The sequence below is a fragment of the Elgaria multicarinata genome, chromosome 21 (genome assembly GCF_023053635.1).
Source record: "Elgaria multicarinata webbii isolate HBS135686 ecotype San Diego chromosome 21, rElgMul1.1.pri, whole genome shotgun sequence".
Classification (NCBI taxonomy): Eukaryota; Metazoa; Chordata; class Lepidosauria; order Squamata; family Anguidae; genus Elgaria; species Elgaria multicarinata.
Window position 1 is genome coordinate 2,416,326 of NC_086191.1, and position 70,975 is coordinate 2,487,300.

Consider the following 70,975-nt stretch of genomic DNA (forward strand, 5'->3'; position numbering starts at 1 on the left):
ACATTGCATGAAAGCTGTTGTTGTTTTTGAGCTCCATCACACCAGCCTCTGCACCTCCGCCCTGCTCCAGTGGGAGGGCTGGGCCGGGCTCTGCGGCACTCGCTTGGGGGCTGCCAAGGAAGGCGGCTCTGCTCCTCCTCATCTTTCCGCACCTCCAGTGGCCGCTCGGAGTTCAAGAAGAATTGCACTTTCCGAGGGGCAAAATACATCACCAAGGGGGCAGGGGAAAGAACCGCAATCACAGCAGGACATAGTCGACATCATCTGAGTCCTTTGCTGCGATAGCAGACCAAAAGGTAGACGTCACGGGAGTCTTTTGCATGACATTTGCCGTGAAAGCACACTATCAGCCTGGTGTGATAGGGCTCTGTATCACAGAGTACAGCAAAAGCTACAGAAGTAGGAATGAGTGAAGTTATTTTCAAATACATTGACTGTCTCACTTGTTCTTTATACCAGTGATTTTAACATTAAGATGTTATGTAGATCAGATTTGTCTTAATTGTGTGCTGTGAAATCAGACATGTGACCAAGGCCATGTTCAGGTGGGCACGCCCCTTTGGGGGCTGGACATGTTGGTGGGCACGCCCCTTTGGGGGCTGGACATGTTGGTGGGCATGCCCCTTTGGGGGCTGGACATGTTGGTGGGCACGCCTCTTTGGGGGTTGGACATGTTGGTGGGCACGCCCCTTTGGGGGCTGGACATGTTGGCTGGCACGCCCCTTTGGGGGTTGGACATGTTGGTGGGCACACCCCTTTGGGGGTTGGACATGTTGGTGGGCACATCCCCTTTGGGGGTTGGACATGTTGGTGGGTACGCCCCTTTGGGGGCTGGACATGTTGGTGGGTACGCCCCTTTGGGGGTTGGACATGTTGGTGGGTACGCCCCTTTGGGGGCTGGACATGTTGGTGGGCACGCCCCTTTGGGGGTTGGACATGTTGGTGGGCACGCCCCCTTGGGGGGCAGCCATGTTGTCCTCCTTTTTGGTTTCCAAAATATGGTCACCCTATTGCAATGCATTATGCTTCTCCCATATATGTTAATGTGGACTGATTTAAAACAAGTGATACATTGTATGGATTTGCAGGGCTAGTAGCTCAGTCATTTAATGGCAGCCCTTCATGCCTTAACTTAGTCATCTGCAATTCCTTAAGTGTAAGCAAAATTATGAACGAGTTGCCCTCTGATTTCCTTCTGCAGAGTCCACCATGAAGCATCTCGCTCCCCTGCTTCTCCTCGTCGCTGTCCTCCCACAGGCAAAACTCTGTGGTAGGTGTGGGCTGGGGCTGCTAGTCCAGTGGGAACGTTGTGTTTTGGGAGTTGGGGGGCTCATCTTTAGCCACATCTGAGTACCTGTAATCTGCCTCAAAGGTTGGGATAAATCCTTGGTGGTAGCTGACTTCCATCTTCTTTTTTTTTTTAATAATTTTTATTCATTTTCAACACTATATAAACATAGATAAACATTTCCAAAATATAACTGAAACTAACACAATAAGAAAAAAAAATACATCAAATATCTGCTGCATACATATTGAATAATTGTTGAGTACAAATATCAAAAACTATTACATATGCCTTATCACACTACAACATCTTCATTCTTAACATAAATGTGCACCCCCCACCTCGGGATCATTCTTGAATCCAAAATCTAATCATTTCTTCTGCTGGTGGTTTCCCACTTCCCTTAGTAAACACGAACACTAGGAACTGTTTCCAGATTCCTTCGAACTCATTTATTTTAGTTACGCCTTTTCTCCACTTAATATTACATGTCAGTTTATCATTAATGGCTATGTCCCATACTACTTTATACCATTCCTCAATAGAATATTCCCCTTGGATCTTCCAGTTCCTAGCTATCATCAATCGTGCTGCAACCAACAAACTCGATATCAGCTCTATAGTTCCTTTTCCACACTTTATATCTTCAAATAGTGACAGCAATGCTATTTTTGGTGTTTGTTCTATTTTCATTCCCACTATTTCTTCAATTTCTGAGAACACCATCTTCCATAATCTTTGTACATATTTGCATTGCCACCACATATGTAAATACGTTCCTTTTTCCCCACATCCTCTCCAACAATTTGCTGAATGTTGATCACTTATCTTATTCAATCTAACCGGGGTTAGGTACCACCTCCATAAAATTTTAAAATAATTCTCCTTTATTCTTACTGATAAACTTCTCAACACTCTTTGTTTCCATAGTCCCTCCCAGCTCTGTCGCCCTATTTGTATCTTCAAATCTGATTCCCAAATCATTTTCTCTGTATTCTCTCTAAACTCCTTCTCTAACAATATTTTATATATTTCACTCATTAATCCTTTTGAAACTATACTACTTCCTTTTCCTTTCTCCTTACTTACTACTAATTCTTCAAACCTCGTCATCTTTCTGCACATTCTATTATCTTTAATCCACTTTTTATTCCATTGCTCTAATTGACCATATTCTAGCCAAGATAGCTTCTTCTCCTTTAACAAATTTTCCATATCTTCTCTTGTTTTAATATCTCTTACCCAATCCTTTAATTTTATTTTATTTTTCTCTTTTAATATTTTACATAATCTACCCTTTAGATCCTCTGGGAAATTCTTTAACATTATTATCGGTGCTAAGGGAGAGTTGCTCGGAAGCAGCTTCCCTTTAAATTTACTCCAAATTTCCCATTGAGTCCTCAGGAGTGGATTATCTATACTTCCAACCCACTTTCTTCCTCCATCTTTAAAAAAAACATTCTCCAGATTCATCTCTACCTTACTTATAATTTTTTCTTCCATCCAATATAAATCTCCTACTCCCATAATTGCTTCTACAACATGTCTTAATCTATTTGCTACGTAGTATAATTTTATGTTTGGGAGACCCATTCCCCCCTTTTTTTGGCTTAGGTACCAATTATTTTTATTCACTCTTGCTCTCTTTTCTCCATTACAATATTTATTAATAATATTTTGCCAACTTTTTATCTCGGTTTCTGATATTTTTATAGGTAACATCCTAAATACAAAATTAATTTTAGCTAATATCTTCATTTTTATCAAAGCTATTCTCCCAAACCAAGATAAATTTAATCTTTTATATTTTTCCAATTTCTCTAGTACCTCCTTCTTTAACCTCGTTAAATTTTCCCTTTCTAAATTCTCTAGATTTTTTGTAATTTTAATTCCCAAATATTTAATCTCGTTCTTAACTTTCAATTCCATTCCCTTAAATTCCCAATCCTTTTCTTCCCTCTTAGTATAGTTAAACAACATCATCTCTGATTTAGACCAATTTATTTTTAACCCTGTAATTTCCTCAAATTCCCTCAACTGATATTTAATTCTTTCTAATTTTCTTAATGGATTCTTAATGGTCAATAAAGTATCATCCGCAAACATGTTTAGCTTTATTTCCCTTACCTCTCCAATTCCTTCTAATTCTTTATCCTCCCTTAGTGCCTTCGCCAAAACTTCCATAACCATTACAAAAAGGACCGGCGAGAGCGGACATCCTTGTCTTGTTCCTCTGGCTAGTCGTATCTTTTCAGTAAGTCCGTCATTTACCACCACTACCGCCGTATTTTGGGAATATAGCTGTTCTATTACATTTTTAAATTTATTTCCAAATCCCAATTTATCTATAATACTCTTTAGTGCCTGCCAGCTCACACAATCAAAAGCTTTAAAAATATCTAATGCCATAATACCTGCCTTAATATTTGCTTTTTTTATTACATTTATTACATTTAAAACTCTACCCACTAAATTATGCATATGTCTTCCTACCACAAACCCACATTGATCTGCTCCTATATATTCTGCCAAGAATTTATTTAATCGTTTGGCCATAATAGATGTAAAAATTTTAGCATCCTGATTTATTAAAGAAATAGGTCTATAAGAATCGGGATTAGTCAAATCTTTATCTGGTTTTGGGAACAGAATTATCACTGAATGTTCCCATGATTCAGGTATCTTCTCTCCTGATAATATCCTATTATAAAGTTCCATTAATTTTGGAACTAGACAATCTTTGAAGACCTTATAATATTCTGGACCCAAACCATCTGCTCCTGGTGATTTACCCACTTTTAACTTATCAATAACCTCTTCAACTTCTCTTTGAGTTATTACTGACTCCATTAACTCCTTATATTCTGATTTTATTTCCTTCTTTATAAACCTTCCAATATACTCCTCCACCTTTTCTTGTTGAATTTCTTTACCCTTGTACAATTCCTGATAAAATTCCTGAAAAATTTTTATTTTAGCTTTCATTGCATGACAATAATTCCCTCGGCTATCTTTCAACGTTTCTATCCCATTCCTCCCTTTTTCTTTTTGTGTGAGCTTGGCAAGCAACCTCGAGTTCTTATCACTGTTTTCAAAATATTCCCTTTTCATATACATTAAATTCTTTTGAATCTCTTCTATATTTAAATTTTCTAATTGTTTCTTCTTAGCTTGTATTTCCACTAATTTATATTTATCTTTACTTCGCCAATATCTTTCCTCCAAGTTTTTAATTTCTATCTCTAACTTTTCCTGTTCTGCACGTTGTTGTCTTTTTAAACTACATGTTTCTCTAATACAGATTCCTCTTGCTACAGCCTTCATGGTGTCCCAAATGACTGACCCAGCTGTTCCTCCTTTTTCATTAATTTCCCATGACTCCGACAGTTCCTTCCGAATTTTATCTACTATTTTATTGTATTTCAATATCTTTGTGTTCAACTTCCATCTATATGCCTCTTTATAATCTTTCTTAACTGTAAATTCTAAACTTAACAAGGCATGATCAGTTACTTTTATTACCCCCATTTCCATTTTACAAATCCTCGTTGCAAAGTCTTTTGAAACAAATATATGATCTATCCTGGAGTATGTATGATGAACTGGGGAAAAATATGAGAATCCAGGCCTATTCCCGTTAAGTAAGCGCCACGAATCTAAATAATCATTTTCTTTTACTAATTTATTCAATATAGTCATATTGTTTCTCTTTTCAACATTAGTGGGATTTGACCTGTCTCTTTTATTATCCATAACCATATTAAAATCCCCAGCTAATATAACATACTCCTCCTTAAATTCTTCTATTTCTTTAAACAACTTTATAAAAAACTCTCTATGCCTCTCATTTGGGGCATAAACATTAATCAAAGTATAGACCTTTCCCTCAATTTTACCTTTTAACATAAGATATCTACCCTTATCATCCTTTTTTACCTCTTCTAATGTAAACCCACTTTTTTTTGAAATCAAAGTGGCCACTCCATTTTTTTTTGATGTCCCTAATGACTTTTCATAATAGGCTAGCCACTTTAATTTTATCATATTCGAATTCTCGGAGCCTTGGTGTGTCTCTTGGATCATAATAATATCTGATCCCTCTTTATTAAGCATTTGTTCTATTCTCTTCCTTTTCACGACTGCCCCTAAACCTTTAACATTGAGTGTTGATACCTTTATCTTTTTATCCATAATCACCCTTTTGAAATCTCTTCCGATCCCTTGTGCTCAGCAGTTCAAACTTGCTTACATAAAAACACAAACTCCATACATAAAACCCCCACCCTCCTACCCCAATCCCTCCTCCCCTACCTTCCCCCCCTCCCCACCCCCCCACTCTAATCCCCCCCCCATATCCCCGTGAGTCTAGTACTCCAGCCATCTACTTTAAAGGGGGAGGGGGGAGGCAGTGCTGTGCCTGGCCGGCAGGTCTCTATATTAGCATTTTTATTTGCAATTATGTCCAAACATAATTAACAATTCTCTTACTCTCCAGATGTCCCAGCCTCATTCCCTCCCCCACCCACTCCAGCCCCATCTGCTTCCCCATCCAGACCCAGCCTCTTCAGCAAATCTTTACCTTGATCCAATGAGGTTACTCTGTGTTCCCTCCTCCCATATGTAAATCTTAAAAAAACCGGGTAACCCCATGCATAAGGAATTTCATTCTTCATTAATGTTTCCATTATTAGTTTAAGACTACGTCTCCAATTTAATGTACGTTGAGAAAGATCATTGTAAATTTACACTGGTTTGCCTTTATATTATATCTGATTCTTAAGTCTCAATTCTTTCATAATTTGCTCTTTTTTATAATAATTACCAAATTTCACCAAAATGTCTCTTGCCCCTTTGTGGTTTTGCCCCCCCCCCCCCACGATGGACTCGATCCGGATCCAATCCGTCTATTGATATATCAGGCATCAGCTCCTTGAACCAGTTCACGATGATTTCTCTAAGATCTTCTCCCTGCGACTCCTTTAGCTGCTTTATTCAAAAAGTAGATCTACTAGATTAATCTTCCGAGGCAATCGATCACAGTACCCATTCTTTAAATTGTATATTAGTTGATTTCTCAATAGCCTCTTATTCCTTCTGGTCCAAGTCCGCTTTAGCCTCTATCTTTTTGATCTTATCCGAATTTTCCACCTTTTTATCCGCTAAATACACAATTAATGTCTAAATTCACTCATATGCTGATCCATTTTTTTAAAATATAACAATGTTATTTTCAGCTATAATGGGCCTGATCTCCATCAACGAGGGAGGGTTACTACCACTTTCTCCTCCTTCAGTCATATTTTTTCTTTATTTGGTATTGTATCCAAAGGGACTGGGTCTTTATCTTCCTCCTCTTGCTCAACTCCAGGGGCTGTCCTTTCCAGGAGGGAGAGGCATGCCAAATTATGATTTGAAAGTTCCTTTTTTTTATATAATTTGAAGGTTTCTTATTTTTTTTTCTTCTTTTTTTTCTTTTTTCTTTTTTTTTTCTTTTTCTTTTTTTGTATATTAAGCTTTGCCCAACTTTTGATCTTTCTTTTAACGTTAGGCATGGGACTCTTCTGGGTAGGGCATAAATCTTAGAGTGTAACTCGCTTCCTTAGCAACTTATGCTGGCTTCTCTGTTATATATCAAACACTTTTCCTTTCTTCATGAGGGGGGGGGAATATCCAGTTCACAACAGCATTCACTAGAGGGGATCAGTTTAATCATTCGCAGCCTCTCAGCTTCCCACATCTCCCTCACCGAATGCCGAATGCAGCTTCTTCCACCTTCTCTCCCCCCCTTCTCACCACGCCAATAAATCCAATCAACAACTTCCACCTTACAAAGCCAGCATTTCAATCGTTCCCATGTGAGATAAGAATGAAAGGTTGTAACACAAATCAATGTCCAGCAAGCACAAATTCCTTCTTTTTAAACTGCGTCAGTGTTTGCTCTTTAACTTTCGGTTTCGACAGTGCTGCCGCTTACAAGACATTGTATTAAATATCAATCATCTCACCTCCCTCCTTCAAATCTCTCCGCTTTTCCAGCTCCTGTGACTTTTATAATCATTTTCTGTCGTTTGCTCAAAGATTTATGCCCATTAGAAGAGAGATAATTGCTTTTTCCGGCAAACGCCGCTTAGAGCCTCAGAAGAAACCCGCCATTGCTCAGGCGGCCAGCTCCGCCCCCCCTGACTTCCATCTTCAAACACTGGTTTCAGTCACAGAGCTGAACAACCGGCCCTTGGTCAGCTTTCTCTGTTCATTTCTACGTTTCTCCCCTGTTGTGCATACAGATAGCAGCCGCTGCCTCCGCTCTGCGAAAAAGGATGTCCTCAAAATGCTGTTGACGTGGGAAGAGGATTCCTGCTCTCCCAACCTGCCAGGGCTGCTTGAGAAACTTCCCCGAAGCTGCAAAGAAATCAAGACTTCCCAAGAAGGGGCCACAGGTGACCCAGGAAGTGGTTGCGCCACAGAGCCAGTCAAAGCGCAGCCTACAACTGAATAGAAACTCATAGAATCATAGAATCGTAGGGTTGGAAGGGGCCTACAAGGCCATCGAGTCCCACCCCCTGCTCAGTGCAGGAATCCACCTTAAAGCATCCCTGACAGATGGCTGTCCAGCTGCCTCTTGAAGGCCTCTAGTGTGGGAGAGCCCACAACCTCCCTAGGTAACTGGTTCCATTGTTGTGTTGCTCTAATAGTCAGGAAGTTTTTCCTGATGTCCAGCCGAAATCTGGCTTCCTTTAACTTGAGCCCGTTATTCCGTGTCCTGCACTCTGGGAGGATCGAGAAGAGATCCTGGCCCTCCTTCTCTGTGACAACTCAAAAGTAGGGCTTTTGAAAATGTGCAACCGGACACAAAATGTGCAGTTGCAAGGTGGGGGGGGGGGAAGTGCAGTTCCAAAATGACATTTGTGCAGTTCCATATTCAACTAATGCAAGAGTGGTGTTATGTTAGATGATGTAAAAAGTATGGCATAACAAAATGAAAAGTAAAGTGTGTCGGCCAGGCTCCTCTAGAATTCTTTATCTTAACCAAACAGATCTGTTTCTCCTCTCCCTGCTGAAGACACGACCCCCAGACACCACTGCCACGTCTCAGTGTCACACATCTAAGTGTCATGCATCTCTTCCTAGAGTGAGTGTTCACCAATGATTCCAAGATAAAGGAAGTCATCCTAGCACATAGGGGCCCCTTTCTTGACAAGTCATGTGATGTTATGTGTTGCAAGGATGCCAGAACATAGAGACTGACTATGCGTGATGTTCATTTTTCACCTGTTCCTTTTTGCTCTCCATCTTCTCCTTATAATGCAATCCTATGGTCCCTGCAAGGCTGTCTCAGGGACCGTATTAAAGATCAAATCTCCCTCTCTTCAAATACTTAAAAGGTTGTCACACAGAGGAGGGCCAGGATCTCTTCTCGATCCTCCCAGAGTGCAGGACACGGAATAACGGGCTCAAGTTAAAGGAAGCCAGATTCAGGCTGGACATCAGGAAAAAACTTCCTGACTGTTAGAGCAGTACGACAATGGAATCAGTTACCTAGGGAGGTGGTGGGCTCTCCCACACTAGAGGCCTTCAAGAGGCAGCTGAACAACCACCTGTTAGGGATGCTTTAAGGTGGATTCCTGCATTGAGCAGGGGGTTGGACTCTGTGGCCTTGTAGGCCCCTTCCAACTCTGCAATTCTCTGATTCTCTGATTCTCTGAGGTTGGAGAGAGAGGTCTGACCTCCAACTTTAGATTCCCAGCTCCCTGCCGCCAGGCAAAGATCCACCGTCCTCACCTGTCCAACATCAGGGAGAGAATCAGGGACATGGTGGAGGCAGAGTTGGTGTGTGTGTGCTTTGGATACAAACCCTCTCTCGTGTGGTTCGGGGGGCGGAAAATGTAATACCTTTTAAACGCCTCCTTAAAGCATACCTTTTTAGAGATGCTTTCCCTGGACTGTAATTCTGGTTTTATGTGATTTTTAAAGTTTAAAGTTTTAATCTGGTTTGTTATATTATGGTTTTAGTTGTAAACCTGCCCGGAGAGCCTAGGCTGTTGAGCAGCATAAATATGTAATGCTAAATAAATAATAAAAAATAATAAAAAAAGAATTTCCCTCCCATTGCTTGCAAAGGGAGGAAAAGAGAAAAGTAATAATAATAATGAAGCAACCTGGAAGAATGGTAGAAAATGCTGCTCCTCCCTCACTTCTTCCCTATCAGCAGGAATGCTGTAGGATGTTGGTTGTTCCAACTTCTACGAGTAGGATGCCCTATAAGTGTGTGTGTGTGTGTGTGTGTGTGTGTGTGTGTGTGTGTGTATATATATATATATATATATATATATATATATATATATATATCCCTCGCTCTAAATCAGGTTTTGCTGGATCATATTCCCAGTTTTAAGGAATTTCTGCCACTCTGTCATGGAGGGAGACCCTAAGCAACAAATACCATGCGCACACACAATGGAAATGCACATGGATGTTCTTATCGCTTTCTACATGAATCACAATCGCGTAACACTGTGCAGTTCAAATTTTTCTTTAAAAAAGCTCCAACCCCAAACAGTGTCAAATTAGCACTTCGATCCTCACTTTCGTTGTACAAATATCTGCTTTTTCGGCAGATGGATTGTATTTCCTGGCCACGGAAGACGGCGAGCTCTACCAGACCTTCTGTGACATGACCACCAATGGAGGAGGATGGACTTTGGTGGCCAGCGTCCACGAGAACAATATGTATGGGAAATGCACCGTGGGGGATCGCTGGTCCAGCCAACAAGGCAGTGATGTCAATTACCCAGAAGGAGATGGGAACTGGTCCAACAATTCCACCTTTGGGTCAGCCATAGCTTCAACAAGCAATGACTACAAGGTGAGTGATTCCACATAGATGGTCAGACTGGATGCAAGGGTAGGCTCAATCCTGTGCACATCTTCTGAAAAGGAAATCCCATTAAGTTCACTCTCAGGTAAGAGGCTATGAGGTTGTAGCCCCAATATACCATTCGGGTAGGTCACCTCTGTACCTGTAGATGAGTCATCCTCAACGGATTCCACCTTTGGTTGGCAGGAGCCTCAACAAGGCCGCCATCAAAGGTAGGCATAGTTGGGCACCTGCCAAGGGCCCCCACTCCAGCAGGGGGCCCAGTGCGAAGAGCCCCCTGGACTCTGTCCTCGACTTCAGCTTTGCTGCCTGTTTATTCACCTGCCTTTCACCCTGACAGCAGATGTGGTGAGAAACAGGAGGGGACACCACTGCCTGGTTGCTCACTGGCTCTCTGCCTGTCACACAGGCAAGCACTAGCAGTGAGGAGTAGGAGGAGTAGGAGTAGGAGCAGGCACACTTTATCCTTTCCTCATTATTATTATTATTATTATTATTATTATTATTATTACGATGGCAGATTTGCATCTATCTGTTTTTCTCCATAGAGACTGGCCTATATATCCAATCTATGTATCAATCAATTCCTTTTATTACAGTCAACAGACAAATAAAACATATAAAAACACATAATAAATATTTAAAATACATGAAATTAAAACAGAGTATGATTGCATGAAGCCTCCTTAAAGTTCTGTGCTAGAAGCAAAGGAAAGTCCTGCCACCATAACTGATCTGGTAAGGATTGCGTGATTAAGAAATTTAGCAACTTGTTCGGTGGTATGCTTATCTTGAGCCTGTAAAAGGACCGACATACGGGTCACGGACGATCATCCAGGTAATTGTTGCGTGAAAGGATGGATAAGGGCTTTTCTTGCCTCCTGATAGAAGCTGCAGTACAATAATACGTGGGAGATAGATTCCACCTCCTCGTTGTTACAGGGGCAGCATCTATCTGATAGTGGGACTTTCCCAAATCTGCCCTCCACTACCCTAGAAGGCATAGCATTAAGCCTTGCTAGGGAAAATGCCCGCCTATATTTGGGTATAGATAACCAGCTTAAATACAGAGGTACACTGTTTTGGTGGTGATCCCGTAGCCCAACATACGTAGAACGCATAAGGGCATTACTGACAGAAAATGGCTAGATTGTATTGAAAGAAGAGGAAGTAAACGGCCCCAAACGTTGTGGGTGACATTATTACCAAAGTAGATATGGGGACAGAGATGGCACTGGGTTTGTTGAACGATCTGGTCCCGGTGTCTATTTTTGTCATGTGGCCTTTTGTTGCTAGTGAGTAGCTGTTTGCAAGCAAGTAAGGGTGTACCACCCAAGCCTTATGAAAGGGAAATATCAATAATAATAATAATAATAATAATAATAATAATAATAATAATAATAATAATTTTATTCCTTACCCGCCTCTCCATTTGGACTGAGGCGGAAAACAACAATAAGATTAAAATACATAAAACTGAATTAAAAACATAGTATACATTAGTAAAACATCCAAAAAACATCCTAAAATTCCACTGGATAGGCCTAGATGGGATGGAAATAATTCCTTTTAGCTGGGAACGGTAGGTAGGGATGTGGGAGAAATCCACAACGGAATAAATGACTTTGGATTTCTATGAATCCCACCTGCACATTCCACAGCAGACCAGCTTTTCCGCAGACTTGTGGACCGTTTTTCTTTTACTTCCCCTAATTTTACACAAATTTAGCCATAGAAAAATATGTAAAAAAATTAATAATTTAAAAATTACCGGCTGAAAATGTGCATTTCCCTTATAGGCAAAAGCACGGAAGTGCATAGTTTAGATAACAAATTTTGCAAGTGTAAATTTGCGCAAATTTGAATTTATGCAAATTCAGGAAATCGGGGCGGGGGGAATCCAATTCCGTCAATGAACAGAGAACAGAACGAAAGGCACTTGACAATCCATGAAACACAGATGGAATGGTTTTTACCAGATCTGTACACCAAATCTGTACGGCGCGGTGCTCTGTTGTCTTCTCTTTCAGGTCTGCCCTATAGCAGATTGACAAGGCCAGACAAATACAAAGGAACAATCTGTTTTCTCACTTGTTCGTTGGGCACTGTAGTATGAGGAATGCCTGATTTAGATCCTCAAGTCGAGAGCCTTTGTCTGACAAGTCTGAACAGATACAGTTGCATAGAATCATAGAATCATAGAATAGCAGAGTTGGAAGGGGCCTACAAGGCCATGGAGTCCAACCCCCTGCTCAGTGCAGGAATCCACCCTAAAGCATCCCTGACAGATGGTTGTCCAGCTGCCTCTTGAAGGCCTCTAGTGTGGAAGAGCCCACAACCTCCCTAGGTCACTGGTTCCATTGTCGTACTGCTCTAACAGTCAGGAAGTTTTTCCTGATGTCCAGCTGGAATCTGGCTTCCTTTAACTTGAGCCCGTTATTCCGTGTCCTGCACTCTGGGAGGGTCGAGAAGAGATCCTGGCCCTCCTCTGTGTGACAACATTTCAAGGACTTGAAGAGTGCTATCATGTCTCCCCTCAATTTTCTCTTCTCCCGGCTAAACATGCCCAGTTCTTTCAGTCTCTCTTCATACGGCTTTGTTTCCAGACCCCTGATCCTCCGGGTTGCCCTCCTCTGAACACGCTCCAGCTTGTCTGCGTCCTTCTTGAATTGTGGAGCCCAGAACTGGACTCAATACTCTAGATGAGGCCTAACCAGGGCCGAATAGAGTGGAACCAGTACCTCCCGTGATTTGGAAGCTCTACTTCTATTAATGCAGCCCAAAATAGCATTTGCCTTTCTTGCAGCCATATCGCACTGTTGGCTCCTATTCAGCTTGTGATCTACAGCAATTCCAAGATCCTTCTCATTTGTAGTATTGCTGAGCCAAGTATCCCCCATCTTTTAACTGTGCATTTGGTTTCTATTTCCTAGAAACCAAATGCACAGTTACAAGATGGGGGGCTTGGCTGCATCTTAGGGCTTGGCTGCAGAAACAGTGGATCTTGTGGTGCATTCTGGGTAGAAGCTGGAAGCATGTCAGTATGTTTACTGGCCAGTAGGTTTCCAATATAAGGTAGTGGTTATATCTCCATAATGTAGTTGCATGGTCATGTCCAGAAAGTTAACCTGTTGGGTGGATTGACCAAGGCTTAGGTTGATGGTTGGGGAAAATCTATGGAAGTCAGGCAGAAATATGAACTCAAGGGGTTCATTCATTCAGTGTGCTCAGCTCTGGGTCTCCGATTATTGTACAAGCACACTTTTTAAAAGCAACAACAATCCTCTGTTCTCCACATTTCGTATTTTCGGTTTCTTTCCAGAATCCTGGCTATTATGACCTTGCAGCAGGAGATCTGTCCATATGGCACGTCCCAAACAAAACCCCCATGAAAGAATGGCGAGATGCTTCACTCTTCAGATACCATACTGAAACTGGGTTCTTGGCTGAGGAAGGAGGCAACCTTCCCAGGCTCTACCAGGTAAGCATGGCTGCCTGGTGACTCAGCAGTTGGGGTTCAGTTGGGTCTGGGTGAGTGCGACAGGAATGCTTAGACCTTTGGGTCTTGCCCCCTAGTCTTAAGCTGTGATGATGTGACTGTTCCTTCCTGCCCTTGGTTGCAGTGGGGTCCTATGCAATGAGTCATTAGAAGAACTTTGCAAACTCTTCCCTGTCTTATGGATCTGCTGTAACTGATGCCACAAAACCCAAAGCAATCATCAGTTTGCTTCCCTTTTCAGAAATACCCAGTGAAATATGGAATTGGCAGCTGCCGAACAAATAACGGCCCAGCTATACCCATTGTCTATGATGCTGGTGATGCCAAGAAGACCTCAGACTATTATTCTCCATCTGGGCGGGGTAAGTCTTTCTTCTTTCACCTACACCCTGCTGCTGATCTGGCCAAGCCCACAATGCATCAGGTGTGTAGAATGGCCTTCCCAATATGGGTACCACCCAAATATTTTGTGCCCCAACACCCATCAGCCCCGCCATCACAGTTTGGTATCCCGAGAGTTGTGGTCCAAAAGGTCTGGAGGACACTGGGTTGAAGAAGGCTGCTGAAGAATGGGGCTGAATGAAACTCTAAGGGACCAGCATTGGGCGTTGTGCGAGGGTTTGTGTCCATCCTTCCTCAAACAATCCTGATGTTAATTCAATACCTCACAAATAGATGCAGGGATAACTCCAAAAGGCAGTGAAGGGCTGTGGGCACGCCCCTCAAATATTTACCACTATCCCCATTTGCTCCCCAACATTTCATTTCTGGGACATTAAGGCTCTATTAAATCCTTGTGTCACTAATAATGGAGATGACATAGCAGCATCCCTAGATTGTGATAGAAATTAGAGGCAAAACAGCACGTAATGTGTATACTGGTGGCACCCTGAAATCTCCAGATGGCCTCCCCAAGTAGTTGTTAAACAGCGTAAGGCTGCAAGATGGGCAGCATAGGCCCAAGGTGTTGTGCACTGCCATCTGAAACTAAGCTTCCGGTGAAGACCAGAGACATCACAATATGATGCCCCAAGACCTTTCTCCACCAGGTGGTCCAGAAGGGTGCCATGGCTGATGGCAGCAAAACCCATTGGCAGGTCTAACAAACCCAAAAGCTATGCACTAGGGCTGTGCACAGACACACACACCCCGATTTGCTTCGGATCCTGATTCGGACCTTCCGAAGCACCCCGATTTGCTTCGGATTCGGGATTCGGATCCGAAGCAGCGCACAGCCCTAGTATGCGCTTCCATTTCCAGATCCTGGACTGGGTCATCCAAAGGGCAATAAGAACTGTCTTCATCCTGAAAACTCAACCTCCTATTTCTGCCTTGTTTTCTCAGGCGAATTTGTCCCTGGCTATGTTCAGTTCCGAGTCTTTAATAATGAGAAAGCTGCCATGGCTCTGTGCTCGGGAGTGAAAGTCACAGGATGCAACACAGAACACGTAAGCCTAAGCCCATCGCTGCAGCTTGAAGGCCCTGCAAACTCTCCTTCCCCCAGGACTTCTAGGTTTTTCCTTATTTCCCCTTGCCCAACATCCGTCTTTGAAGAGTCAGAGTGCTAAAACGTCAGAGTTTCTGATTTATCCAAAGCCCTGCTGGGCTCTTGCTGGCAGGGCAGAGTTGAGGGAGATTTTCTTTGTAAACTTCACCGTGGCACAAATTGCCTCTCCCAAATCTAGGGGTTCTTTTGTTCTTGCAATTTTTTTGCATTGCTGGACCATAGCTCTGAAAGCTTCATCCCACCTACCTGCTTTCCTCGCGGTTGTTGTTGCTTTTGCTACCAGGCGACAGCGATCCTTTGCATACCAGGAAGTGAGTTTAAGGGGGGAATGTAAAAAAAAAAAAAAATCAACGGATGACCCAATTCAATTCCAATTTGGTATGCTTAAAGCTCTCCCTAATATCTATTACTGTGCCAATTTTGGTGCCTTTATCTTTAAAGCTTACGCAGATGTAAGCATTTCTTTAAAATCCTGCTCCTGTGCCCCAGCGGCAGCTCGGAAGATACGCTCAAAAAGTAGGGGCTAAATAGGGTGAATCTTTTTGCTTTATTGCACAATTAAGGCAGGATGCACGGGAGGACTTCGCCATCAAAGCAGATTATAAAGTGGAAAACTTCTGAGGCCATAGCTAGACCTAAGGTTTATCCCTGGATCATCCAGGGGTCAAACCTGTTCATCTAGGTGACACACTGGGGATCCAGTGCTCAGGCAGGGGTGAACCCTGGATGATCCCAGGATAAACCTTAGGTCTAGCTGTGGCCCAAGTCCTTTGCATGCAATTCGCAGTGATTGCACAGTATAACGCTGGTGTGATAAAGCTCACACCCACAATAATTTTTCAGTTCTGCCTCAGCAGAGGTCAAGACTAGCCTCTATGTCCCTTTTTGATATTTATGTATTTTGCATTTTCTACCCAACGGGTAAAAATTCATTTTAGCCTTTGCTAACTCTCCAAGGTATCCAGGACATTTCAAATTCTAACCACATCCTCCCAGTAGAGTTTGCAGTTCCTCCCAGTTTGTGCCATTTGTATTTCTTCTTCTTCCCTTTTCCCAGCACTGCATTGGTGGAGGAGGCTTTTTCCCGGAAGCAAATCCTCAGCAGTGTGGCGACTTCACTGGCTTTGCCTGGAACGGCTATGGGACCCACAGAGACTGGAGCGTTTCCAAAGAACTCATTGAGGCGGCTGTGCTGATCTTTTATCATTAATTCAAACAAATGCTGGTGCTGTAAAAAAACAGACACATCAGAGCCACAACCCTGAGAATGAAACACTTTTCTTTAATGGCATTGAAATTAAAAAGCAAACTAAGCCAGGAGGGAGCAGAAGGTAGATTTAGGCCATAGCTAGACCTAAGGTTTATCCCTGGATCGTCCAGGGGTCAAACCTGTTCATCTAGGTGACACACAGGGGATCCGGTGCTCAGGCAGGGGCGAACCCTGGATGATCCCAGGATAAACCTTAGGTCTAGCTGTGGCCTAAGATCTATTGATAGATGTATATATGGATGATTTGCGGTCGACTGACAAAGATTTTTGGCTCTCAAGTGTTTATCAAGAGCAGCAACAAAATGATTCCCGCCGTGAAATTACACTGCTGAAATAAAGAAATCTTGATAGAATCGAGTAGATTTTGTGTGTGTGGAGTGGCTGTGGGGTGCTGACATTTCTGGGCTCAGAATTCTTTAATTTAAAAGCCCTATGCAGGTGGTCGCCTTCAATGTACGTAGGGCCAATGTATGTTGAAGAATGTGTGTGCGCATGAATGCCCTGGGCCCAAGCATCACTGCGCCTCCAGCTACCTCATGGATACCATAGTCTGCATAGGAACTTAACTGGTTTCTATTCACATGCCCCTACACAGGCCTTCCACTCAACACACAAATGTCTTTTGTGGTAGCTGAGGGCATGAGGAAGCTTGGGTCCAAGGGTGTGCATGCCAACACACATGCCATCCATCCCTTATGAGCATTTCGACACCTTGGAGAATCCCACAATTTTATCACTTCCATTATCGTCCCACAGTCATGGTGCGCTTCCCTTTACAAGCGGTGAACTGGGGAAAAGGGGTGGAAAAACTGCTGATAGTTCCACTGTCAACGGTCATATACAGGTAATTGCTTAAGGTGTCTTTAATATATTATGTACCAAAGCTGTATACTTCAAGTATACTTCAAGAACATCTGAACTATATAGTATTACATAAAACCATCAATTAAAAACAATAAACAATAAAACCAAACCAAACGCGTTTCGACCCAATATGGTCTTCCTCAGAGGTATACTAAAATTAACATACATATGAACTGGGTATGTTTAGCCTGGAGAAGAGAAGATTGAGGGAAGACTTAATAGCACTCTTCAAATACTTAAAAGGTTGTCACACAGAGGAGGGCCAGGATCTCTTCTCGATCCTCCCAGAGTGCAAGACACGGAATAACAGGCTCAAGTGACAGGAAGCCAGATTCTGGCTGGACATCAGGAAAAAATTCCTGACTGTTAGAGCAGTACGACAATGGAACCAGTGACCTAGGGAGGTTGTGGGCTCTCCCACACTAGAGGCCTTCAAGAGGCAGCTGGACAAGCATCTGTCAGGGATGCTTTAGGGTGGATTCCTGCATTGAGCAGGGGTTGGACTGGATGGCCTTGTAGGACCCTTCCAACTCTTCTATTCTATGATTCTATGAAGTACAGAAAATCATTTTGGGATTGTTTTGGCCTGCAAGTCAAGAGAGTATAACGTTAGCAACATCCATTTTTATGCTGGAACTACAGGTTTTTTTAAATATATATATATATATAAAATTAAAAAATCTTTATTCCTTCTTGATCTTTGTTTCAACTTACCACTATTCTGTTGCTTTTTAAAAAAGGCTATAAAAAGCCTACTGGATTCAGGTTGCTTCTCAAGCTGGTGGCTTTTATGCATGCCCTCCAACTGCTTCCAGTGCCCCACATGTATGGCAGGGGCTTAATGGACAAATTCAGAGAGGAGTCACATGACCCCCATCAGGTGATGTCTCGATCTGGGACGTCTGGGGATGGGGTGGGGCTTCTGGCAGATGCAGGGCTACCCCCCCCCGTTGAATAAGGGGGAGGGCTCAGAGTTTGTTGTGAGGTAGCCTTTCCAAGAGTCCCTTGACCTCTTCACTCTGCCTCCCGTTGCAGGCTCACCCAATGCCGAGCCCAAGCACTTTTCGTTGTGCCACGTGGAGATGAGGGAGGATGCTGGAGACGTTCCCTTGAACGGGATGAAGGGAGGGGCATTGGCTGTGAATGCTTCCTCCCCTGAAGCTCTAGGAATGGGTTTCCCCACTCAATGTCAGGCCCAGGGGAAGTGGTGTGCACACAGTGTTTACTGTCTGTTCTGGATTACTCTGAGCAAGACAGGATCAGAGAAGGCCGGAGGTAAGGCCGGAGGCAGGGATTAGCCACCGGAGAGCACTGTGGATGAAATGGTGGCTAGACATTTCTCCCAGAAGGAGCTGTCCTTATGGTGAAGGACTGCAGTCAACTGACGCGTTGAGATGGCTGGCAGATCCTCTGAGGCCTCTTCAGTTTCAGCGTGCCTCTCGCTTCCACAGCTGCCTTTCCAGACACTATACCTCCTTCCAGCCCAAGAAGAGAGGCCCAGGCAGTCTGAGGCATCCCAGTTGCTGCTTTCCGGCTGTGAATGCTTCCTCCCCTGAAGCTCTAGGGATGGGTTTCCTCACTTGGTATCTGAACCAGGGGAAGCGGTGTACACATCGTATGCACATCAGGGAAGGCTGGAGGCAGGGCAGGACCTTGGAGAGCACAGTGCAGGAAGAGCTGGCCGGAGGTTTCTCCCCTAAGGAGCTGTTATTCAGGCAAAGGTCTGCAGTCCACATCGGCCTGAAGAGAGCGGGCTCCGCCTGGTCTTTCAGTGGCTCCCTCCATGGTGCCTACTAACTGGAGTTCTTCAAGGTTCTGCCAGGTTCCCGAGTCCTGTGCTCTTGGTGGCTGAGGAACAGGAGGAGATGGAGATAAAGAAGGGGTGCTCAGGATGTCTGCTGAGGTGATATTATGTGTCCAAGTCATTTGCAGGATCCTTTGTAGCCTCAGATCTAGGGGACAAGATGCCTTCCCCAACACTAGGCACACCCCATCTGACGTGACTTGGTCCAGGCTTTGACTGAAGTCATTCATGAAATTTTATAGAATCATAGAATAATAGAGTTGGAAGGGGCCTATAAGGCCATCGAGTCCAACCCCCTGCTCAATGCAGAAATCAGTCCCTTGCGTGATTTGGAAGCTATACTTCTATTTATGCAGCCCAAAATAGCATTTGCTTTTTTTGCAGCCACAACCCACTGTTGGCTCATATTCAGCGCGTGATCTACAACAATTCCAAGCTTTCCCCATTGGCCAGTTACCAAAGATTATCCCTGGACACACTGCAGCAGAGTGTCCCACTTGGCCACGATCCAAACACAAGTGGAGCTGGCGGTGGCGGCCCTTCTCCTGGGCTGAGAGAGGCGCCTGTGCCCCACGAAGCTGCATGGGTTTAGGCTCCAGTAACCAATTTCTTGGGTGGCACAGGCACTTGGCACTTCAGTACCATAATCCAGAGAAACGCCCAGTGGGGCACAAGCCCTTTTCTGGAGACAATTAATCAGGTCTGGCAACTGAGCTAATTCATCTTAAAGAGGATAAAGAGACCCACCTGGAACTGATCACGGAGGGCAGCCTCATTCCAATCTTAGACGCAGAGCCAGAAAGCCCTGGCATACTCTAAGGTGGAACCCATCCCTTGGTGTAAACTACAGAGGCAGGAATTCTCTGTTTCCTCCTTCCGAGGATCCCTCAAACACCTGTATTGTCTCAGCAAGGAAGGCTGTATAGCTACTGAAGAGAGAATCATAGAATCATAGAATAGCAGAGTTGGAAGGGGCCCACAAGGCCATCGAGTCCAACCCCCTGCTCAATGCAGGAATCCACCCTAAAGCATCCCTGACAGATGCTTGTCCAGCTGCCTCTTGAAGGGCTCTAGTGTGGGAGAGCCCACAATCTCCCTAGGTAACTGAGTCAAAGAGGGCTTTAGTTCAGGGGCAATATTTGCAGCTTCGTTAGCCTTCCGTCGGTTTTGAATGTTCAGTTTTTCAGCTTGATGTTGGCCCACTTGAGTTCCCAAAACCTGGTTTGGAGCCTCTAAAAACTGGTGCTCAGCTGTGAGAGCCCTCACCCCTTCCGTCTGGGCTGGAACAAGCTGTCCTGGCAGCAGGAGGCCCAGGAAACATGGTCTGCAGGGATGGGGAGAGCAAGACGCCAGAGGCAGCGGGGACGATGGGTGGGCAGCAGTCTTCCTGTCTGGTGTGCCGTTCCTTCACAAGCTCCCATGATGTGTTGCAGGGCTCTTGTCAATGGCCCTGGCTTCTGGGTCCCTGGAACACCTTTGAGGAATCCTCCTTGAAAGGGAAGAGATTTTTCTTCTGTTCCAACATCTTCTGCAAGGGGTGGTGTATTGGAATTGCAGGAGATATCTTGACAGATGCATAGAGCAACGAACCCGAAGACAAGCATCTGAGGATCCTGGGGATGAGTTTGAGAATTGCTGCCCCCGGCCTTTCTCGGAGGGAGATGCGGGGCATTGCTTCCCTTCCATGAAGAGTCGAGATGGACATCCCATGGGCGAGTTCTGGGATTCAGCTACCATGCTCATGCCAGCCTGGGATGTGGGGAAGGGTCAGTCAAGGGTCTCCAGGAATCAGGTGCTGATCATAAAGACCGTGTGTGGCAAAATTTTAAAGATATTCCCTCTGTAGGTGGAAAAAGAAAAGCATTCTCTCCTGAGTCATCCCTGTCTGCTCCCGAGATATCCTGTGTGTCATTTACATGAACAGGGATGACCCTGGGATGATCCCGGGTTAGGTTTATCTTCAAAAAGGGCAAAAAGGAGGAACCTGGGAACTACAGACCAGTCAGTCTGACATCCATCCCTGGGAAAATTCTGGAGCAGATTATAAAGAAGTCAATCTGTAAACACCTTGAAATCAATGCGGTGATCACTAGAAGCCAACATGGATTTGTCGGAACAAATCCTGTCAGACTAATTTGATCTCATTTTTTCATCCTTCTGGACTGTGGGAATGCTGTGGACGTCATATATCTTGACTTCAGCAAAGCTTTTGACAAAGTACCACATGACATTCTGATTAACAAACTAGCTAAAAGTGGGCTAGATGGAACAACTATTAGGTGGGTTCACAGTTGGCTACAGAATCGGACTCAAAGAGTACTTATCAATGGAACCTTCTCAAACTGGGGAGAGGCAACGAGTGCGGTGCCGCAGGGCTCAGTCCTGGGCCCAGTGCTCTTCAAAATTTGTATTAATGATTTGGACGAGGAGGTGCAGGGAACGCTGATCATATTTGCAGATGACACCAAATTGGGTGGGATAGCTAATACCCTGGAAGACAGAAACAAACTTCAAAGTGATCTTGATAGGCTGGAGTGCTGGGCTGAAAACAACAGAATGAAATTTAATAGGGATAAATGCCAAGTTCTACATCTAGGAAATAGAAACCAAATGGACAGTTACAAGATGGGGGATACTTGGCTCAGCAATACTACAAACGAGAAGAATCTTGGAATTGTTGTAGATCACAAGCTGAATATGAGCCAACAGTGCGATGTGGCTGCAAGAAAGGCAAATGCTATTTTGGGATGCATTAATAGAAGTATAGCTTCCAAATCACGTGACGTCCTGGTTCCTCTCTACTCAGCCCTGGTTAGGCCTCATCTAGAGTATTGCGTCCAGTTCTGGGCTTCACAATTCAAGAAGGATGCAGACAAGCTGGAGCGTGTTCAGAGGAGGGCAACCAGGATGATCAGGGGTCTGGAAACAAAGCCCTAGGAAGAGAGACTGAAAGAACTGGGCATGTTTAGCCTGGAGAAGAGAAGATTGAGGGGAGACATGATAGCACTCTTCAAATACTTAAAAGGTTGTCACACAGAGGAGGGCCAGGATCTCTTCTCGATCCTCCCAGAGTGCAGGACGTGGAATAACGGGCTCAAGTTAAAGGAAGCCAGATTCCAGCTTGACATCAGGAAAAACGTCCTGACTGTTAGAGCAGTACAACAATGGAACCAGTTACCTAGGGAGGTTGTGGGCTCTCCCACACTAGAGGCCTTCAAGAGGCAGCTGGACAACCCTCTGTCAGGGATGCTTTAGGATGGATTCCTGCATCAAGCAGGGGGTTGGACTCGATGGCCTGTAGGCCCCTTCCAACTCTGCTATTCTATGATTCTAGCTAAGGCCCTACCCTCACTAACTCCTAACTCTCTAATTGTCAAACTGTCACTTCACTCCCCCCCCCCTTACTCTCTCTCTCAAATCAACCAACCAATCAGACAACACCATTCACACTGCTCATCATTCTAACACCCCCCTCATTTACTTACCATTTCCTGAAAAGAATTGTCCATGGCAAATCCAAAACCTAAACCGCACACTTAAATATACACATATAAACAATAACATATAAAATATCCTTTTGTCACAATGCTGTCTCTGGGGTGCCCGAGGTTGGGGATCCTTTTGCTGCAGCCACCCAGCCTTGCTCCACTTGGAGTGGGGGGGGGAGGGGCTCCCTGCCTTGCCGGCCCTTGGACACCTTCCCAAAGGGGACTAACGCCAACCTGTCCGCTTCCTGCCTCTTGAGCTTGAGAAGGAACATCAAGGCCATGCGGCTCTCGCTGTCCTGCATACTGAACCCGGGGGGTAGATAAGGAGGGAAGGGGAGGTGCCGCGGCAGCACTGCAGGCAGACGGGGTACTCCACAAAGGTCGGGCCCTGCTCCTTCTTCGGGGCCAGGCGCACGTCCCGCCTGCTTTCTCCTTGTCTAGCGATGCCAAAATGGCATGAGCCGGGGCCTGAGGCCTGGCAGGGGGCTGCACAAACCTCTGGCTCTCCTGGCACAGCTCGAGTCGTAGCTTCGTATGTGCGATAATGCGCACGTGCGCATTTATAACTCACAATAAAAATAAATACATTCAGGAAATAAATTGGTGCTGCTGCTACAGTGTGACGCTCTTTACCTACATTCGAATCAACGGAAAATGGGGATTATATTTAATGAGGAGCAATCCCGTTGTCGTATAGACATGGGGATGGCCCCAATCCTCAGCTCCCGATATCTCATTTATTACCAGGGAGGAAACCCACTGATAAATGGTGGCAAGAGAAAGCTGGCCTGCTACTTCCCCCGCTTTATGGTGGGGCCATGTGGGTGTTTGAATGGGTGTAGATGGATTGTGCGTGTGCGTGGAGCGGGGTGGGGTGGGAATAGCTCTGGCCCAATCCTGGCCTGCAGCTCTGGATTTCCCCCAAAGGTGCACGGCCTGAAGGGAAAGGGGTGGAACGCTCATGGTGTAAATAGAGACTTTCTACCCAGCCTGGACAATCCTATCTAGCATGAAGAATGTGCTTGCAGTCTGTTCACTGCTTTTCTATCCACAGTGTGTGTGTGTGTGAGTGAACAGTCTCTCAGCCATGCTTAGAAATCAGTTTAGCTGCTAGCGAAGACAAGGGGAAGGTCAAACTCAGGCTCTCTTCCCATTTAACCTGCTGCTGCTGCTGCTACCATTTGCAGTTGGAATCCCAGTGGAAGTTGAGCTCCTGTGATTAGGTGAGCCTGGAATTCTCTCCTCCTTTCCCCCAGCCATTTCGGCTGTCTAAAGTAGGCTTGGATTGACTAGCCCTGGGTTTCCCAGAACGGATGCCCACCTCCCAGACGAGTCGTAAGGAGCCTTAAGATCTTTGGGGAAAGCCCTTCTCTCAGTTCCACTACTCTCAGAGGCATGTTTGGTGAGGACAGGAGCTTCTTGGTGGCTGCCCCCAGCCTCTGGAACTTCCTGGTGATGAAGGTTAGGTTGGCCTCCTGTTCTCCTTCCATTGTTAGGCAAAAACGTTTTTATCCAGGCATGCTTCTGCCGTGTACAACAATGTGTTTAACTGGTTGAGTGCTGTCGATTTATTTTATTGTTGTGTCTTTAATTGCAGGTTATGGATCTATTTTTATGCTATGTTTTAATTAAAACATTCTTAATCTCTATTATTATTATTATTATTATTATTATTATTATTATTATTATTATTATTTGCTTTGAGCACCATTTTTGCCACAAAAGCGGGATATAAATTTAATAAATAAATCACAAACAAATAAGGGATCCTTATTTATTTGCACTCGATCCTCCCAGAGTGCAGGACATGGAATAACGGGCTCAAGTTACAGGAAGCCAGATTCCAGCTGGACATCAGGAAAAACTTCCTGACTGTTAGAGCAGTACGACAATGGAACCGGTTCCCTAGGGAGGTTGTGGGCTCTCCCACACTAGAGGCATTCAAGAGGCAGCTGGACAACCATCTGCCAGGGATGCTTCAGGGTGGATTCCTGCATTGAGCAGGGGGTTGGACTCGATGGCCTTGTAGGCCCCTTCCAACTCTGCTATTCTATGATTCTATGATTCTAAGTTATGGACTCACTGCTGGTGCAAAGGCCTTGGCAGGAACCCACCCATGCTGACTCTTGGTACCAGGGCTGGGCACAGGCTGGGCATTATATCAAGTCTGGGGCATATTTCCATCAGTTCCTTTCCTCTCTACCTCCATATATTTCAGGTTTTGAAGTGTATCGCTTTTTTTAATTGCCTTGGTGACATTTTTTTTCTTCGGGGGATTTTGCCCAGGAGTGTGGCACTTCCCAGTACAGAATAAAATCTGAATTTTTCAACTTTGCAAAAAGACCAAAGTCAAATTTAAAGTGCCTAGCACTGCAATCCTACGTGTATCTATTCACACCATACAACTGGATTTGATCCCAGATAAAGAATTGCAGTCAAAGTCCTCGGATTTGCAAACAACCCAATCTTCACCAATGCTAAATTTGGATTTGTATCAAAATTCAAATCCAGCCCCTTGCATTTGGGATATGCAGAAGGTCCAAACTGTGTCTAGCTCCGTTTGCTTGCTTAGAAGGCCTCTCTCTTTCCATTTGGGTGCATGAGCGAGTTTTGGAGCGTGGCTGACATGATGGACCTTTGATCTTCCAGCTCCGAAAGATGAAGCAACTCACGGTCATCCTGCTGTGTGTGTTTGTGCTTCCAAAAGTCCAGCGGTGTGGTAAGTCCAGGAGTTCCTCCGGAAAATTACACCTATTAAAAAGTGCAGAAGTCGTCTCCTTCACTGTATCTGTTTGCAGGATTTAGTAACTGGCTGGACGAGGACCAGCGATGGACAAATCCGTCGGTTTCTCTTTTTCCTGCATTCAAATTTTTAAATCCATCTCAATTTTTTTCCCCATCCTGCTTATCAAGACATGTGCAAATTTGGGGACATGCTTATAAATAGCAAACCAAACAAATTCCCACCCCTCTGCACCAGCCAAATTCAACAGGTGTCCCCAGCATGGAAAAGTCCTTGTTGTACCTGCCAGCCATATAGCTCTTAAGGATAAGGAGCTCGTCGGGGGGGGGGGGAAGAGAGGTGGCAACCCTAATTCAGCACAAGCGTGGTTGGATACGCAGGGATACTTTTAAGAGCTAAGCACTCAAGCCTTGGGCCTAGATGGACAAATTTGTCCATGATAGTTTCTCCCACGTTTAAAAACCTCAAGTTCTTTTTGTCCCTAATATGGAGAACTTTGCAAATTTTGGTACATTCTTATCAAAACCGAATTGAAAATAAATTCTCACCCCCCATTGAAAAATCAGAGCTGGCTCAAGGCATTTTGCTCTCCGAGATGAAGCCACAGCCCCTTTCCATGTACAGTTGAATGTCTTCAACTCTGGCCATGTCTACGGCATCTCCACCACACCTAAGGGTAGCATACTAAGTTAGGGGGCACAGAGTAGGCCACGTGGCACACACAGTTCTAGCAGGGGCCTACACACGCCAGCAGCCATCACCTGAGGCGGTTGCCTCACTCTACCTTAAAGGAGGCAGTTGGGTGACTGCTCCTGAAGAAATCATTGCTGGACCTACAAGATCTAGTGGCAAATCTTCCCTTCTAGGGTATGGCCATGTGCTGGCTGACTAGGATGAGGCTCATGTACTGAGTCCATTTCAGTCAGGGTCCAAACCTGGCTATGGCACTGAAACAGCCTTGGCCACCTCTGTCAGGAGAGAGACACAGGGAGTGGAAGTTCTCCTTGATCTCTCAGTGGCTTTTGATAACATCAACCATGGTGTCCTTCTGGAGGAGCTAGAATGACTCAGGTGTGGGCGGGATTGCTTTCCGGTGGTTCCACTCTTACCTGGATAGACATATTTTGAAAGTGCTGGGGGATTTCTGCTCAACTCCATGGCATCTTTGGTTCAGGAACCTCCAAGGTTCTGTATAAATGTGGGCCTTTATCCTCTTTCCATCCTTTCCTTTCTTTCTAAAAAAGTAAGTGTTTTGGTGTCACTGGTGTGACTTGCCTTATGTCAGACTATAACCCACTTGTGGATCCTGACCCATTCGCTGAAGACCAATGCCCTAAGAAATCCATTCTGTGCAGATAGCAATGGTTGTGTTACTTCACTGAAGCGAGACATCCTCAAGTTGATGGTCAAATGGGAAGATGCTACCTGCCTCCTGAACCAGCAAGGCCTACCTCCGAACCTCATCCAAACTCTGCCTCGAAGTTGCAAGGAAATCAAAACAGCTCTGGAAGGAGCTCCAGGTGTGTGAGCTGGGAAAGAGATAGGTTTGATCCAGAGCTACTGGGAAATGTTTAAATTGGGCTCAACGGTCTGAATATAAAGGCCCATAGATATGTTCTTCTTGCCTGACAGCATCAGAATTACATTGGGTCCTGAACTCATTGGCTAGAGAGATGCTGCATCAGTATTCTGTGCACAAAAGGACTATTTAACAGATGCAGAGCTGTGCTGGGGGTGGGGGGAAATGTGTCCTACATGCAATGAAACTGGGTCTGGCAAGTACTTTGCAGTCAGTATAGGAAGGACTCCGACAACCTGAAAGAACTGGCATGTTTAGCCTGGAGAAGAGAAGATTGAGGGGAGACATGATAGCACTCTTCAAATACTTAAAAGGTTGTCACTCAGAGGAGGGCCAGGATCTCTTCTCAATCCTCCCAGAGTGCAGGACACGGAATAACAGGCTCAAGTTACAGGAAGTCAGATTCCGGCTAGACATCAGGAAAAGCTTCCTGACTGTTAGAGCAGTACAACAATGGAACCAGTTACCTAGGGAGGTAGTGGGCTCTCCTACACTAGAGGCCTTCAAGAGGCAGCTGGACAACCATCTGTCAGGGATGCTTTAGTTTGAATTCCTGCATTGAGCAGGGGGTTGGACTCGATGGCCTTGTAGCCCCTTCCAACTCTGCTATTCTATGATTCTTAACCTGTGCCTGTCATAGGTTATGATCATAGTTAATTCTACAAATGGCATGAGAGTTTTTGGTCGGCATGTTTATGGGTTTCTTTCTGCAGATGGATTGTACTACCTGGCCACAGATGATGGTGAGGTCTATCAAACCTTCTGTGACATGTCCACGAATGGAGGTGGCTGGACACTGGTGGCCAGCATCCATGAAAACAACATCTATGGGAAATGCACCCAGGGAGACCGTTGGTCTAGCCAACAGGGCAGCAACAGCAAATACCCCAGAGGGGAAGGCAACTGGTCCAACAATGCCACCTTTGGATCAGCCATGGCCTCAACAAGTGATGACTACAAGGTAATCACCTGATGGGTTTTCCTGATTAGAAACGATAATTGGCATAGGATGCATTTGGATGTAACTACTAAACTGCAGTTCAGCCCAACTTGAAGAAGACTTGGAGCGATGCTCCCCACCTCTACAAATTCGGAAGCATTCACTCCCACACTAGAAGCCTTCAAGAGGCAGCTGGACAACCATCTGTCAGGGATGCTTTAGGGTGGATTCCTGCATTGAGCAGGGGGATTGGACTCGATGGCCTTGTAGGCCCCTTCCAACTCTGCTATTCTATGATTCTATGATTTTGTTCAACTAACCATAGTTTGTCACTTCATGCAAAATGGGACAAACAGCACCTAGTTTAAAGCAGAGGTGAGCAACTTCATTGGGTCTGGGAGCTGTTCCTCCCCCCTGCCGCCACACTCCTGCTGCTGCGCCACTGAATTTTGGTGGCATAGCAGTAGCAGCAAAAAAATTGGCACTTTGCCACCAAATTCCAGCAGTGGACTGCAACAGAAAACAAGCTAAATTTGCCTTTCCAGTCTCCATTGAATTTGACCCTGAAATTCAGCAGCAAACCATCATTTTATATATATATGGCCAGCTGAAGACCTTTTTATTCACTCAGTATTTTAACACTTAATTTTAACTTAAATTTAAATTTTACTGTTTTACCTCTGTATTTTAATCTTATATCAACTTTGCTGTGTGGTTTTATCCTGGTTGCGCTTTGTGTTTTAACCTGTTGGGTGTTTTACTGTGGTTTTAATTTTTGTGAACCGCCCAGAGAGCTTCGGCTATTGGGCGGTATAAAAATGTAATAAATAAATAAATAAATAAATAAATAAATATTCCTGGCCTTCTTCACACCACAAAAAAACCACCCCAGTAAGTCTGATTTATTTTTAAAGAGGGAACTTGCCGCTATCTCCTGGTGTGTGCAGGAGAAGCAGCAGAATCAAAACAGCCCACTGAAAGGGCCACGTGGACGTTGTTTACTTCCTCTTTCGAAAGAGGAAGTATTGAAGGACAATTGCACCAGCAGAAGAGGCTATTTCTCCAAAAAGGAAAAAAAAAAGGCTTATACAACCCAAAGTATAATCACATAATGGCAATGAAAATGTAAGTACGAAAAGGAAACACTTCAGCATAAAGCAGCAAAACCAACCAAAAATATCATATATAAAAAATTAAGGAACAGCTGAATTTGAACTTCGGGATAATCTGGGCACAGGAACTATCTAATGGGGCAAGAATTTGTTTTCTAGAACCCTGGCTATTACGACCTTGAAGCTCAGGATTTGTCTATATGGCACGTCCCCAACGAAACCCCTTTGAAGGAATGGATGTCCGCTGCCTTCTTGAGATATCGCACTGAAACTGGGTTCTTGGCTGCAGAAGGAGGGAACCTTCTCAGGCTGTACCAGGTAAGCATGGCTGCCTGCTGACCCCATATTTCTGCCCAGTGACTTTGAGGGCTGCAGCTATTCTGGAGTGCTCATGAAGAGGTGCTGTTTTGAGGATGTTCCCACCAATTTACTGAGTGCAGCATCAAACACAGCTTGAGGGGCTGGGGGCAGTCTTCACCCATAGGTATTTAATCTTCCCGATCAGATACCCTTTCCAAATTTGAGTGCCTCTACCTGGTGTTGGGAACTTGAGATAGGACCGGGGTTCTGTTGATATACCCTGTTGTTGGTGCACCTTGCTACTCAACAATCTCCCTTCTCAATCTGACAGTGGTGGTCTCATAAGTGGTGTTGAGGACCACGTACGGCTGATAGTCTTGGAGGACTTTCACACCAAGGTTATTTTGCCCGGGGTGGTTTGGGATTGCATGGCCTCCATGACAACCACAAGACTGTCCCAAATTTTATCACTCCAAAAACATGTCGCCACACTTTGGACCTGATGTTCTGTAATGGAACAGAGAAGAATCTGTGGATGGGAGAGCAAGTTATGATTTTGTTGTCATGAACTGATCATTACTGCAGCCTCTACAAGGGTGAGAAACTAGTTGGTATAGTCCATCTCCAGAGATTGATGAGTCCAGATGGTTTTCTGACCTCTCTGCAGAGTTTCCTGCAGTTCTAGCTAACGGTCCTGCTTGGAATAATGGGGCGACCTGGTCATCGCTCCCAAACACCTTTGCCCAAATTGTAGTGCCAAATCAGCATCTGGGTGTGCTTTGGTCAACAACCAAAGTGCAAGTGGCAAAAAAACTTGAACCAAAAACTACCCAACACAAGTGAGGCCCATTTTTGACATACTCAGCAATGATGACGGCAGCAAAGAAATATTATTTTTCTGCCACCAATACGTCTGCACAATGCTCTTCGTCTGAGCTATTTTTACTGGTGAGAAGCTCACTTAATATAGATTGTGGAGCCCACATTGTAGAACTCTCAAAGGCTCAACGTGGAGAATTTGAGGTGCGTCTTGCAAATAAAATTGCTCGTATCTGTGCCAACTTGGATGTCACATTTTTTAAAGCGTCAGAGATGGCATTACTAGGACACCATCTGGTCCTGTTGTTATGGATAGTTTCCAGCTTTTGTGTTTTCTTTTACCTTTCTATTCCTTCCAGAAATACCCAGTGACGTTTGGAATTGGCAGCTGTCCAGATGACAATGGCCCAGAAGTACCAGTCATCTATGATGCTGGCAATGCTGAGCAGACATCTTTCTTCTATGCCCCAAATGCTCGAGGTAAATTTTTGTTTCCTGAGCCAGGTACTCTGTGGCATTGGCAAAATTCTTTTGGTGGTCTTTGGTGGGGAATAGGAAAGGAAAGGAACCTCTCGTGCAAGCACTGAGTCATTGCTGACTCTTGGAGGGACGCCAGCTTTCGCTGATGTTTTCTTGGCAGGCCTTATAGCGGGGTGGTTTGCCGTTGCCTTCCCCAGCCGTTATTCCCTTTCCCCCAGCTAACTGGGTACTCATTTTACCGACCTTGGGAGGATGGAAGGCTGAGTCGACCCAAGCCGGCTGCCTGAAACCAGCTTCCTCTGGGATCGAACTCAGGCCGTGGGGAGAGTTTCAGCTGCAGAAACTGCTGCTTTACCACTCTGCGCCACACGAGGTTCCTGGTGGGGAATATAAGAACATAAATACAGAGTCCAAGCTTTTCTACACTAGGCTGTTAATCATTGTACCTACTAGGGCTATGCACTGCTTTGGGCCAAAGCCCTGAATCTGAGTCAAGGTGGGCCAATCTGGCCTGCCTCGGCCCGAATATGAGGCGGAACTGAGTCAGCCCGAGGCAACCTGGTCAGCTTTGTGTCCAGCTTTCCTGTGTGTTTGCTGTGTGGGAACACGGTGGACACTCAGAAACCTGCAAGAGCAGACCCGCTTCAGGGACACGCACCTCGCTTTGGTAAAGTGAGGCGGCCAAGCCCCGAAGCACCCTGAGTCAAACTGGGGCTGTTTCGAAGGCACAAAATGCCCTCGGAGGTGAGTCAGGGGGGCCGTACACAGTCCTAGTATCTACTTCCAGTTTTGCCGCAGAAGTGAGATCCAAACTCTACCCGCAGAGCATTTCCTTTGCTGCTTTTTCATGACATAACCTCTAGATCAGCCTTCCTCAACCTGGGGCGCTCCAGATGTGTTGGGCTACAACTCCCAGAATGCCCCAGCCAGCTCTGGCTGGGGCATTCTGGGAGGTGCAGTCCAACACATCTGGAGCGCCCCAGGTTGAGGAAGGCTGAACTAGATGGAGCTGTGCTGTAGCAGAAGAGCTCAAATGCACAAGGAAAAATGGTGCCATTTCCCTCGTTCTAAAAAAAATACCCTATTTTCCCTGTTCAAAAATAACCGGGAAAGTGCTCTGATGTTACGCTGTTGTCTAAAGAACCTGTAGACAGTAAGCAATCACAAGCACACAATAAATGCCTTGTGTGGAAAAGCTGCCCAAGAGCTAAAACTCAGTTCTGAAGAAAGAAGGATGCATTGAAATCCCCACATGTGAAACCGAAAGGTTGCTTGGAGCACGAGAAGGCAGGGCAGAGCACAGGGAGGTGTTGCCCAAGGTGAATGGCCACCAGGAAGCCTGCGCTCCCTCCGGCCATGGGGATTAACTGTTCCCACCCCACAGCTGGAATGCCATGGGGTTGTTATGGTTTTTAAGACGTGATACCAAAAAGGGGAAAGGGATTTGGGGAGAGTCCATATCAGTGGCAGAACCCCAACTTTGCACGCAGAAGAACCTAAGCCAAAGTGCCGCCATAACGACATCCCACCCCCAGACACAAACGTATGAAGCTGAACACTGAAAGGCAGGCAGCAGGAAATCGTAGGTGGCCTGTTGTACATCTGGAAGCCAAGCGGTTGGTTTGAAATTCTCAGCCATGGTGTCAGGTTTCTCAAAACACCCCTGCTTTTGATGGGAGGCAAATGACAAAGCTTGCTAAGTAATCCACAAAGCTTTTATTAAGCAACTATAGAGTCTAACCTCTTGGAAATGTCCCCCTAGGCAGAACTATGCAAACTAAGTGAGACAATTGTCTGTTCAAGAAGAATAGGAAGCCACTTCCCAAACGCCCATAACTTCAGAGCACCTGGTGCGGAGGCAGGTTCTGGCGTAATCAAACTGACTTTCTCACGCCTTCCTTCCGCCCCGTGCATTTGAGCTTCCGGCGGACCCTAGCATCAGCTAGCTTGTCGGGACAGTCACCTCTGGAAAGAACCTCACTTCCCACTGAGTGTGTAGGATTTGGCCTTGAAGAGATAAGTTCTGGAGAGGGCTGACTCCCAGCTGGGGAATCGCCCATCAGAGCTTCCTCCCCTACTGGTACAGGCTAGCTGGTGTCTGGTGCTGCTGCGTCTTCTAGTTCTGAATCTGATTCTGACTGATTACCCGAAACATCTTCTCCCAAAACAGGGGCAGTAGAGTTAGACATGACACATGGTTGGTACAAAGCACAGCTTGATATGATGTCTCAGCTGAGCTGAGGGTATTGAATTTCAATTATAGCTATCAACTGCCAAGCTCTTGGTATACTGAGGGATACTCTCTGCTGCAATCTTCCTGTTCTGTGTTTTTTTTTTTTAATGTGTTTTTCCCAGCTGCGTTTGAACCTGGCTTCATTCAGTTCCGGGTGTTTAATACTGAGAAAGCTGCCATGGCTCTGTGTGCAGGAATAAAAGTCACGGGATGTGATACACAACATGTGAGTAGCTAGACCAAAGGATCAGATTTGGAACTGGCGCCTTCCATTGGCAATGTTGAATATTGCCTTCTCTAGGTTCCATGTTCCAAATGCCAGCTTCCCCTATTTTCCTTTTTCCAGAGCTGCGTTGGTGGAGGAGGGTATTTCCCGCAAGAAACTCCGCGGCAGTGTGGTGACTATACTGCCTTCGACTGGAATGGCTACGGCACACACAGCGGCTGGAGCGTTTCCAAACAGTTATTGGAGTCTGTGATGCTGCTCTTTTACCACTGAAGCTAGAAAGGATAAAGCCAATGAACACCAAAACACGTGCCCTAGAAATCAAAAATAGTTTTCCTTTCCTGGATTAGAAGCTCGCAATGAGAATGAAAGAATATGAATATTGATCTACTGTCTCAGCACAATTTCTTCCTCTTCCTCGCATGGCTGAAGGACCTACTGGGATCCTCTCTTATTATTCCTGTCAGTGTAGGAGGTATTAAAGTGTCAATAATATCAATTTAACCACTAATTAATCCCCCCCAAATCCCTTAGTAGCTCCAAGAACTTGGTTCAAATGGAAGCTAAATATATAACTTCTTTCATTTATAAACTACCTTTCTGCCAACTGACTCAATGTGCTCTACAGAGAGTGTGGTTTACAAGGAAATAGACATGATACCTAAAAAGGTGGGAAGGGATTTGAGAAGAGGCCATATCAGTGGGAGAGCCTCTGCTTTACATGCAGAAGATTCTAAAACCAATCCCTGGCATTTCCAGGTAGGGCTGGAAAAACTCCTGCCCATGGCAAGTTGCTGTGAGTCAGTGTCAATAGTACTGGGCTCGACCAACGGTCTGACCCAAACAGTTCTTTGAGGGGTGGAGCCAAATGACTGGTGATCCCACCCGATCTCAGCTTAACTACACATGCCCCATCTCTCTTTCATGCTAGAATTCAAAGAAGCATTTGTGGGATTCCCAGGCAGTTTTCTCATCCAAGTTCTGAGCAGACCCAGACTGGCTGAGCTTGAGTGAGATTGTTGCATCATATGCCTTAAAACCATGATCTGGGGGTGAACAGAGGAAGGCCTTCATGCTCTTGAAATGAAATACTCTGGTATCTGGGTGACACTTGGGGTCAGGGGCAAGGCTCTCTGTTTCCACACATAGCACATAGCAATTGCATTATTTATTTATTTATTTATCATAGAATCATAGAATAGCAGAGTTGGAAGGGGCCTACAAGGCCATTGAGTCCAACCCCCTGCTCAATGCAGGAATCCACCCTAAAGCATCCCTACTTATTTACTTATTACATAAACTTGTTTACTTATTACATTTCTCCCTGATCCAAGCAACCGTACTAGGGGTGTATTTCTGATTCAGAAAGATTTGGGAGATTTCATCCCCTCACAAGGGGCTTTGATTCCTGCAAATGTCATCTAAGGCCAAATGGACACCTCAAATCATTACGTTCCCATCATGGTACCGCTTATATCCCTCTTGCACATTTATACCTGGCAGGACACACAATGATATTTGTTGCAGCATTTGGGATAATGTGGAATAAACAGCAGGAAATAACACAACAATGGCGGTATATATCGTGTTTAGTGTGCCCCGACAGTTCTCAGTACACTTCAATACTGCTATAAAGCAGTTGTGTAGATCTAACCTCTTTCTGTCAAAAAACAAAACAGTAACAATCATTTGCTGATTTCCAATGGTAGTAAATAAGAAGCACAAAGCTTCAGATTCTTGAATCCAGCTGTTTTCTGAATCACTGGAGTTTGAGTAAAATCATGTGGTTGGTGCACACCCCTATGCATGGGCCGAAATAAACCCAAACCATCTGTCAGGGATGCTTTAGGGTGGATTCCTGCATTGAGCAGGGGGTTGGACTCGATGGCCTCGTCGGTCCCTTCCAACTCAGCTATTCCATGATTCTATGATTACAGTCACACTTATTATTCAGAAATACACAAAAGTTTTAGCAGGTTAGATACGATTTTAATGGCAGAAACCCTGTTACCAAAAAAACAACAACAACCCCACACCCAGAAATTGGACAAATACGAGTAACAGATCACGCACCAATCAAAATATGGGTAGAAATAGATCAAAGAATAAAAAAAGACTATATATGGAGACTAAACCCCATATTACTAACAAAGGAAGATGTTAAGGAAAAGATAAGAAAGAGCATAGAAAGATATTTTGAAGAAAACAAAACAGGGGACACAACTTAAATTATAAGATGGGAAGCAAACACAGCCACAATAAGGGGAGAATGTAGAAAGCAATTCAGTACAATAAAAAGAAAGGAGAAAGAGAAGAAGCAAAAACTAGACCAAGGAATTCAAAGACTAACAGAGCAGTATAAACAAACTGGGCAAGCTAGGATTAGGAAAGAAATGGAAAAATTGAAGAAAGAAAGAGGGGCTACCTAACATCTTAATGTTAAAATCACTGAAATACAGAACAAGTGAGGCATTCAATGTATCTGAAATTAGCTTCACTTATTCCTACTTTTGTAGCTTTTGCAATGTTTTGAAGCTTTTGGTATACTCTGTGTGATACATTCTCCCCCTTCTCTATCTTTTCTGACTGTATCCTCACTTTGCTGCAAGCTGCTGCTGTTGCTGTTAATAAGGTTTGCTGCTGACCGACTTGCTTTTTTATTTTTAAATTTCTTTTTTTAAAAACTTGTATATGGTTGTCACAAGTTTCTCTACTCTAACTAAGTTACAACAAGAGCCACTGGGTTGTCTGTGCACCCTCTGTTGTCTCTCTAAGGCAGGATCTACACTAACATGGGGGATGCTTGGCTCAGCAATACTACAAACGAGAAGGAATGAGGGAAAATCCATTCTAGTCTTGATTTACTATGGATTCACTGAAGAATAGCAAACTTTTTTCAGGATAAGTGCAATCCAGGTTCTCAAGCTATTGTCATCATTACAAAAGGTGTTCCCTACTCTTCATTCTCCCTGAGGCAGCAAAGAGCAACAGCAAGTATGCTTAAAAGGAACAGGTAATTGAAAGAAACAAAGCTAAAGGTAAATTTGTTTCACGGAAGTATATTGCAGAAGTGTTTTCATACTGCTGAGATTCGAAGAGACAAGACTCAATAGAAAGAGGACACAACATTATTCCTTAACGTGAGGAATCACCAAGCCCAAGTCCAGGTACCTAACCCTTATGGGATGAGAGTTGTTGATACAACCACCACCCTCATCATACCCACCGTGGGCCAGAGCTGCAAATGTCACTTCAGCTTCCTCACAACTCCATATACCCACAGGCCTCCCTCAGCCTGTGACAGGCAGACTCCTGCTCCAGATCTCCCAAACCTGAATAGCCCAGATGGCACAATAAAAGCCTCATCTGGGAGCATCCAAAGTCATGTCATATGGCCCCCTCCCAACACAAATGCAAAATAACAGCAAAGTGTAAAAAGTGGTTATGTAAAGATGATCATACAGTAGAGGGAGCTGAAAAGAGAGGAGGCAGAAGGAATAAGTTGAAGGAGAAAAGGGAAGGAAGGGAAGAGAAATCGGCAGCATTGTGAGGAAGACAAAGAGACAGTCTGCAGTTTAGTGAAGAGTGCACCTCCACACAGAGAGACAAGCAACCAGGGAACTCAAGAACTGGGATAAACAACTGTTGTTGGACCAGTCTGTGGAACATGTAGAAGCCAGGGCATTAAGATGGGAAGACAAGAATAAACTCTGGATTATCCTACTTCACAGGGTTGTTGTGAGGATAAAATGGGGAGAAGGGGCAGAGCCGTGTATACTCCCTTGAGTGCCTTGAAGGAAAGGTGTGATATAAACGATGGGATATAAATGGACTTTAAAAATAGTTTGCTGGGTATAATAAAGATGCCCATGTGTACATGGAGCCATATGGAATCTGGTTGAGAATTTAGCATCCTTTACAGTTTCAACTTTCACAAGGGTAAGTTTCACGAGGGACAAAAAGAGCTTAAAGGAGAAAGGCCCACTCTTACGTGTTCCACTGACAGAAATACCAAAATCAGATCAGCAAAAAGCCAGTCTGGCATCATCGTGAACCAGGAAGAAAAAGAGAGCCATGCAACAGAATAGACACATTTATTAGAATGTAAGCCTATGCGGCAGGGTCTTGCTATTTACTGTTTTACTCTGTACAGCACCATGTACATTGATGGTGCTATATAAATAATAATAATAATAATCTAGGAAAGTAAGCAAAGCAAAGTGGGTTTTTTAAAAAACAAAAACTCCCTGTGGCAATTGTTCCAGCCTAATTTTTCTCTCTGAATATTGCCCTGTTTTCAAAATAAACAGAGCAATATTCAAAATGCATCCCCTCCCCCCACTGCAGCCTGAAATGGTACAGCTCAGCAAGAGCTATACCACTCCATGTGCCTTTCCACTCTCAATATGTGCAAAGTGGTTGGGAGGTTAGTATTTAGACCATTCCTTGTTAGTTTGGCTTTAACCCAGTTTACACGTTTGCCAAACGGCGTACCGAACGTTTCCAACCCTTTTTTCTCATGACCGTTTGGTATGTGTATATGGAAGCTATTTGCAGCCTCGTGAGATGAGGTCAGCAGAGGCGAGCATCTCCTCACGAGTGTTTTTTTGTCATGCCTGCAACGGCCCTGTCTCATGTGCCACTGTTTGCTAGGCTTAACCGATTTGGGGCTGAGAAGCATCCAGAGAGCACCACGGCAAGCTGCTATTTCCTCCTGGCGTCAGCAGAGGGAGACACAGGAGGCAAGAAGTCACTCCGTCAGCACAGCTGAAAGGCTGCCTCCATTTTGCTCTTCCTCTACCTGAACAACTGTTTCCATTCAAGGTGGTCATTATAAGGATTTTGTAACTTTAAGAACTGATGCCTGGCTTTGCTTTTTCCATTTGTGTCATCTCCTTCACAGCTGCAATATATTGTAGGTTGCCTGATACAACTGCACAACTTTTTGGTGTGATTGATTGCTAAAGATTTACTGCTATTGTTGTTTTTGAAAACATATTGTCTATTATTGGTATGACTGTTCTGAGTAATAATTCAATCCAATATTATATATTTTGCACACACACACACAAGAACCATTTATTGGTCCACTGCAGCTTTGTTTGTTTCTTTGCACCTGGAGTGTTTGTTCTGAACTTTTGATGGTTAACATAGGGTGACCCTTTGAAAAGGAGGACAGGGCTCCTGTACTTTTAACAGTTGTATTGAAAAGGATATTTCAGCAGGTGTCATTCGTATATATGGGGAACCTGGTGAAATTTCCTCTTCATCACAACAGTTAAAGCTGCAGGTGCCCTGCCCTCTTTTAAATCTGGTCAATCTAGTATAGTTCCTGCAGCTTTAACTGTTGTGATGAAGAGGGAATTTCACCAGGTTCCCCATATATACGAATGACACCTGCTGAAATTCCCTTTTCTATGCAACTGTTAAAGATAGAATCATAGCATAGCAGAGTTGGAAGGGGTCTACAAGGCCATTGAGTCCAACCCCCTGCTCAATGCAGGAATCCACCCTAAAGCATCCCTGACAGATGCTTGTCCAGCTGCCTCTTGAAGGCCTCTAATGTGGGAGAGCCCACCACCTCCCTAGGTAACTGATTCCATTGTCGTACTGCTCTAACAGTCAGGAAGTTTTTCCTGATGTCCAGCTGGAATCTGGCTTCCTTTATCTTGAGCCCGTTATTCCGTGTCCTGCATTCTGGGAGGATCGAGGAGGATACAGGAGCCCTGTCCTCCTTTTCATATGGTCACCCAAGTTAACAACAATAACAACAGTGGTAACAATGATAACAATTCCCATCTTTGGGGAAACAAATCCTTCCAGTGCAGTTTACAAGTAACATCAAAATACATTAAGAAAATAATAATAAACCATATTAATATGTAAACCATATTAAAATATACCAACTGGTGGTCGATGGCCTTGTGTGGGAAGGCGAGAGTCCAACTGGAACAGCAGTAGGTACCAGGTTTTACCCTCATTTGCCTCCTTTTTTCCCTGGAATTCTTCCCACCCAGCAGCTGAAGTTGGTAGATGGCCCTTTGGGGAGCTGCAGCAGGAGAGCCAGGACTCTGAAGCCACGAGAAGAGACAGCAAACCTGAGGACAAGGTGATGAAACTGGAAGACTTGCCAGGTGAGATGGGCTGCTGCCGTGAAGCCCTCAAGGCCAGTGGGGCCTGGGCAGAACCTGGCTCTGCTCGTTCACCATTCCTAGAGTCATTGAGCCACAAGAGCCTTGTGTAGCTCCCTGGTAAACCTCAGAGTTGTTAGGCGAGGAGAAAGTCGTGCAGGGGCTGCACCTGTTCCTGAAGAAGGAGCCTGGCCAGACATTTGTGGAGTACTCCGTCTGTCTGTCCCAACCCCCATCCACGGCACAACTCTCTCCTTTTCTACCACTGGTTCAACATGCAGCACGGTGAGGCCCACAAGGCCTTGACCTTCATCCTCAAGCTCAAGAGGCAAGGAAGCCAACAGGTTGGAAATAGCAGAAGGCGCCAGGGTTTACCCTCACTTGCCTCGTTTCCTGGAATTCTTCCCACCCAACAGCTGAAGTTGGTTGTTAGCAGTGGCAAAATTTTATTTCAGGGTAACTTGTAAGCTGTTACCCATTCCTGACACATTTCTAAGGAACCCCTACCACGCAGTTTGAAAACCAATGTTCCAAATTAATTTACAGCAACTACAAAGGCACGATCTTATGTATGTGCATGTAATATCAGTCCTGCAATGGACACCATTTATTTTTTTTACTTCAGAATATTTTCAGGAACACTGTGGTCAAATTGAGGTCAGGAAGCCAAAGGTTAAAAGCAGTCTGGCAGAAAAGAGAGTACTTGGGAAGGATAGTAGTTCAGGAACGGGCCTTAGATTGCAAGCACTAGTACACCCGTCTCAGGGTTAAAACTTCTTTGACTTTTGCAGAATGCACTTGTTGCCTGAGAAAAAGCAAAGCAAGAACAGAGATGCAGACTGACCCAGCTAAGACCAGTTAGGGTCGACTCTTTGGAGATGAAAATGGTGCAGTGAACTTCAGATTCTTGGCCAAGATGGGAAACTTTCTTGTAAACGATGCCGCAGTCCAGTGTTCCCTTACGCAAGATACAAAGCTCTAAGAAAAGCTGTTATAATTGAAGAAAGTTCTGTTCCTAGTTTGAGGGCAAATGAAACAAAGACAAAGAATGGAAGAAGAGCTCCTCTTACTTGCAATATTGTTAGGGCTGAAAGTTGCTTGGCAACTGTTTGTAAGTTGACTAAAAAGGCTGCATTATCTACAGTGTATATTCTGTTTAAAAATAGTGCCTCTCCCATTACTATTCTGCATTAGCAACACTCACAAGTGGCATATCGCCTCTGACCTCACTCAGTGCTAGCATAGGGTGACCATATGAAAAGGAGGACAGGGCTCCTGTATCTTTAACAGTTGCACAGAAAGGGGGATTTCACAGGTGTCATTTGTATATATGGGGAACCTGGTGAAATTCCTTCTTCATCACCACAATTAAAGCAGCAGGAGCTACATTAGAGTGACCAGATTTAAAAGAGGGCAGGGCTCCTGCAGCTTTAACTGTTGTGATGAAGAGGAAATTTCAGCAGGTGCCCCATATATACAAATGACACCTGCTGAAATTCCCTTTTCAATACAACTGTTAAAGATACAGGAGCCCTGTCCTCCTTTTCATAGGGTCACCCTATGCTAGCATTTTTCTCCCATCTCCCTACACCCATGTGTATATAGTGGGCTTTGGTCCACAAAGGCTTGTGCCGTATTAAATTTATCAGTCTATAAGTCCTACAAGACTCTTTACTATTCTTGTGTCTCATCCACAAACGCTTTGACCCATCGGTTTTTGACCAATGATAAAATGGAACCAAAGAAGAGTAAATATGGGAGGTCAGATAAGATGGTTTGACACAAAGGAACTCCACATGTAGAAAATTATTTCGTTCAATTTATTTAGAATGTCAGTACTTTCTGAAGATGTAACACTGCATTTATTTTTCCTATTTTCTCATATTATTTCCCTATATATTTCTTACACCCACTTGTATTCCTCTTAAAATAATTATATTACTTATAGTATCTTCAATCACTTTTTCTCTTTTGTCTCTTAAATCAACCTGTCCATAAAGGTTGCTTCCTTCTATAACTTTTCTCACTGCTCCAAGTAGGTAATCTTGTAGATTCCTGATGCCACAACGATCTTCTATGATCCCTACTCATCAGGATTGAGATGTCTGTAACAAAATGTAACGCCTAACCATTTAACTCAAATTGTAAATATCCAAGATGTGCCATTACTTTAAAACAATTCAGTGTCATTCGCTAAATAATCTATGTTTTACTACACTGTAACATTCTTTTTTTAAATTTCAGTTGGCTTTTGATGCCCAGGGCACTGAATCTTCTATATTAAATCTGATTTAACAGTGTTGTTTTTAACCTTTGTTAGCATTTCATTTTCTTTCAATCTTTTTTTTTTTTTGGCACTGATTTGTGCTTTAGGATATATTGTTCCTTATAGATTATGTTGCTGTAACTGTTTTTCACTTATACACATGCCTATAGATAGGTATGTTTGGACCTCAAGTGTATCTTGAGAGTAAAATTTATCGAACAAGTTCTAATCTGGGCATAAACTAAAAAGCCACAATCAGTTTTGCCATTTTAACCATTTTTATTTGGAGGTTTAGTCAATGCTGTTTAACTCACAAGCTCTGTCAACCAGAACTCCTACAGAACAATTCTATAATTTCTCAGAAATACGTCCCAAGGAGTTCTGTGGGGAAACTCCCTGGGAAATAGTTTATAGGATTGAAAAAGCACCATTTCAGATAGGAGAACTTTCAGTTTCCACACCCAAACGTTGGGAGCAAATTTGACCACTTATTTGTATCAATAACTCCTTGAGTCTTTGGGATGGTTTAAAATGTTTGTTCACATTCTTTATCTCCTGCTACTATTTCAGCTCTAGTTATGCTTTGCTCAAGAAAAGCTGATAAATGTTAATCATATAAATATTGAGGGGAGGAAGTGACATTTTCTCCTCAGAGCTAATGAGGCAGTTTAAAGAAGGGATTAACCCCCCACCCTTGAACGAAATTGGTAAAACAAATTGAGGTTGGAGACTTGGAGTTCCCCTCATACATTTTCACAGGCCAGTTACTCAAATATAGATATCTATAGATATCAAAGTGAAGCCTTCATGACTCAAAGAAAATTCTCTTCACGCCACCAGCTAAAACCAAATCCCGCCCTCCGAGCCCTATTGGCTCTCGGTGTTCTGTGCTTCCTTCTATTGGCTACTTCCCCGTGTCACTCCGCGCTTCACCCATCTCTCCCGCATCAAACCCCGCCTCTTCCAACCGCCGCCTTCTCTTTTTTCGTTCCAGCCGGCATCCCTTCTACACACGCTGTCCACGCGCCGGCAGCCGCCCTCTGATTGGTCGCCTGGATTGTAAACACGGCGAGGTGGCCAATGGGAGCGCTGTTCACGAGGGCAGCACGAGGGGACACGAGCCGACCGCGTGGAGTTGGTTGAGATCAACAACGTGAAGGAGGGGGAGGTGGGTGTGGGCCCGAGTATAAAAGGGCCGCATCCGGGTGACGAATTAATTGCCAGAGAGGCACTGAGAAGAGAGGAGGTGGAGAGTGCGTTGGTACCTTTAATCACCGACAGCACAAAAGAACGGGACAGATTGGGCAAACTGGGGCAGGAATTCCTTTTAAAAAAGACAACTGCTCTTTAATCTGCTGTTTTTGCAATTTGACCTTAAAAAATAATAATAATAATTAAGGTTAGAGCAAATACCAATTCGATTTCCCCCTTCAAATATTCCATTTGAGGGATAAATTCCTACCTAGGCGTGTTCCAACTTTCGGAGTTTGGACAAGCTGGGAAATTGAGCGCGCTCCTGACCAGTGAAATTTTTGTGTGTGTGAATCCACCATGGTGATGTTCAAGAAAATCAAGGCCTTCGCGCTGGTGTTCAGCGAGGCTGACAAAGTCTACACCAGCGGGGAGAGCGTGGCCGGCCACGTCGAGGTGGAAGTGGCCGAAGTCACCAAGGTCACCGCCGTCAAAATCCTGGCTTGCGGGGTGGCCAAAGTCCTGTGGATCAAAGGGCCGCAGCAGTGCAAGCAGGAGATGGAATACCTGCGCTGCGAAGAAGTCCTCAGCCCAGAGGACCACCTCGTTGGTGAGCATCGCTGCCTGTCCGCCTTCGCAACAACAGCCGCCGCGCAATATCAAAAGCTGCTCCAGGAACTCCAAAGAACAGCAAAACTGCGCCCTGATCCTTTGCCTGGTTCCTTAAAACTGCACCCTGATCCTTTGCATGGTTGCCTGGAAGCAAAGCCAGAAGGATTTGCTTTGGAGTAAGCGTGCATAGGATTGGCGCCTTGGGGTTAAACCCTGCTTTGAGTAGACCCATTGAAATGGATGAGACTTGCGCGACTCACTTAAGTCGCATGGGTCTTAACTCTTAAGCAGGATTTTAAGTTGGGTTTCACCTTTGGTTTTAAACTCCGGGACTTGGCTTCTGAGTTGATCCAGAGTGGAATCTTGTTGAGCAAAACGTACTTGGCTCTAAAAGTTTGCTTTTGTTAGTGAGGAAGACGGGTTGGCACGTTCCTGTATCTGGTAGAATTCTGTGCGTTGTGTTGGTTTTATGGTGTGTGAGCTCTCTCTCTCTCTAGGCTAGAGCCTTATGGCCATTGTGGTTTAATGTAAGAAGCCTGTAGCACAGACACAAATGGCATGAAAATAGAAGCCCATTTTCTAAAACTTGCATCCCACTCCTATGCAAGTTTGAAATTAAAGGGGGGGGGAACCCATGAAAAAGGAACTTAATTCCCAAGTAAGTACTTCTAGGATTGCAGCCTTTGTCTAAGATGCAAGAGCTCAGGGAATTTTAAGTCTTGGGAACCCAAAGCGAAGCAGAATTGCCAATGAACTTGGGTGACGAATGACCAGTGTCATCTTGCAGTTATTGAGTTGTTCTTTTGCTACGCACCAAAGAAAGTAGGTACAGTATGTCCCAGCAAACACTCGGCAAAGAATTGGCCAACTGGGACGTCTGGCAATTCATGTATTAATAGATAGTGATTTCCTAGTAGGAGTCCCCTGTAACCTCACTCTACATGAAAAGCATAGCTGTTGAAGCTTGGCTGAAGATCAGAGCTAGTGACGAGAGCTGAAGAGATAGGAAATGCCATAGATTGCTGGCTTTCGTAAGCCGTCCTTTGGTTTTTTATTGGGCTGGCACACAGACAATGCAAATCTTTGGAAGTGTTGCAGCCTTACCTTCATGTATTTGCAAACATTGTTGAGAGAGGATGAGAAAAGCTGTCTTGTTATTTTAAAAAAGATACCCCTTAAGTTATCTAACTTTTGAAAGTGTACTGGTCTTTCCAAGAATGTTAACCATGTTCCTATCTTGTGCATTGTTTGAGTACTTTATTTTTATTAAAATGACACTCTATAAGCCTGACATGCTTCTTTCTTTCTGGTGTTTTCTTAGATGAAGATGGTTCTATGATCCTGAGACCAGGAAATATCTTCAAATACAAATTTGAATTCAAGCTGCCCCAAGGGTAGGTATTGGCCAAAAGTGGCCACTAAATATGGCATCAAATACCAATATTGTTTGTTGCTTTCTTACCTTCATGCGTCTAATAAACATTTTTGTTCTTTCAGACCCCTTGGTACAACCTTCAAGGGCAAGTATGGCTGTGTTGATTATTGGGTGAAGGCTTTCTTGGATCGCCCAACCTTTCCGACTCAAGAGATAAAAAAGCGCTTTGAGGTCATGGATCAGATTGACGTCAGCGCTCCTGATCTTCAGGTAATTATCATTGAGAGTCGTTCTTTGGTCTGTCTGGCTTTGCTGCAGAATACCAAACTTCAAATGTTTGAGTATTTTGTTTTCCTTAGTTGCTCGTCAAAATTCTCACAAACTCAAGTCTCTGTTCACCTTCACCCTGAAATTAACGGTCTGTGTCTAAGCATCTCATTTAGCATCTATTGAAATGCTTTTGGAGAATTAGTTATATATTAAGCGCTAAACGATTGGTGAAAGAATAAGCGAGCAAAGAGAGTAGATGTGGACAGGAATAACACTTTAGAACCAAATCCATGTCTCCATTCTTTTTCATATGTCAAGAAATACTTTTGTAAGCCGCCATGAGAGCCTTTTTTGGCTGAATGGCGGCATAAAAATACTTAAATAAATAAATAAAATAAATAAATATGTGCAACCATATCTCATTATGCTTTTTTCCCCCCTTTTACAGATGCCCGTCTCTGCTAAGAAGGAAAAGAAAGTGTCCTGTATGTTCATCCCTGATGGGCGTGTGTCCGTTAGCGCCAGGATCGACCGCAAAGGCTTCTGTGAAGGTGAGGCCTAGCTCCTTTCCTTTTGGGGAGCTTGGGAGTTGATGGAGAAAGAGCAAAACATTTATACCAATACTGTGAAACTGCTAGTAGCTTAATTTGTAACTTTTAGTCATTCCTGCAATCCAAGCATAACTCCAGGGCTGCAGATTGCAGAAGATAAAAAGAACTGGGTGTGGTTCAAGCAATTAATGGGAAACTTGGACATGCTCAGAATACCTTAATGCAGGAAAGGCCTCTTTATTCTAAAATGGCATCCAAACAGACCTGGAGAAAGCCCCGCTCTAGGAACTAAGATCTAAAGTTCTGCTGTAACTAAGCTTCCCCCATCCCTTTTCCAGGTGATGACATCTGCATCAATGCTGATTTTGAGAACACCTGCTCCCGGATTGTGGTGCCCAAGGCAGCCATTGTCGCCAAGCACACCTACCTGGCCAATGGGCAGACCAAGGTCTTCTCCCAGAAGCTCTCCTGCGTCAGAGGCAATCACATCATCTCTGGCACGTGTGAGTCCTGGCGTGGCAAGACCCTCCGGGTCAAGAAGATCAAACCATCCATTCTAGGCTGCAACATCCTACGTGTAGAGTACTTCCTTCAGGTGAGAAATCTTGAGGACAAGGCAAACCCCTGTCTTGATTGTGCTTGACTTCCGGGTGGTGGGGGTGGAAGAACTGTGAAGAACTCCGGCCATAATAAAAGTTGGATACCGTTAATCCTTACTAAATCAAAGCATGGAGGCTTGGTCTTGGCCTGAAATACTTTAAAATAGCCTTTGCCGTATCACTGGAGTTATCACAACTGGCTGAAATTTTATTAGAGTTGACTTGCATTTATTAAAAGCTGCTTCCAATCCCTGAAGTTCATCTCTGCAAGCACAAGACTTTCTCCACCCTCACCGCAAAAGGGTTGTTAGAGTTGTGTGGGCAGGCGAGTGTTTCTTCAAGATGACGTCTCAACATGTCGTATCTTTGTGTTCTTACAGATCTACGTCAGTGTCCCGGGTTCCAAGAAGATCATCTTGGAGCTGCCCCTCGTCATTGGCAGCAAATCCTCCAGCATCGGCAGCCGCAGCTCCAGCATGGCTAGCCAGACTAGTTCTGAGATGAGCTGGGTGGACCTCAATATCCCTGATGCCCCAGAAGGTGAGCAGAGCCCTCTGCTGTTTTCAGAAAACAGCCTTCTAGACCTGGGGTAGAGGAATGCTGCCACATGGGGAGAATAGCAAGGGTGGAAGTCCTCCAACTAGGGTTCCTTGAAGGGTTTTCTCTAAGAACTTACCCGGGTGTCTGTTTGCGTCTGGGGAGGGCAGGGAATCCTCTTGCAAACAACATCAAGTATATCCCTTAAGGAACTTGAAGGTCTGTCACTGATGGCCCAGGGAACTTTCAGGCCTACTGGTCCAGTTCCTTTTCTAGGTACAGCATGCATTTCACCAGAATATATATCTAATAAGTGCCACTCTTTTCAAACTCACCTGGACTAACCTGTATCTCTTGTCTTCCCCCATATAGCACCTCCTTGCTACCTGGACATTGTCTCTGAAGACCACCGTCTGGAGTGTCCCACTACCCCTCTTATAGACGAGCTGGACAACTCCTTTGACAGCCCTATCTTCATGTATGCTCCGGAGTTCAAGTTCATGCCTCCACCCACCTACACAGAGGTGAGGCTTCCTGATTTTGCTGCAGAGTGGTCATGTTGTTTGCTTACCAGGGCTAGGTCTAGTGAGAAAATCACTCCTTTCTAGTTGGAAAATCAGACTCCCCTTTTATAGTTTGCAGCATAACCATTCGCGATTGGCTGCACCTCCTGATTATCTTCGGCTATGTAGATAAAGGAAATCCAACCATACTGAGGCAGGGCTCAGTCCCCCAAACTGTGCTACTTCTAACACTGCAAGGGGAAATGAAAGTCCCTTCCAATTTATTCCATTTGCAAGTGATAAGAATTAAGTAAGGGAGAAACGACGGAGAGGACATGCGCTGAAGAGGAGCAGTGCAAATCAAGCTCTGTAAATACTATTACAGCTTGAGTTAGGGAGAGGCGGGGTGTGTGTGTGTGTACCCTTAACTTCAGCTTTCATAGTGCTCAGTATGAAGGGGGAATGGATCTGATTGAAAAGCTCAAACCTCCCATTTCACACGCCCTTCTTTGTTTTTCCTTTTCCCAGGTGGATCCTTGCACTGCCAACAACAACGTCCAGTGAACGACCAACCAAAGAAGCAACTTCATGCAGTTGTCTTTTTCTCCAGTTTTTCCTGGACTTTTAATAATTGCACTTGCAGAGAGTATACACCAGGCAGAAAATCCCTGATGGAAAAAAGGGAAGGACGTTCTCATGGTGTCACGGCTTCTTGTGGAAGGAGCTGAATTGAATGGCTTTCTTAATGCCTCAGTCTACATACTTGGCACAGGCTAAGAAAGAAGCTGTGGGGGTCAGTTTTGTGCCTGAGCTTTGGCCTTCTCCCCCAAAGCCTTTTCTCCCCCACAAACCGACAGGTGCTGAAATAAAACTTTGAACATGCAACTGTGGGGTAGAGGCAGGCGTGAACGCTCTTAGGGAAAGTGTTTGGTGTTCCTTTTGGGCAAGTAGAGGTGATCAGTGGCTTGGAAGAGATCCCACTGAATAACAAAACATGGCCGTCAGAGTGCCATAGACATGTCGATGATATTTTGTGTTGGAAATCAAAAAGTGTTTCGAACGTGATTTAGATACAAGGGGGGGTTGTCTGGAGATTTCGATAAGGAAAACAAGATTTTTAGCAGTTTATATTTGTGTTTTTCCAAGTAAAAGTTATTTCTCAGACTATAAAACCTAACACCTTAATCTTGAGGACACTTAGAAGAATGTCTGGAGGAAGTTGCTGTAACACTCATAGGTGTTACTGGAGATGTTGGATGGGTTTTGCTCATCAGCAGTAGGTGAAGAAGGGAAGAGGTGAAAATAGAAATGTGTAGCAGGTGATGAACGTTTTAGGTGGCAATAAACACTCCAAAGGGAGAATAACTCCGACTTTTCAACAAGCAATGGATTTGTTTATGTTTGTTTCTGTATTGTTGAATGCACAACTGAAAACACTGTTTTAGAAGTGCAGGTTTCTAAAAACAACTTCTTTAAAGTATTGTAATGGACTGTTTTTGTAACATTTGATTTCTGTCTTTCTCCTAAGCATGTAAGCAGCCAACTTTCTGTGAAGAAGAGAAAAAAATCTCTATGCCTATTTCCTTTTCTAATACTTTTGCTGTTATGTGGATAAACCAGTGTTGATATTTTTGGGGCATGGGGCAGGTTGTTAGCATTGGATGGTGCAGGGGCAAGATTCGTGGCCTTTTGAGTGGGGGGAACACTCCTCTTCTTCCTCCTCCCCCCACTCTGATAAGTTTATCAAGCATTCCCTTGCTTCTTTAGAATCAAAAGCCCAGCAGTATATAGAAACGACCCCACCCCATCCTGTGTTCTCTAGCAAATAACTTGGTTTATCCACCACTGACAGAGGAAAAATGCACTTTTTCAAAAGTTTCTTAATAGCACTGCATATCCAAAGTGTTAAACGATCCCAAGTTTTGTCACACACAAAAAACTTGTTGGTCATAAATTTGGGTGTACTGAACCCGTTTCTACTGTGTTTTTGTGTTTTAATGTTATACTTTTTTTTGTATTGGTTTAAAACTTAAATATGTTTTGTACTATTATAAGCCTCCTTTTGGGGCAACATTTATAATAAATGTTCAAAATTACGTCAGTTTCTTGCTTTTTATTCAGAGGAGGGGAGGTGGTTGGGGAGGGGATCTGGGTTAGTCACCCCCTCAAATTATGCACTTAATTATGCAAATTTCAGTGGGTTTCCATAAGTACTTTGCACAATTCATAACAGGAATTGGTGAGAACAGGGTAGTAGAAGGGAATTGGGATTCATGGGCAAATACTGAAAACTACAAAGACTCTGAATTTCAAGCATTTTAAGCAGACCCTTTTCAAAAATCCACACGGATGAGAAACTTGAGCAGCAGAACTCCACCTGATTGTACATTAAGACCTAGGCTTTTGTGAAAAACGTTTGTGGCATAGGGAAGGGCTGGGTTCAAATCCCTGTTTGTCTATAAAGTTCACAGAGTGACTTTGGGCTTCTCTTTTCCTGCCTAACCCTTTTCACAGGCTTGTGAGGATAAAAAGGGATGTAACTGTTAAGCGCTGCCCTGAACTTGGAGGGAGAGTAGGATGGATAAAAATAAAGCGCCAGACTACATGAAAGGCCTGTGCGCTCTCTCTCTCTCATACACGCACCCAAAAGCATCTGTGTTGAGAGGACACCTTTAAATCCAAATGATGACAAGTTTATAATCTCTGTTCTGAGGCCATTTGTGACACAGTTCCAGCAACATTCATCGCAGAGTTATGTCTGTAATACTTGATGTTCTATGGGGCCCACTTTTGGGTTCAGCCTTGTCTACTGCCTGTGGATCCCACAGAATCTGCCTAGTGAGAGTTTATAAATGGATCCTATCTTGGCCACCAGACAGCCAATCCAGAGATCTCTGTTGGGCCGAGACTCACCCATAAGCAGCATGAAATCTCATGCACTTGCAAAAAACCCCAACTATTCAGTTGGATGATGATGAATCAGCTTCCAGCTTGCCCCATCCCTAGAAGGGTGTTGTTTGGTGCGGCTGGTGGGTCTTCTAGGCCAGGCACCACATTGAGAACTAACTGCGTTTGCTCACAGTACTCTTTTCATTTTTCAAACCCTTAAGCAAAGGCCAAGCGGGCAGCTAGGTTGGTGCAGTCATACAAATGCCCTAGAAAAGGCAACGACTGTTTGCACTCGCTGAGCCATTTGCAATTTCACGGGTTGCAGTAATAGCACCAACAACTCGGCTTGCCTTTGGTTTAAAAGAAAAGAAATGGCCATGCTATTTGCTCATCTCACGTATTAAAAATCCCCCAGCTTTTCCACCACCTGATGGATTTGCAATACATGCCCTATTTATATTACATTGAATTGAATTCCGAGGGGGGTGATTTAGGAATGGGGATAATTGAAGAGGTTTTAGAGCAGGATCTTCATCATCTAGGTGGGAAATTAATTGGCAACGGACAAATTAATCAAACCAACTTAGGTATTCTAGTGGGGTGCAAAGGAACTGAAAAACTTATTTGGGGTTACTTGGTTAGGAAATGAATCATAGAATAGTAGAGTTGGAAGGGGCCTATAAAGCCATCGAGTCCAACCCCCTGCTCAATGCAGGAATCCACCCTAAAGCATCCCTGACAGATGGCTGTCCAGCTGCCTCCAGCGTGGGAGAGCCCACAACCTCCCTAAGTAACTGGTTCCATTGTCGTGCTGCTCTAACAGTCAGGAAGTTTTCCCTGATGTCTCTTGAAGGCCTCAAGTGTGGGAGAGCCCACCACCTCCTGGGGTAACTGGTTCCATTGTCATACTGCTCTAACAGTCAAGACATTTTTCCTGATGTCCAGCCAGAATCTGACCTACTGTCACTTGAGCCCATTATTCTGTGTCACTCTGGGAGGATCGAGAAGAGATCCTGGCCCTCCTCTGTGTGACCACCTTTCAAGTATTTGAAGAGTGCTATCATATCTCCCCTCAATCTCTTCTCCAGGCTAAACATGCCCAGTTCTTTCAGTCTCTCCTCATAGGGCTTTGTGTCCAGGCCCCTGGTCATCCTCGTTGCCCTCCTCTGAACACGCTCCAGCTTGTCTGCGTCCTTCTTGAATTCTGGAGCCCAGAACTGGACGCAATACTCTAGATGAGGCCTAACCAGGGCCTAATATAGAGAGGAACCAGTACCTCCCGTGATTTGGAAGCTATACTTCTATTAATGCAGCCCAAGATAGCATTTGCCTTTCTTGCAGCCATATCGCACTGTGGGCTCATATTCAGCTTGTGATCTACAACAATTCCAAGATCCTTCTCGTTTGTAGTATTGCTGAGCCAAACATGAATTGGCTTGCCTCCTCTAACCGTCATCGCAAATACTCATGCACATTTTATGCAAATATTGTCCATGGCCCAGGTTCTTTTCAGGCCCTAGGAAGGAGGCGCTCCTCTTCACATTCTCATGAGTCCTGCTATTACAACAAGGTAATCCTCATACAAACCAAGCTCTTGGGACACAGATGTGCTAGAAGAGATGTGAGTAATGATTAATGGGAAATTCATACTTTCTGCCTGGGTACCTGGGTGTTTCGGGCAAAGAAGCAGAACAGAAACTTCACCTTGGCTTCAGTAAGGCCTGCCCTTGAGCTGAGAAAGGGAAACTGGTTTCTATAGAGTCAAGGCCATTGATCCATCCAGGCCAGGATGGCTTTTCCAGTTGGCAGCGGGTAGAAACATAGAATCCAAGAATTGGAAGGGGCCATTGAATAGGGTGACCCTATGAAAAGGAGTACAGGGCCCCTGTATCTTTAACAGTTGTATTGAAAAAGGGAATATCAGCAGGTGTTATTTGTATATATGGGGAACCTGGTGAAATTGCCTCTTCATCACAACTGTTAAAGCTGCAGGTGCCCTGCCATCTTTTAAATCTGGTCACTCTAGTATAGCTCCTGCAGCTTTAACTGTTGTGATGAAGAGGGCATTTCACCAGGTTCTCCATATATACAAATGACACTTGCTGAAATTCCCTTTTATATGCAACTATTAAAGATACAGGAGCCCCTTTTCCTCCTTTTCATAGGGTCACCCTACCATTGAAGGCATCCCTGACTAATGGCAGTCAAATGGCCAGGGCCTTTCCGTTTAAGGCCCTTTTAACTTAGGACCTTCTGCGGACGCTCTACCTATGGGCTCTGGTCAGCATACACTCACACACTCATCCAATTCTTCAAGAAACAAATTAGTGCTCCATTTATTTCCTGCTCTGGCTGCAGGTCTCCATCGTCTTGGGCACAGTGCAGCTAGAATGACCAGATACACAAGAGGGCAGGGCTCCTGCAGTTTGTAAACCGCCCAGAGAGCTTCGGCTATGGGGCGGTATGTAAATGTAATAAATAAAATAAATGTAATTAAATAAATAAATAAGCTGTTGTGATGAAGAGGGGATTTCACCAGGCGCTGCACGCATACCCGCTCAAATTCCTTTTTCTCTACCACTGTTAAAGATACAGGAGCCCTGTCCTTCTTTCCGTAGGATCATCCGACATAACACTAGAACCCCATGGGGTCCTCCCAGGAAGCTGAATGGTGGGAGAATCTGGACTGATAAAAGGAAGGACTTCTTCACACAGCACATAGTTAAATGGTGGAATTCGCTATGGAATTCGTATGGCTTTAAACAGGGATTTGATTAATTCATGGTGGAAATGACTAACAATAGCTACTTGTTCTGATGACTATATGTACCTCCTATGGTATCCGAGGCAGTATGCCTATGTATACAGTTGCTGTGGGACGCAAGCGTACATATGTTTGTATGTGCAGGATGGGTGTGCTGTTGCACTCATGCCTTGCATATCCCATTGGGCAAATGTGGGAACAGAATGCTGGATTAGACAGGCCTTTGGTTTGATGCCGGAGGGCTCTCCTTGGCCATAGCTAGACCTAAGGTTTATCCCTGGATCGTCCAGGGGTCAAACCTGTTCATCTAGGTGACACACAGGGGATCCAGTGCTCAGGCAGGATCAGTGCTCTGGATGATCCCAGGATAAACTTTAGGTCTAGCTGTGGCCCTTATGTACTTAACTTGATGCCAAAATGACAGTAATGTCAGAACGTGTGAACGTGGTGAGTTCGACCTTTGTCCGATCAGGCTCAGCATTGTCTAAGCTGACTGGCAATGACTCCCCAAGGAGAGAAATCTTTCCTGGCCTTAACTAGAGATACTGGGATGAAACATAGGACCATCTGCATGCAAAGCATGTGACAAATGTGTTCCTTTTTGAATTCTAACACCTCTGTATTTATTCGGGCTTCACTCTTTCACCCAGTCCCCTATTCACATAAACACATTTACACTACAAACCACAGATGCACACGCACTCCTTAATACAAGATGCACCCGACTGTCTCACAGACACATTTAGCCATTTGGGACCCTAGCCAAGAGAGGCAAGCTTTCAAGTTTAACAGGACTCTTCATCAGGCAGGGAGGCATCAAAGAATTCTGTGAAAGCACGCAGCTTTCCACACTAACCTAAACCAGCGAAAGATGTCATCTTGATGCTTCTCCTGTCCTTTGGAAGCAACGTCAGCAGCTGCTATTATTAACTGATTCACTCACTGGACTCCATCAAAGGGGGAGAAGTAAATAAAAAGGGGAAGAGAATTATCTCAGCCCAGGCCTGTCAACCATATTTAGGGCAAACTGCGAGGCAAGGTAACACAAACACTCTAATCGCAAAGCTGCCCCAGATAAGGCAGCAGAAATCTTGCCGTCGGAGCAGAGGGCAACGAGTTGCAATCAAATAGCAGGGGAGAAGACCCAGCAGTGTTGCTCTAATGGCAAAGAAGGGCTGAGACTGAGCAGGAGGAGGCACCACATGCAATGGAGAGATAAGGGGAAAGTTGTGGTAAACACGGTTTTAGCCTTCTCCGCTGCCACCTACATCTGTGCACAGAGCAGCCCCTTTGCAGCGGAGGTTGCATAAAGGATTATGCTTGGAACAGGTTCTGAAAAGCCCAGGAAATTAGTTTACTTTGATGCTCGCTCGGCACTTTGCAACTCAGCACTGCTCCTCCTTGGCAAACCTGGGCTCAGAGTAGTAGCCACTTTGCATCTGAGGAAAGGGTTCTGCTTGGAACAGCCCAGGTTTTGAAAAGCCCTGGAAATTCATGAATGTGATGCTCAGCACTTTGCAAGACGACATTGCTCCTTTGCAAGCCTGGTGTGGCTCGTCGAGGAGCTGAACTACGTTACAAAGTGCTTTCAGGACTTGCCGCCACAAGCAAAGAGCAGGCGGGTCACAAAACAGTGCCAGGATGGAGCTGGCTGAAGAATTTATTTATTTATTTATTGCATTTCTATACCACCCAATAGCCAAAGCTCTCTGGGTGGTATACAAAAAAGCCAAATCACAAATAGAATTATACAAACCAAACAAAAGCAAAGCACTCTGCCCACCCCACCCCGCCCCCACCCAATCAATAGGCAGCAGACATTGGGAGATCCCTGTCCCAAACAAAGGGATCCTAAGCAAAACACATCTTGCCTCGCAGAAGGAAAGAGTGCTTCTGAGCTGGTGCAAAGGACTTTCCCCACACCACTGGATAAGGATAAGGATTCACCAGGCATTATATTATGGCCAACGGCCATGTTGACTGTGGATGATGGGGGCTGTAGTCCAACAAATCTGTTTATTGATTGATTGATTTGATTTGCGTCCCTCCTTTTGACCAAAAACAGCACTCAAGGCAACTGGAGCGTGTCAAGGTGAGGGTGGCTCAATTATATTTTTGTAAGGAAAAACTTCCAAAGCCGTAGCTAGACCTAAGGTTTATCCCAGGATCATCCTGGGTTCGTCCCTGCCTGAGCGCTGGATGCCCTGTGTGGCACTTAGGCCACAGCTAGACCTAAGGTTTATCCTGGGATCATCCAGGGTTCGCCCCTGCCTGAGCACTGGATCCCCTGTGTGTCACCTAGATGAACAGGTTTGACCCCAGACCAATCCTGGGATAAACCTTGGGTCTAGCTACGGCCCAAGTCAAAGAATATACCTTCCAGGTAGTGTTACGCCATAGCACCTCTCCCTCTTTCTGAATCTTCTCCTACATGCTTAGTGCTCTGAGGTATACTGCCTCTGATCAGGGAGGTTTTATTTTTGATATCATGAGTAATACCTGTTGACCTGTCCTTAGCTCTTCCCCCACCTTTTCCTCCAACCCCCCTTAAAAACCTGAACCAGTGGTTAACCATGCCTTGCAAAAAACCAACGCTTCCTTTGATTTGTCCTCAACCCCCTTCCCCCTTCTTTGACTTGCAAATGAAGTGCCTTTAAAGAGCTTATTGGGTAATTGTTCCTGTATTCCCACCCCCTCCTCTCTCTCTTTTTGGAAACAAAAGCGGAGTACAAAAGCTAAGTGCTACCAACAGCCTGTGGAACAAGGAGCAGACCTGTTGGGCCGCAAGATGCTGACCTTTGTACAACATGTTTCGAAGGGTTGTCCCTACTAGTCTTGGCATCCGAGGCTGCAGTCAGCAATCCAGCCTGCCCTGGGCCAGCCAAAGGCGCTGATCTCCCTTTAGCCGGCAGGACAGGTGGGAAAAACACAGCCACGGCCGCAGCCAACCAGGCTAAAGGTGACACGGAGCACATGCGGGTGTGGATCGGAGGGAGAATTCAAAGATAATTTAAGGGGTCACCCTGAAAGCGCTGCATTGGCTTGAGCACAACCGTTTGTGGCCAGGTTGGAGAAGAGAAAGATGAGTTTTCAAATCTAGGAGCAGATTTCGACATTCCCATTGGAAGGGGCCTAAAAAAGCAAACTGGTCTGTTTTAGTAGCCATTCCCTCTGATCTGAGAGCACCCACATTCCAGCTCTGTGTAATTGTGGGTGTAGAGAAATGATGGCCGTGGTACAGCAAGGGGTTGGACCCCAGGGCTGAAGTCTAGGGCCCTGCAGCCTAGAGGGGCCCGAAATAAGAAGAGCCCCGCTGGATCAGACCAAGAGTCCATCTTGTCCAGCATTCCGTTCACACAGTGGCCAATCAACTATCAACCAGGAACCCACAAGCCGGACATGAGAGCAACAGCACACCCCCCCACCCATGTTCCCCAGCAGCTGGTGTACATAGGCATACTGCCTCTGATACTGGAGGTCGCAGACAGCCATCAGGATTAATAACTATTTCATAGAATCATAGAATAGTCGAGTTGGAAGGGGCCTCTAAGGTCATCAAATCCAACCCCCCACTCAGTGCAGGAATCCACCCTAAAGCATCCCTGACAGATGACAGTGTTCGGGCATTATTAGAAACATAGAATTATTAAAATCATTGAAGGGACCCACAAGGCCATCGAGTCCAACCCCCTGCTCAATGCAGGAATCCACCTTAAAGCATCCCTGACAAATGGCTGTCCAGCTGCCTCTTGAAGGCCTCTAGTGTGGGAGAGCCCACTTCCTCCCTAGGTCATTGGTGCCATTGTCATACTGCTCTAACAGTCAGGATGTTTTTCCTGATGGCCAGCCAGAATCTGGCTTCCAGTCACTTGAGCCCATGATTTCGTGTCCTGCACCCTGGGATGATTGAGAAGAGATTCTGGCCCTCCTCTGTGTGACAACCTTTTAAGTATTTGAAGAGTGCTATCATGTCTCCCCTCAATCTCCTCTTCTCCAGGCTAAACATTCCCAGTTCTTTCGGTCTCTCCTCATAGGGCTTTGTTTCCAGACCCCTGATCATCCTGGTTGCCCTCCTCTGAACACGCTCCAGGTTACCTGCGTCCTTCTTGAAGTGTGGTGCCCAGAACTGGACACAATACTCAAGATGAGGCCTAACCAGGGCTGAATAGAGGGGAACCAGTACTTAGCACATTTAGAAGCTATACTTCTATTAATGCAGCCCAAAATAGCATTTGTTTTTTTTGCAGCCACATCACACTGTTGGCTCACATCCGGCTTGTGATCTACAACAATTCCAAGTTCCTTCTCGCTTGTAGTATTGCTGAGCCAAGTATCCCCCATCTTGAAACTGTTAAAACTGTTTACCTCCACACAGGAGCAGCACTGCACACCTTTCTATAGCTGGTTCTTTACAATGTCGTTTTGGGGTGGGGAGCAGATAAGTGAAAAGGATCTGTTATCCCACTATTACTTTTGGCATTTTTCTAACAGGCCAAGACAGGTGAGAGGCAGGTGAACAAGCAGATTACGATGGAGAAGAAGAGGAGCTGGGGTGAGGATCATCAGCAGGTGCTCAGCCATGCCTACTATTTTGCCAGCTCTACAGCTACCTGCACTTTTTATCATTATCCTGAAATCCCAAAGGTAATATTTGTCACCTTGCTTTTGTCCAGACACCTCTTAGCATCTCTGGCAGAGTTGCTAAACTCTGCCAGAGAAGCAGAGTTTAGCATAGGTGAGAAGCTCAAGAGAACAGCATGAGGTGCACTAGGTTAAAAACAACAACCCACAGGTGCCCCCATTGGCTGGAGGTGAGACGAGCTGTCCCCAGATTTCAGGTCGCTCATCCACCAGGTTAGGCAGCTCAGTTTTGCTGAGCCTTAGGTGTGCTGCAACCCAAGCCGGCTGTATTGTATATCAGTATAAATAGCAGCGCTCTATGCCAATTGCGCTGGAAGGCGCGATTTGGAGAGAGAGAGAGAGAGAGTCTTAACGAAGCGACCACTATAAAATTACATAAGATTCATGTTCCTGTCCAGGGTCTAAAAAAATTGAACCCGAGCGAGAGTTCAGCAAGCTGTATCACACTAGGCTAGAGAAAAGCACTGTGAGTGGATAGGGTAATAAAGGCCAAACATTGATGCAATCTTTATAGCCCTCCTGAAAAATAATGTTTTCCGTGAAGGCTTTGGCACAATCCCCAAATTCCAGTGTCGTACTGTAACTTACCCTAAATCTAAGAAGTTGAAAGTGAAACAATCGTGCATGGCTTCCTCTTTGCTACGCCAGCCTTATCTTCCCTACCCTTCTTCTGTGCTGGTGTTTTCCCTGGGCTGAATCTTAGACTGTAGCCTCCCTGGGGCAGCAACCTAAAGCACCACACATCTCAATGCATATCTCTCTGATGCTGTTCAGACAACAACACACTGAGCCACCGTGGTTAAGCATTTTGAGCTAAACATTATGGCTTAGCATGTTGTGTGAACCATTCCTAACCATAGTGGCTGTTTAATGACGGTTTAAAGGGTTAGTAACCTAACCATGGCTTATCTCATTTTCTATCTCAATTTCTGGATGTATCCATGGAACATGTAGGAGTACATAAGAAATGGGATTAGGGCATGGAAATTATGGAAAAGAATTGGGAATACATGTATCAGTCAACATTATCCTTTACTTGACTTAAAGAGATGCAACATTTATTTATTTATTTATTACATTTGTATACCGCCCAATAGCCAAAGCTCTCTGGGCGGTTCACAAAAATTAAAACCATCATAAAACAACCAACAGTATAAAAACACAAATATAAAATACAGTATAAAAAGCACAACCAGGATAAAACCACGCAGCAGAAATTGATATAAGATTAAAATACAGAATTAGAACAGTAAAATTTAAATTTAAGTTAAAATTAAGTGTTAAAATACTGAGAGAATAAAAAGGTCTTCAGCTGGCGACGAAAGGAGTACAGTGTAGGCGCCAGGCGGACCTCTCTGGGGAGCTCATTCCACAGCCGGGGTGCCACAGAGGAGAAGGCCCTCCTCCTAGTAGCCACCTGCCTCACTTCCTTTGGCAGGGGCTCACAGAGAAGGGCCCCTGTAGATGATCTTAAGGTCCGGGCAGGTACATATGGGAGGAGGCGTTCCTTCAGATAGCCTGGCCCCAAACTGTTTAGGGCTTTTGAATGTTAATACCAGCACTTTGAATCGGGCCCAGACCCGGACTGGCAGCCAATGAAGTTGTAAAAGGACTGGCATGATGTGGTCTTGCCGGCCAGTCCCTGTTAGTAAATGGGCTGCCCTGTTTTGTACCAGCTGAAGTTTCCGGACCATTTTCAAAGGCAGCCCTATGTATAACACATTGCAGTAATCCAAACAAGAGGTTATCAGAGCATGGATAACTGTGGCTAGGCTACCTCTGTCCAGATAAGGGCGTAGTTGGTATATCAGCCTAAGCTGATAAAAGGTGCTCTTTGCCACTGAGTTCACCTGTGCCTCAAGTGACAGTTCTGGATCCTAGAGCACCCCCAAACTACGAACCCGATCCTTTAGGGAGAGTACAACCCTGTCCAGGACAGGGCAAACATCACCTTAGTAAATGTGACCATTACAAACATTAGTAATGTGACCATTTACACCACAACAATACTAGAACCCATAAAACTACTGAAATTAAAACTGAAATCCCATGAACTGAGAGTAAACCCTATTAACCACGCATGGAATTTACTTCTCAGTAAATTCCAGGCATAAGGATTGAATGACATATCCCTTCAAGCTCAGAGGGCCTCATTTCTAAGTAGACATTCTTAGGTTCATGTTGTGATCCTTGGAACTGATGGGATTTGTTCATATATGTCTCCAACACAGTGTCCATGGAAGCAATGTACCCCAGACACGTCCCTCATCCTTAGGTTCTTGCGCAAATTACTCTTCTTTTAGCCTCAGCAGTTTGCCTTCTGGGAAATGGGTGTTTTGTGACCAGCCTTCATGAATGGGCACGTCCCCTAGCCATGGCAGCCATTTTGAGAGAACGCCCATGACACTCTCTCAAAATCCCACATATGCCCACGGACCTAAAAAGGACTGGGGACCCTTATTTAGAGAAAAGAGTTAGTGTGCAAAAATAGGGAATATGCTATGATGCTTTTGGATATTGATAAACTTTTTTTTTTTAATCTGTTCTACATCATCACAAGATGCTTTCTGAAAATGTGTTAGCAGCTACAAAGATTGCATGTGCAAAGCTCTGGGGGATAAAGGCCAATGCATGTTTGAGAATGGCTGAAGATAAAGCCTTTATTAATGGCAGGAAGGAGCAACTTCATTGGAATGATACAATCTGGACTGAGTGACTGGTAGCTGATATGGAAAGAGGATCTGAGATGAATCACTGCAAAATTGGCCTTCTTTGCCGTTTCCTGGAATAGAGCTGTGAACCCCCTCATTTAGAGGAATATGATTGATTGCTTTGGACCATGAGCTTCCAAAGACAGGCACAAGCCACTCTGTCTATACGCCCCATATACTCTGTGGTGGCTGCGCAATGACGCTGTGTTGGTTATATGACGCAGCCGCCATAGCACAGCTGCCACAGGGCTTTTCCCTGAAGCTGCATATTTCAAAAGCTGGGGACTTACTGTGACATTTTTGCTTTGCTGGAAGGTCACCGCCATATTTCTTCATCTGTCGGTGGTGAACTTGCTTTGGCTTCAGGCTGGGGGTGTTCTGGGGGGCGGATCATGACCTCTTAGTGGTCGCTGAAAGCTCGGCGAGCCGAATGGCTGCTGGAAAGCCTGTGTTTCCTCCTTCCATGGGGACTAAATGTTCCCACCCCACAGCTGCGATGCCGTGGGGCCGAAGCGGTGCCATGAAGACACCCGCCAGGAGATAGGGTAGGATACAAACCAATCAAACAAACAAATAACTCATTCGGTTTGGCTGTGTATTTTGTTTATATTTATAATAAAATGAAATGTGGGAAGTGGGGCGAGAACCATGTACTCAATTCACAAGAACTCCAGAAGAGCCCTGAGGATGGATCAGACCAATCATAGAATCATAGACTACAGCTGGAAGGGGCCTCTAAGGCCATCAAGTCCAACCCCCTACTCAATGCAGGAATCCACCCTGAAGCATCCCTGACAGATGGTTGTCCAGCTGCCTCTTGAAGTCCTCTAGTGTGGGAGAGCCCACCACCTCCCTAGGTAACTGGTTCCATTGTCGTACTGCTCTAACAGTCAGGAAGTTTTTCCTGATGTCCAGCCGCAATCTGGCTTCCTGTAACTTGAGCAGGGGGTCCGTCTAGTTCAGCACTCTGTTCACACAGTGGCCAAATGGCTGTTGACCAGGAACCCACAAGCAGGACATGAATGCAACAGCACCCTCCCACCCATGTTCCCCAGCCCAATGTTGGGACAGTTCCAACATAGAACTCCCCATCACCACCAAAATGGTAGGGCCGGCCTTACATATTTTGCCGCCTGAGATGAAGAACAACGTGTTCATTATGTGTACAAAAGCCAACTGGACTGGCAATGGGGCCTTAAGTGGGATGGGGCAGCATCTTCCACTGCACCTGAAGGCAGAAGGGTAGCTTAAGAACATAAGAACATTAGAAGTACCATGCTGGATCAGACCACGGGTCCATCTAGTCCAGCACTCTGTTCACAGAATGGCCAACTAGCTGTCGACCAGGGACCAACAAAGCAGGACATGGTGCAACAGCACCCTCCCACCCATGTTCCCCAGTAACTGGTGCACACAGGCTTCCTGCCTCTGATACTGGAGATAGCACATAACCATCAGGGCTAGTAGCCATGAATAGCCTTCTGGCCACTGATAGCCTTCTTAGCCATTGATAGCTGAGGGGGCTTCAGGCAGGCTATGTGGAACAAAAATCTCCAACACCTTACTGCCACCTCGCGGCATCTGATGCCTGAGACCACCGGCTCATTCTGCCTAATATTATTATTTATTTATTTATTTATTTATTTATTTATATAGCACCATCAATGTACATGGTGCTGTACAGAGTAAAACAGTAAATAGCAAGACCCTGCCGCATAGGCTTACATTCTAATAAAATCATAGTAAAGCAATAAGGAGGGGAAGAGAATGCAAACAGGCACTGGGTAGGGTAAACAGGCACAGGGTAGGGTAGAACTAACAGTATAACAGTATAACTAACAGTCTAATAGTAGAGCCGGCCCAAAGCACGGTGCCAATATCCACCAGGGCAGCAGGAAAAATCCTCCTACACCAAAAGTTTATTTTATTTATCAATTAATTACATTTCTATACCGCCCAATAGCCGGAGCTCTCTGGGCGGTTCACAAAAATTAAAAACATTCAAAGTATAAAACAACAGTATAAAACCATAATATAAAATATAATATAAAAGCTCAACCAGATAAAAACAGCAGCAATGCCAAATTACAAATTTAAAACACCAAGTTAAAATTTATTTATAGACTGTTAAAATGCTGGGAGAATAAAAAGGTCTTCACCTGGCGTCTAAAGGCATATAATGTAGGTGCCAAGTGAACCTCCTTAGGGAGCTCATTCCACAGCCGGGGTGCCACAGCAGAGAAGGCCCTGCCTCACTTCCTTTGGCAGGGGCTCGCGGAGAAGGACCCCTGAGGATGACCTTAGGGTCCGGGCAGGTACATACGGGAGAAGGCGTTCCTTCAGATAGCCTGGCCCCAAGCCGTTTAGGGCTTTAAATGTTAATACCAGCACTTTGAATCAGGCCCAGACCTGGACTGGCAGCCAATGAAGCTGGAAAAGGACTGGCGTGATGTGGTCTTGCCGGCCAGTCCCTGTTAGTAACCGTGCTGCCCTGTTTTGTACCAGCTGAAGTTTCCGGACCGTTTTCAAAGGCAGCCCCACGTATAACGCATTGCAGTAATCCAAACGAGAGGTTATCAGAGCATGGATAACTGTAGCTAGGCTATTGAACTCAAATGTGTTGCAAGGCCAGGTTGCACACTCTGCAGATGCCCAGTGGATACACCTTCATTTCCCCATTAGAAATGTGAGTCCTGGGCTTTGTAACCAAACAATGATTTCCACGTCATCCACACAGCACTGGCATGCAGTGGCCGCCATTGAGGCCCTGTACTCACTCTGGGTGTCAGCTTGATAACTCTCAAAGATGGTTCAATGATTTGTGTGAAGTGAGATAAAGATGTTTTGGCCTTCACTGGGCATGAAACACACACCGGTTTACACAAACCCCTTTGAAAGGAGCACAGGCACGCAGCAATGAACGCCCAAGTACCAGAACAGTTTCAGGACTTATTAATCTCACACTGGAGTTACCAGCAAACCCTCCCACAACATCCACAAATCCATATATATATATCTCAGAGAGAGATGCTTAAGAGCCAATCTCTCTTTCCTGCATGAATGATCCTCACACCTGGGGGGGAAACACGACTCAAGGTCAGGCGCTGCAAGGCACTCTGGGCCAGAGAACTGTACCTGTTATTACCTTCACATGATTCACTTTCACCCCTGATGACTTGAAATAAACATAATCACAAAGGCAAACAAAAGATAGTCAAGAAATTGGTGGGATTTTCCAGTAAAAGATTAATCTGAAACTGCATTAGATAATTCCAGCTCCTCCTCCCCCCGTCCTCCTCCTCCTCACCTTGCCGTGCCCTGTACCGTCAATATATTTTGTGCCAAAGAGTTCTATGCAACAACAAACTGGAATCCAGAGCTCACCACTACTCCTCTGAGCAGTCTTTCCCACATCACTGAGGCCGTAGCTAGACCTAAGGTTTATCCCTGGATCATCCTGGGGTCAAACCTGTTCCTCTAGGTGACACACAGGGGATCCAGTGCTCAGGCAGGGACGAACCCTGGATGATCCCAGGATAAACCTTAGGTCTAGCTGTGGCCACAGTGGCTAAACAAAACCCCAAAACTCTTATCCAACCTAGGGTGACCCTATGGAAAGGGGGACAGGGCTCCTGAATCTTTAACAGTTGCATAGAAAAGGGAATTTCAGCAGGTGTCATTTGTATATTTGGAGAACATGGTGAAATTTCCTTTTCATCACAACAGTTAAAGCTGCAGGTGCCCTGCCCTCTTTTAAATCTGGTCACTCTAGTATAGCTCCTGCAGCTTTAACTGTTGTGATGAAGAAGAAATTCCCCCAGGGTATTCCATATATATGACACCTGCTGAAATTCCCTTATATATACAACTATTAAAGATACAGGAGCCCTGTCCTCCTTTTCTTATGGTCACCCTAATCCAACCAATCCTGAATTCTGAGACCCATATAAATGAAGATATTTTGTAATTTCTTCTTCATTTACACAATATATTCTGCATTAAAACAACAACCACATTTTGCATATCCACCCCAAGGACCTTTATAGGACATTAATCCTACTCTGGAACTCTAGAAATCTCAATCAGCTACCAGCCTCTAAATCCATACCCTTTCAAGCAGCCATGAGGGCTAGTACCTTGCCTAGTTTATATAAAATCAAAGCTGAGATTCTGAGGATAGATCCTGTGCCCACCACTATGACTGCACCCCCATCCTGCAGAAAAACAGCATAAAAACATGACCCCCCCAAAAGAGCCATCTGTCACATAACTGGGATGAGAGGCGGTTGAGGTCTGGTAACGCACCTCTTTTTGGAGTTTAACCAATGATGGCATTCCCCAAAAAGGGTTCAGGAATATTTAGGTGCTCCCTCCTCTGAGTAATCCAGGCCCTCCCCAACTAGATTCAGAGTGGATATTTCTGAATGTTGATCACTGGGTACACCAATGCTTCTCACAAGCCAGAGGCGGCTGTTTATACATACCAGCTGTTCCCGGGGGATTTTTATTCTATACACACAGAGAGATTTATAACCGCAGGTTTTCTTCCTCGGAAGTTGTTTACTGCCACAGAGGCAGAAGGGAGATGCAATGAGGATAGGAGGAGGCCATGACCCCACCAGCTCAGTACCCAACAAGGAGATGGAGTTAGGATACCAAAAATAGGGTGACCCTGTGGAAAGGAGGACCAGGCTCCTGTATCTTTAACAGCTGCATAGAAAGGGGAATTTCAGCAGGTGTCATTTGTTTATACATGCAGATCTGGTGAAATTCCTTCTTCATCTTAAAAGAGAGCCCTGTTCTCTTTTGTAGCTGGTCAAGAGGGCAGGGCTCCTGCAGCTTTAACTGTTGCGATGAAGAAGGCATTTCTCCAGGTGCTGCGTGCATACAAAGGACAGCCCCTGAAATTCCCTTTTCTACTACAGCTGTTAAAAGATACAGGAGCCCCGTCCTCTTTTCCCATATGGTCACCCTACAAAAAGCGAAAATAACAATGAGGCGTTTGCAAGTTCCTGGCCTGAAGCTTTAGCAGCTGAATTGAATTAGGGGATCATCACGGCATAGCCGCACATACCCACATGGGTAAAAGCTCAGTCCCTGAATAGGAGCTGTAATGCCAGAGAGCTCCAGAGAGAGGAAATTTAGACTGATGGAGGAGAATGGAAAAATTGTATTTGTCAGCACTGTCAATCTAATGGGAACAACTTCTTACCCTCTAACTGTCCCTGTTTACCAGCCGGTATTTTCTGGCTTCTGTCCCTGCTGAAATACCTTCCCTATTTGGGCTTACGGTGGGGAGAAGGATTTCCACAGAGTTCAATGGGGCCTAATTCCAGAGTCAGTATTTGCATAAAATGGCAGCCATTTCCTATACTCTGGGATGAAAATGACTAGGGTGACCATATGAAAAGGAGGACAGGGCTCCTGTATCTTTAACAGCTGCGTAGAAAAGGGTATTTCAGCAGGTGTCATTTGTATATATGGGGAACCTGGTGAAATCCCCTCTTCATCACAACAGTTAAAGTGCAGGAGCTATACTAGAGTGACCAGATTTAAAAGAGGGCAGGACACCTGCAGCTTTAACTGTTGTGATGAAGAGGGAATTTCATCAGGTTCTCCATATATACAAATGACAACTGCTGAAATTCCCTTTTCAATGCAACTGTTAAAGATACAGGAGCTCTGTCCTCCTTTTCATAGGGTCAGCCTAAAAATGACGCAAGGAAACGATGGGGGTTGGACTGGATGGCCTTGTAGGCCCCTTCCAACTCTGCTATTCTATGATTCTATGATGCCTCCTGTTTGCTCCAAGGCCACAATCCTGTATGTGCTAAACCCAGAGAAAAGATGCGTGGGATCAAGCTGCAAGAGAACGCACAAAGAAACAGTATTAAGTTGTAGGTGAAATTGGGATATTCAGTTTCCCAACAACACCCTCTTGGTTGGGAAGGCAGGCTGGACGAGCGAGCGCAGAGTGAACGCCGCGAACAGAGCATACTCTGCTGCAGCCTCATTGTTGTCCGTGCTGGCTGTGGATGATGGGGGCTGTAGTCCAACACACTGGGGAAGCCTGGCAGTGATGGTCTACAAAAGGGTGTGTGGGCAGTGATCCCCGGTGTGTGTATAGCGGTGTTGCAGACACACACGTGCCCTTTCCCCCTTTTCTTTAATCTGTGAAATGTCGGAAGGGTCTGCAAGTTATCCTAGAATTCAAATGTTTATTTTTCTTCCAGATAAATCGAATGAAAGTATTCTACGAAGGCTTTCAGTGATCTGTTACACGTGACAAATATTAACTGCAAACAGGCAAGATGCATAATGTATGTCTCGGAATAAAACTGACAAGGAGCCAACTTGCAACATTTTTTTCCAGAAGAATCACACTCAGCAATCTCAGGGCTTATCGTGTTTTTGTTGCGCTTCACTGCCCCACCTTAGCCCTGAATCTAAAACTTTAAGAAAAACAAGCTCATGAAAAATACTCAAAGAACCTTTTGGCACCTTGAAGAATAACTTGCTGAGTGTAGCAGAGGCAGGTGGACTCTAGACTAAAAAAGCTTATTCTACTTTATTTGTTTTCATCTTTAAGGTGCCACAAGACTATGCTGTTTTTGTTGTATATGGCTCATATGGCGACCACTCTGGAAGCATACGAAAAATCTTCTGAGAATTCACTCATGGAGCAAACAATTAAAAAGTGTCCATCCATAGCTAAAACGTTGGTCAATCAGTTTGTAGCAACCCACAATGCAAGCTTTATAACATCAGAAGAGCCCTGCTGGATCAAACCAAGGCTCCATTCTCTTCTGTCCATTCTCTTCTACTGCCCCTTACGCCTGGAACGCTCTTCCAGAACATTTGAGAACTACAAGTTCAACTGCAGCTTTTAAAGCTCAGCTCAAAACTTTTCTTTTTCCTAAAGCTTTTAAAACTTGATGTTGTGCAGACTTCTACTGTTACTTTCTACTGTTAGTTTTACCCTACCCTGTACCTGTTTGCATTCTCTTCCCCTCCTTATTGTTTTACTATGATTTTATTAGATTCTAAGCCTATGCGGCAGGGTCTTGCTATTTACTGTTTTACTCTGTACAGCACCATGTACACTGATGGTGCTATATAAATAAATAAATAAATAAATAAATAAATTAATAATAATAATAATAATAATAATAATAATAATAATAATAATAATCCATCTAGTCCAGCACTCGGTTCACAGTGACCAACCAGTTGCCGACCAGGGACCAACAAAGCAGGACATGGTGCAACAGCACCCTCCCACCCATGTTCCCCAGCAACTGGTGTATACGGGTGAGAGGCCTTGGATACTCGAGGTAGCACATAGCCATCAAGGATAATAGGCATTAATAGCCTTCTCCTCCAGGAATTTATCCAACCCACTTTTTAAAGCCATCCCAACTGGTGGCCATCACCACATCTTGTGGTGGTGAGTTCCATAATTTAACTCTGCGCTGTGTGAAGAAGTCCTTCCTTTTAACGGTCCTGAATCTCCCACCAATCAGCTTCACGGGGTTCTAGAGAGGAAAAGGTCTCCCTGTCCACATTCTTCACACCAGGCATCATTTTGTGCACCTTTATCAGGCCTCCTTTTCTCCCATGCTGAACAATCCCAGCTGTTGTCACCTTCCCTCCTTGGGGAAATGCTCCAGCCCCTGGAACATTTTAGTTGCTCTTTTTTGCACTTTTTCCAGCTCTGCAGTATCTTTTTTTAGGTGTGGTGACCAGAACTGTACACAGCATTCTAATTGTGGCCGCACCATAGATTTATACAAAGGCAGTATGATATTGGCAGTTTAACTCTCAGTTCCTTTCCTAATTATAACTGTCACAGAACTCTTCATCCGGCAGTAGAGGCTGCTGAAACTCAAACGCTTGCCCGTTGCTGTACCAAACTAAAGTTAGTCCAATTTTTAAAACCACCTTTCTCTCATCTCTCTTTCGGAAGCCAGGAAACAATCACTGTGTGCTACATTTATCAAGTAGGATATTGCCGCTTGTTTTAAATTTGGCTTTGCTTTCAAAAATTTAAAAAAAGAGGCCACAATCCGTCAATTCCCCTCCCTGCTTTGTTTTTCAGTCTATGTAGGGCAGATGGTGCTATTGGTTATTGACATTAAACAGTGGCCTACTTTGCTATAGAAGTCAGCTACAATTCCGCACAAGACCGGATGGGACTTTACAGTAAGTTGAGTTAAAACTGCGACTAATCACCATGGAGCATCTCAATGAAGCATCTTCTCATCAGCGCTAATTGTGGGGGGAGGGGCGTGGTCCAGACATCACTTAACCCTTCGGCCTTCAACCTGTCGGTTGTCATCACAAAGAAGGTTGAGGGTCCAAGCTGAAGTTTCAGGGTTTAAGACTAGGGCTGTGCACGGAACCCCTAGCCCCGATCCGATCTGCACCTGATCCGCAAATTCTGGATCAGGCCCACTCCACCTCGCGTCGATCCGCCTATGATCTGCTGCGGAGCTCTGCTGCGGAGCTCTGGATCCGAAACGGAGCTCCGCAGAAGCAGCGCTGGTGCCAGGTAAGGCCCTTCTCCCTCCTCCCCCCTTACCTGCATCCGTTGCGGTCTGGCGGCTGCCTCAAGTGAGCCCGAGGCAGGTAAGCCCCCCTCCCCTCTGCCACCTTACCTGGCTCTGCCGCCGTCGCCACACGGACGGCGGCAGTGCCAGGTAAGCCCCCACTTACCTTTTTTTTGGAGCTCCGGATTGAGGCGAAGGATCCTCTTGGTCTCGATCCTCTTCGCCTCAATCCGCAGCCCACCTGACCCGCTTTGTCTCCGCCTTTGTCGGAAGCGAATCAGGCCACCTCGCTGTTGCTTCTACGCTCCGAAGTGAAGCGGAGCACAGCCCTATTTAAGACGACAATCTTAAATGAAATTGTAGCCCCATTGAATGCTGTGCGTCTTACTTCTGAGCAAACATGCACAGGATGGCCTTGTGAGCTTCCTTTGTCTCCTGGGAAGAGGGACCCAATCCAGGGAAAGGCTCTTTTTCTCTTCTTGCTATTCACTCTGCATCTCATGCTTATGTATTTATCTTCTTAGTAATAAATCTAAACATTTGCATCTCATTTTCAAGCGTTCCAAGTGCTTCTGATGCTTTCCCTACGCAGAAGGAGAGTTTTCAAGAAACAGTTAAGAGTTTCTTTTATAATTTATCATTGTTTTGACTATTTCACTTGGACTTGCAAAACCACAGTCTAGTGTTTTTCTCCTCCTCCATTTCCTTCTTCAGCTCCTGATGAAGGACAATGTCCAAAACTCATTAAGTACATTGAAGAACTAATTTCAGAATAAAAATAAAGATTTATAGCACCAGAGCTTTGCTCTCCCCTTTCAACCCGCTCATGGGAAACTTTTTTTTTCAGAGAGGTGATATTGATTTGAAAGAGGGGGCGGTGTATATCACCACACACACACTTTTATGTCTGTTAAGCAACATCTTCAGCATTTTGTACAGTTTCCAACTTAGAAAAGAATCATGGAATAGTAGAGTTGGAAGGGGCCTATAAGAGCATCAAGTCCAACCCCCTGTAGGAATCCACTCTGACAGATGGCTGTTCAGCTGCCTCCTGAATGCCTCTTCTGTGGGTGAGCCCAACACCTCGCTAGGTCATTGGTTTGATTGCCATACTGCTCTAACAGTCAAGAAGTTTTTCCTGATGTTTTGTCATACTGCTCTAACATTCAGGAAGTATTTCCTGAAGTTCAGCCAGAATCTGGCTTCCTGTAACTTGAGCCCATGATTCCATCTCCTGCACTCTGTGATGATCGAGAAGAGATCCCGGCCCTCCTCTGTGTGACAACCTTTCAAAGACTTGAAGAGTGCTCTCATGTCTCCCCTCAATCTTCTCTTCTCCAGGCTAAACGTGCCCAGTTCTTTCAGTTTCTCCTTGTTTGACCTGGAGGCGACAGCAAGGCAAAAGACCTGTGTCCTACTTTGAGGTTTATCCCACCCCTGGCAACATATTTTGAGGAGCCTAAAACCACTCTCAGAAAAGATGATGGAAGTGTTTGTATAGATCGGAAGTTGAGGGGATGAAGGCTGATCTCCTTTTTGGGGAAGCTCTCAGGGGCAGGTGGTGCTGGAGGTGAAAGCAGGCAGAGTTGAAGGCAAAATGGGTTGGGACAAAAATACTAACCGTGCCAGCATATTTTATCTTAAAGCTCTTACTGCCACCAAGGAAGCCTTTTAATCCTTTAGAAGGGGTTGGCAGGGTGGTGGTGGAATTGCACAAAAGCCAAGAAACACCCCAGTGGTCGGTGATGAACTCCACTTCGGCGCTCACGCACTGAGTATGTGCCTGGATTTTTTGGTGGTCCAAAATATAGAAGAACTGACTTCAGAACCACCAGCCTCCACTGTATTTGATGAGTTGACTAACAGTTCTGTTTATTATTATTGGGGTCTTGGCTGAGCTGCTTAACGCAGCTGGGAGTGACAGGGAAGCTTTGCTCCACCTCTCCTTTGCCCTGCCATCAGTCCTGTGAAATAGCAACGCTAACTGTGCCTAGCAAGAAAAGCCCGCTCTTAGAGCCGGAACTGCGCAGCTTCGCAAATGCGCCTCTGTGGAAAAACGGGGTGGTGGGTGGGAGTGGAAAGGAGCCGTCCCACATTGCTGATGACACCAGGAGTTGCTCGCAAAGAGCACCCACTTTATTCACCCCAAATTGACCCCCTGCGACACACTGGCACAAAACCAAGGTGACCTCGGAGCGAAGTGGAAACTCGTGGTAAAACGACACTACGAAAATGCGCAGTTTTGAAGGGGAAATCCCCAAAGTTATTCCATGCAGGACACGGAATAACAGGCTCAAGTTAAAGGAAGCTAGATTCCAGCTGGACATCAGGAAAAACTTCCTGACTGTTAGAGCAGTAC

The 70,975-nt window shown here is 44.9% G+C and overlaps 3 protein-coding genes across 4 annotated transcripts; all 3 read left to right on the forward strand.

Annotated features, from left to right (window-relative positions):
• Window positions 1-1,201: 1,201 nt before the first annotated feature.
• On the forward strand, window positions 1,202-16,504 carry LOC134412250 (intelectin-like protein). Its single transcript, XM_063146114.1, has 7 exons — window positions 1,202-1,270; window positions 7,573-7,725; window positions 9,904-10,151; window positions 13,486-13,644; window positions 13,904-14,024; window positions 15,007-15,110; window positions 16,227-16,504. The coding sequence occupies exons 1-7, from the start codon at window positions 1,210-1,212 to the stop codon at window positions 16,377-16,379; spliced, it is 999 nt and encodes a 332-aa protein (XP_063002184.1). The 5' UTR covers window positions 1,202-1,209; the 3' UTR covers window positions 16,380-16,504.
• A 7,082-nt stretch (window positions 16,505-23,586) lies between these two features.
• On the forward strand, window positions 23,587-33,413 carry LOC134412249 (intelectin-like protein). 2 transcript variants are annotated; one of them, XM_063146112.1, is made up of 8 exons: window positions 23,587-23,818; window positions 25,200-25,314; window positions 26,694-26,858; window positions 27,631-27,878; window positions 29,129-29,287; window positions 30,448-30,568; window positions 32,924-33,027; window positions 33,148-33,413. In XM_063146112.1, the coding sequence occupies exons 2-8, from the start codon at window positions 25,254-25,256 to the stop codon at window positions 33,298-33,300; spliced, it is 1,011 nt and encodes a 336-aa protein (XP_063002182.1). In that variant the 5' UTR covers window positions 23,587-23,818; window positions 25,200-25,253; the 3' UTR covers window positions 33,301-33,413. The 2 variants fall into 2 exon arrangements, with proteins under 2 accessions (XP_063002182.1, XP_063002183.1); XM_063146113.1 differs by having other exon boundaries at window positions 25,245-25,314.
• Window positions 33,414-42,698: 9,285 nt separating this feature from the next.
• Window positions 42,699-49,159, forward strand: TXNIP (thioredoxin interacting protein). The gene is made up of 8 exons (XM_063146110.1): window positions 42,699-43,225; window positions 44,549-44,621; window positions 44,725-44,872; window positions 45,321-45,423; window positions 45,762-46,018; window positions 46,403-46,562; window positions 46,932-47,083; window positions 47,591-49,159. The coding sequence occupies exons 1-8, from the start codon at window positions 42,976-42,978 to the stop codon at window positions 47,624-47,626; spliced, it is 1,179 nt and encodes a 392-aa protein (XP_063002180.1). The 5' UTR covers window positions 42,699-42,975; the 3' UTR covers window positions 47,627-49,159.
• Window positions 49,160-70,975: the final 21,816 nt, after the last annotated feature.

Excerpts from the sequence above, each read along its gene's own strand:
- LOC134412250 (XM_063146114.1), top strand. The coding sequence starts at position 1,210 with ATGAAGCATCTCGCTCCCCTGCTTCTCCTCGTCGCTGTCCTCCCACAG. Across the intron at positions 13,645-13,903 it reads ACCTTCCCAGGCTCTACCAG|AAATACCCAGTGAAATATGG; the intron begins GTAAGCATGGCT and ends TTCCCTTTTCAG. Across the intron at positions 15,111-16,226 it reads CAGGATGCAACACAGAACAC|CACTGCATTGGTGGAGGAGG; the intron begins GTAAGCCTAAGC and ends CCCTTTTCCCAG.
- LOC134412249 (XM_063146112.1), top strand. The coding sequence starts at position 25,254 with ATGAAGCAACTCACGGTCATCCTGCTGTGTGTGTTTGTGCTTCCAAAA. Across the intron at positions 26,859-27,630 it reads AGCTCTGGAAGGAGCTCCAG|ATGGATTGTACTACCTGGCC; the intron begins GTGTGTGAGCTG and ends TTCTTTCTGCAG. Across the intron at positions 30,569-32,923 it reads CTATGCCCCAAATGCTCGAG|CTGCGTTTGAACCTGGCTTC; the intron begins GTAAATTTTTGT and ends TGTTTTTCCCAG.
- TXNIP (XM_063146110.1), top strand. The coding sequence starts at position 42,976 with ATGGTGATGTTCAAGAAAATCAAGGCCTTCGCGCTGGTGTTCAGCGAG. Across the intron at positions 46,563-46,931 it reads TATCCCTGATGCCCCAGAAG|CACCTCCTTGCTACCTGGAC; the intron begins GTGAGCAGAGCC and ends TCCCCCATATAG. Across the intron at positions 47,084-47,590 it reads CTCCACCCACCTACACAGAG|GTGGATCCTTGCACTGCCAA; the intron begins GTGAGGCTTCCT and ends TCCTTTTCCCAG.